The sequence below is a fragment of the Halyomorpha halys genome, unplaced genomic scaffold, assembly GCF_000696795.3.
Source record: "Halyomorpha halys isolate HHAL.00 unplaced genomic scaffold, Hhal_1.1 Scaffold978.1, whole genome shotgun sequence".
NCBI lineage: Eukaryota > Metazoa > Arthropoda > Insecta > Hemiptera > Pentatomidae > Halyomorpha > Halyomorpha halys.
Window position 1 is genome coordinate 319,204 of NW_027105627.1, and position 57,821 is coordinate 377,024.

Below are 57,821 nucleotides of genomic sequence, written 5' to 3' on the forward strand. Positions count from 1 at the left end.
CATCCAATCGTTACAATCCAAAATCCTTGATGCTCCTTATTACGTCACAAATAAACTCATTCACAAAGACCTTAACATCCCATTCGTTGCAGATTTGGCCCAAAACAGACATGCGTATTTTTCATTCCGAACTCCTTACCCATCCTAACCCATTAATTGTTAATCTTTCATCCTTAACAATCCCTGATAATCCTTCTTCCGTAGATTTGAGTGTATATGAGACATGCAACATATTTACTTGTATTTATTATTTATTTAGTTGTAAATCACATTAAATAAATTTTTAAAAAGTATATATTATATTGCAAAATTGTATTTAAATGATCATTAAGACTGAAACGACAAGAAACTGCTCGTACATTCCGAATGCTACAACACTTACTTGACAAACGCTCTAAACTTCCCATTCACTACAAAAAATTAGTATACACTACGATAATCAGACCAATTGGGGCATATGGAATTGAGCTCTGTGGCTCCACCAAACCATCAAATTCTTCCGCATCCAATCCTTACAATCCAAAATCCTACGTAAATCCTTGATGCTCCTTATTACGTTACAAATAAACTCATTCACAAAGACCTTAACATCCCATTCGTTGCAGATTTCGCCCAAAACAGATATAGGTCTTTTCATTTCAAACTCCTTACCCATCCTAACCCATTAATTGTTAATCTTTCATCCTTAACAATCCCTGATAATCCTCTGAGGCGTCTGAAAAGAAGATGGCCACGGGACCTTCTAATTTAAATTAATGCTTGAAGTACCACCAATAGGTGGTTCCTTCCCAACATTTTCACAAGTGTATATGAAACATTCAACATATTTAACTATTGCATTATTTTGTACAGTTGTTAATTACATTAAATAAATTTCAAAAATCAAAAATGATCATTAATTAAAGTTTCTATTAATTATGCAAAGGGTGGATTTGCAGGAACTTTTTAATCACATTCTTACACCTAGCTTCCTCATTTTGATGTATTCCTTTTTTTCTTTAGTGTTTAATAAAGGCACTATCAGATTTTTGGGAGTTAAAAAAAATCATTTTATCTAAATATTCAATTCTCATATATGCTTATAATTTTAGCGTATGGACGCTGAGTTGGATTGAAGTCCTGCCCCAAAATCAATATATGACCGCACAGCTTCCAGAAGGAACTCAAACGCTTCTAATACAATCCACCTAAAAGGACAGAGAAATCTCAGAGACCTTAACGCATTCTTTTATCATTTACAGAAAAATATAACTATATTTTTAGTACGTGATATTACTACAATTCTTTAATTAAATATTATAAATGCATAAAATGTTATATATTACGTCATTAAGATTATATTGCATGCAGTTGAATTTTTTTTATTTGAAAATTACAGCAAAATATTCTGGATGATAATGCAGAAAATTAATTTAGTTTTTAAAAATGTAAATTTGTAATACAAAATATTTACAAATCGTTATTTTAGGTGAAATGTTAATTTCAATGATATCAATAAAATAAAGTATATCCATAGTTCAGACTGTATATTAGCGAAGAAGTCTAATTAAACATTTTACCAGAAAATTTGACTCGCCCTCCAAAGACGAAGGAAAAAATTGCTTAACTTAGATATTTAAGCAAACAAGCTTAATTATTGATGAGATCTTTTAAAAAAATGGACCTTTGTTTCAAGCAATTAGAGCTGTTAATTAAAAACATTCAAACAAAATTTAAGGAAAATATTTATTATGCAATAAAACGATGTTTTAATAAAGGGAAAAAATGTAAAATTCTGAATTCATATTCTTGGTATTAATTCATATTTTTATTATAGATATCTTTTTACATTAATTTTATGTTTCGGTCTTTTGTTAATATTTTATTTCACTTTAACAATTCCTATTGAACAATAACAAAAAAACCTCTTAAACTTTGTGAAATTTATTAATATCATTCTTGCAGCTTAAGTATAGTACCCTATAGTTCATGGAATATGCTCTCTAAGTTCTCACTTTTAAGTATGCTATTATATTTTTATCAGATTACATAATAGAAATATACTAAACGTATTGGTTAATCATTTATTTTCATATATTCTTTATGTTTAAATAATGGATCTGTTTTTTTAACATTCTACAAAATCTGATGGTTTTGAAACATTTTCTATACAATATAATCGAATGTAGACAATATGTTTGTCATATCAAACATATCATTTCATAGAACTTGTTTCTTAATACTTATTTATCCGAGAAATAATTTATCTTTAATGTTATTTTAATAATTTAATTTTCATTTTTTTTATTAATAGATATTAATAAACTCGCGTCCTTGAATAATAGTTTGATTATCAAATACAGAAAAATAATGCAACTTTTCTACTCTTACCTCTACGTTTTTGATTAACATTTTTGTATTAAAATGTACTTTTGTGATTAAGTGGAAGTGTGTTAATTTGGAATGTCCTATTCTTACTCTTGCAATAACCACTTCGGTTTCCCCTTATGGCACTTGTCCACTTTTGTGTGTTTTTTTTTAACATTTCTTAGTTTATTGATGAGTGGTACGTCAGCCCACATTGAATCCCAACTTTTTCGAATTCTGTTCCTTACATTTATTTTATAATTAATTTTATAAAATTTATTTTATATTTAATTGAATATTTTTTTGTTTGAATTATATTTACACACATTTTTAGCAACTGAAAAATATTACTCAAATACTTAAAATCTGTTTAGCATCAACATTAAAAAAAGCGTTTGCATTTTGCTATTGTTATAGAATAAAAATGATGATGTGATTGTGTCAACTATTTTGCGGGGAGATGTTCGGAAGTATAAAAGCGCCTGGAAAGTTTTAATGGAGACGCCCAAGAGACTAAAGTAATGAAAGTTGAGATGGAACGTGGAACAAGTTTGGAATTACTTTATTACTTGGGGTTTGTCGGATCTACAAACCTCTGAATGAAGAATAAAATATTTATATTAAACTGGCCTTCAAAATTTTTAAATTATTCATTACAGAAATATTTCTACACTTTATTTATATTGTAATGGTTGTACAAATGGTATATATACATTTTGTTGTAAACCCTACAGAACCCTTAGTATATGTTAATAATTTGTGTTTACACCATACTAAAAGCATATTATATACATACACTGTTAGTACAAATCATTACAATATTGTTACAGTATAATGCACAATGAAATAGAGAGAGAAATACCAAAAAGAATACAATATAAAACACAATAAAATTTAATAGAAAGAGCATAACACAAAACAAGAAGAGGTGAGAGTTGTTAAAAAAATAGAATAGTAAAAATAAATAAAATACAACTGAAATTTAAAAAATAAATAAACTAAGAGAACTAAAAGAAAATGACATAATTTTAAAAATATGAGTTGTTTTTTTATTTGCTTGTCTCTCTACACTTTGAAATTCCAGGTCTATGTTGTCGATCAACTCTTAAATTTATTCTTGTATTTGTTAGATAATATTTGTAGAGGTAAAGGCCATGAGTTCCCTTGCAGTAGAGATGATTTCAACAAACTATATCTTTTGTTGTCATATATGTAACAGTCGTATAATATGTTGAAATGTTTGTAGAGTTCTTCCGTCGCACTTAAATGCGTCTGAGTTTGTAAAAAGTGAAATCTCTTTTAAGTATTGGTAAGTCAGTCCGTGTTCTGTAAAAAATTGAGTCAGTTTGTAATGGATGCTTTTAGTTATGTTGTATTTTTGTGAGGTGATGTTTGGAAAACATAATATATTTATAAGTAATATTGTTTATTTATTTTGGAACAATTTCTTTTCGAATAATATACTATTCATTGAACAACAGCTTTGGTGCTTTGGATTTAATTACATAAATTTAAAAAAAAAAAATAATGAAATAATAAAACATCATAAAAAATTTCTTATATTATTATATAAAAAATGATACAATAGTAATTAACAAAAAAAAGAGATTTTACGGGCACACGGTCAGAATGAAAAATGAGAGACTCAATAAGAAAATTTACTACAAAGTCTGCAGTTACAAAAGTATAGTGGGACATGTAAAACGAGTGAAAGAGGAACTGGACTAAAAATAACGGATGAAGACTGCTTGGATAGAGAGAAATTTGGGAATACATTAAGAGATATTGGGGTTCTTGTGGGAGAGAAGCAGAGACGATGGAGAAAATGGACTGATGAAAAGCGGGAGGAACAGTCTAGAAGGATGAAAGGGTATTGGAATAGAAGGCGGAAGGTGTGAGGATGAATCGAAAAAGATATTCGCGTAGTTCTTGCTGGCTGGTTCGTAAAAAAATTAAAATAATAATAATGTTTAAATGAATATTATATACATCCAATAATGTTTCGTATTAAATGTAAAAAAAACAACAACTAATGAATGGAAAATTAAAAGGCATTAATTATAAATATATAACTTATATATTAAATTATATATATATTGAAAGTTTTAAGTACAACACAGGAAGACTACGTAAGAGTTGGGTTTGTTTACAATTGCTTGACTGCTTTTCTAAACTTAATTATTGCTATATATCCCCCAAAATGCATCCAGTGGAACTCACGTACATGCGATGTGTTGCACGCAACAGAACAGCATATAAATATTTATAATCCGATATAATCAGTTTATCTAATTATAAAGTATTTTTCATTTAGATAAACGTCAAACAACTCACACGTAAAAAAAATCTACTCTACCTTAGCATTAGCTTAAGTCAATTAATGTCCTATAACCAGCATGAACTAAAAAAGGGTTTATTCAATACTGAATTTCTGAATAAAATCAGACAATTTGTATGTATATAATAAGTAAAATTAAATAAATGTAAATATAAATTAACTTTATGATTAGTTATTATAAATTTTTGTCCAATTAAGAATTTTTGATCCATCGATCTTAGTGAAAAAATATATAAAAATTAGTACCAGATGATTGGCTGTAAATTAATTTAAATAAGTGATCAGGGCTGTGGCCAAAAAGGAAAAAAATATTATTAAACTATTAATTTATTTTCTGCAGACGTTTCGATCTACGTTGGTCTAAATCAGAGCTGTTAGTTGGAAGTATTAACAGAGACACCTGTTTACATTTTAATAGCCTTGATGAAGACCTACAACGTACGTTGAAACGTCGGCAGAAAGTTAATTATAATAATAGTTAAGACTATGATTTCTTCTTTGACTATGATCTCGAGACAAAAAAAAAAAACTACAGTAGTTATTACTTTGAGCATAACTAAAAAATAGATTTGACTACAATTAAAAAATAAAATAATGTAAGACAATATATAGATCAATTAAGTTGAAGAAGTGAAAATACGTCAAATTTTGGTAGTTTTGGGTGGTCCCCCTTTTAAGCATATACAATTTGACACTATTTTTTACTAAGTTTTACTACATTCTTATATTAAATTTTAAATTTCTGTAAAAAAAGTAACGCATTATTGCCTAAACGTCCAAGGAATAAATGTATTTACCAGTCAATATTATTTTTTACTTTTTGACTCAAGGTCTAGATAAACAATTTGGTACGGTGCGCCCAACACATAACTCACTTACTATATAAATTCGTATTTCAGTGTTTCTCACGGTGGAAATAACGAATATCAGTTTTGTATCTACTAAAATAATATAAAAGTTCAACTGAAGACAACTAAGCCATGTACATATCAACGACCTCGGAAGGGATCGGCGGTCACGACTTTTTCCGATTTTAACTGCTATTGCTATTTATGCTTTGTTATTAAATTCTTTATTATTTTTTGTTTATCCATTATTTATTATGTATAATAATGTGTATGCAGAATATGCATTGATTTACTTAGTTTAATCAAAATCGTCAAAGCTGTTTTTTAGAAAATCCTACACAAGTGTAAAATCGATTCACTAAATTGGTGAACATTTTCAACGAAAAAGTTTCTGTGACATTCAACCGACATAAGTATGTAATTTTAGTTTTCTACAACTTTCCACATACAATTTTTCGAGGTTTGCTTATTTTGACTCCGATGTCCTCAAAAAGTTTTTTTTCCATCGAAGACTCGAATTCGAAATTTTGTACCATCGCATTATATCCCCCTTAGTGTATATTTCACATATTCTTAAGTGAAAGTAAAAAAGCCAATGAGAGTATCTTTAATCAGTAAATATATAAAGTTTCCTATATATATCCTCTCACCTCTTATATAGTATAGTATAGTCTGTATTTTTCATTCAGCTGTTTTTTTTTTGTTTGTTTTTTTATTTGTTTATTTAATACCACATCGGCCTGGTGGGCCTTACATGGTTAATGTAAAAAGTACATTTTTTATTTAACAATTATGTTGTGGTGGTATAGTCTCATACAATAAACACACCTAACTATATACTATGATATAATAAAAGAAAAAAACTAAGATAAAATAAATAAATTAAAATAATAATTCTTAATAAAAGATAAAAGAAACTTTAATAACAAAAACAATGACATTTATGCATTTAACTTTACTTTTAATGGAAAAAAATGAAAGTGAATTTAAGAAAAAAATTAAGAGGAAAAAAAAGAAATTAATATAAAATAAAATTTTAGAGAGAAAATAACAGGATGTCCTGAAGCAGCCCTGGCTTCAGTTTTCGGGTTGTGGTGGGTTTCCAAAGTTCTAGGTCACTGCATCTTTAACTGTAGGTATTTTGATTGTTTTTTACACACCTAAGAGAATCAAATTTTACAATTCTTACGACTTTTTTTTTTAAAAAGATTGTAATTTTTTCCTTTTCTTCAGAATGCCGCCAGCTAGCTAGGTTCTAGGGTATATTACAATACTGACAGGTATGCGGGTAACAGATGTCGAAGTTGTCTTTGACCTATTTAAACCCACTTTACTGCAAATGTTTCCATTTTAATTAGACAAGGAGGAAATTTACTTTGTTTTATTTTGTTGAGTACAGCAGGCCTTGATGGAGCAGTATTGTTGAGCCCTAGGATAGATCTCATAGAATTAGCATATGCGTAAGCGGGCTGAGAAAGATCTTGAGCAGATAATGACACCGTAAACACTACCACCGCTCCCTCTTAGTTCAGTCTGGTGTACTCTGCAATGGATTCCCAGCTCACTTAACCATCTTGATCTCGCTTGGGTAATCCCATGCGAGCGATTTACTATCAAGAGGTTCTCATTGCGTTAGCACACAATTAGAACAACGTGCCACATCTAGCTAGGTATATAAAACTTTAACTCGATATTCCTAAGGCATAAAAGGGCATTTACCAGATATCAGATCTCAGAAATTTGAGTAATTTATACGTTGTAAAACAATGTAAACCAAGATAATACAGGTACAAAGTATGAAGCATATGTCACAATACATTTTATTTCAAATAATAAAAGCAAAATTTAAAAATAAAAAAGGAACAAACAAATATTATTGTAATAATCGAAAATAAATCCTGGAGTATGTCAAGTTCTAGTTAACTATTCTGCAAAAGTTTCACTAATTCAGGCATACTCAGCTAAATCGTATTATTTTTAACTGTATAATGTACAGCCGAGACAACAATTAATAAAAAAAAAATTAAGAAAGAAAAGGAAACATGAAAAACAAAAATTCTTAGTAAAAAAAAATATACTAACTTAAAATATACAAAAATAAAATACAGCTAATTGAAAAAATAATCTATATACATTTCATTGTTTAAAAATTATGGAACATAAAAAATAGGGAAAAAATAAATTGTCCATAAATAAATTGAATTGAATTTAAATTAAATAATTGACATAATTAGATGATGAAGAACCACAAGGCTCCAGGTCTTGGTGATTTAGGCAAAAAATTATGATTTAATTTGGAAGAAAAAAAATCACAAGACTGAACAATATATAAGAAAGGGTATAAGCTAGTACGTTATAATTATAGATATGTTACTCTAATATAAAACATATAAAATACTGGGAGTGCCCCTAAAAATATACTGTCCGATTTCACTGAAAATTTTATAGGAGAATATCTAGGAGACTTCCGGCAATCAATCAATAATTTACCAGATATTCTATTCTCTCTGAGGCAAGCAATGGAAAGCTGTTATGAGTTCAAGATAGACATGCGCCTGCTAATTAGGTACTTCAAACCAGCAAGAAGTAGGGAGCAAAAAACAAAGTAGAGACCGGAATACAGGTCAGGATATCTGCAGGAAATAGATGTTATTTCTCACTGCAAGGGATATTGAAGTTTATAGCACTCTCTGAACGAATTCAAGTGATCATCTGCAAATCCATCGTAAGGTCAGTGGCTATGTATAGGTGAGAAACATGACCCTTGACAAAAAGAGAAGAGCGAATCCTCAACTCCTGGAAGAGAAAGGCATTGAGAAGAATATTGGGAGGAATCTAGTAGAATGTGGTTTGGAAAGAAAGAATGAAGAGCTGACCTAACACATTAGTGAAAAGAGCTCAAATAAGATTGATAGGACATGTAAAGAGAATGCCCGATCAAAGGATATCCAAGAAGATGCTCTACGGAAAACGAAGAGGATGACCTCCCTGAATGGTTGGATGATGTGGAGGAGGTTCTGAAGCGGCTGTGTGTTTAAAGATGGACGGATAGTGCGAAGAATCTTAGAGATTAGCTGCCTGTGATGGAGGAGTTCCGAGTTCTTGTAGGATGATCATAATTATAATAAAAAAAATTTTAATTAACAAAAAGAAAAAAAATGTTACAATACAATTGAAAATTTCTTTGTAAATTAAAATTATATTGAAGGATTTTGATTAATACTGAAATATTAAACTAATGCTTAATTATTAATGAATCAAATAAAACACAAAACTAACTTCGAAAATTTACTTCTCGGCCTAGTGTTCAATATAATAGTAACTAATGAAATTATCTTTTACTAGCGAAATAACTTTTAAGATAATAAAACAATAAAAATGTTGAAAGATCGACTCTGACTTAACATAACTATGTCCTTGGTTTATTCCCTAGTCAAAAAAAATCGTGAAAGGTCGTAATTTGGCTGAGGTATTGACGGTTGTTAGTAGTTACAAAAGATATGCCCTATCTCATAGTTGAGGGCAATTAGAAGGAAGTAATTGATGTTACTGCGATAACAGAATATTCGTTTTTACGTTATAATACGGTTAATATAAAATACTTAATTATATATTTCTTAACATTTTCGTTCCAAATTATTAATGTATACTTGTGCTTCTAACTCAAAACTATCATCCTTTCCACTGTTCTTTATGGATGCGATACGTGGCTACTTACACTAAAAGATGACCAGTGCCTCAAGGTTTTCGAAAATAAAGTATTATGTAAAATATTCGGACCGAAACAGGATGACTTCACGGGAGAATTTAGAAGACTACACAACACTGAATTAAGAGACCTACAACCGGTAAATAGTATTCAAGTAATAGCACTGCGGCGTATAAGGCAGATCCCTAAAATGTTAATTAAAACTGAACCGATAGGTAAACGGCCGAGGGGTAGACCAAAACGTAGATGGGAGGATTGCGTTACAACTGATTTAGTAGAATTGGGTTTGGGGGGGCATCACTGGAAGGATGTATGTAGAGAGCGATCGGTGGTCAGAACCTTCGTGTTCGTTAGGCTTTTTTTACTGTTATTATTATTATTACACTTGTGCTTTTCTCATCCTTTAGTAGCTTTTCTATAAAAAATAATTAAAATAAAATAATAAACAAAAAACTTTATTATATTAAAATTGACCATAATATTGATATACTATAATTAAGTATATTGGCTTAATTGTAGTAAATTTTTGATCTCTCAATTCAAATTTATAAAAATACAGCTCAATCAAATAGCCAGGAAAATGAATGATTTTATTATTACTTTTAAATTTAACATAAAATATTATTTATCAAATAAATCAAAAATTAGTATCCAATTCTGTCTTAACAATTTATTTCTCACTAGTCCAACGTTTCGGCCATTCCAGCAATCCTCAAGGACATCTTCAATACAAAGCTCCTCCTCACATTAATTCACAATTTCTATTGCAGACTATTCTGCCCAGGTCATTTTCTTTATTCTAATTTCAAAACCTATTTATTTATGGTTTGTTATATTGTTATATTATATATGGTGGTGTATTTTATTTGTTGATAATTTTATAGAGAAAAATAAATGTTAATGTTTTTAAATTTAAATAAATAGGTTTTGAAATTAGAATAAAGAAAATGACATGGGCAGAATAGCCTGCAATAGAAATTGTGAATTAATGTGAGGAGGAGTTTTGTATTGAAGATGTTCTTGAGGATAGCTGGAACGGCCGAAACGTTGGACTAGTGAGAAATAATGTTGAGACAGAACTGGATACTAATTTTTGATTTATTTAATAAATAATTACCTTGTCTCAAAAAATTTTGAAATAATATAATTAAAATAAAATATTATTGGATGTTATAATATTAATTTCGAATCCATAAATATATACAACACATTTTTTGGGTCTTCTGTTAATTATCATTATTGTATTTTATTATAGCTAAAAGGAGTGGGTAGCTCATTGGTAAGGCAAAGGACTACAAACTCCAAGGACTCTAGTTCGAATCCTGCTGTGATAAATAATTATTGTCTGTTATCTGTAGCCGTTGAGCCCTGAAGCCCTGTGGATTCGGGAGCAACCCAGAGTCATAAAATGGGTACCGTTCATTAGACAAAAGTCTGGTGGCCGAGCGTGATTCTGTTCTAATCACCTCTCTGCACAACCGTTGGCCTAGTAATTGTACTTCCTTGCATATTGTAAGTACGGTACTGCACTCTAACTCTTCATGGATTGTAATAATAATTGCTAGAAGATACTTATGATTTTATTAAGGAATCAATTTTTTTTAAGTGTATGTTTCTAATTTGTATTGAAAAATTTATCTAAACTAATTATTTTAACTTCATTTATATTTTATATTTTTCGTTTATTTCGTGCCATGACACCCAGTTTAGGGACAGCTGGTGTACATCTCCACCCACCACAATAGCCCTGATGAAGACTTTCATTGTGGGTCAAAACGTTGGCAATAGTTTAATTTAGTCTTCTAGTTCACATACGGTCGATCATTGGCGTATAATTTATTTTTATTAATTTGAATAGAATATTTATGTGTCCCTTAATTCAATATATTTTTCAAACATAACACTTCGACCAGCTATTGAATCACTTGTCATAGCTATTTTTTCTCTTAAATAAATGTTTTCAATCTCGTAGGATTATCCGAAACGCGGCTTAATTTTATTCGGGTATCTAATCACTGTGAAAGTGTACAATCTCAGCAGTGATATCTAGGCAAGAATACAATTTCGAAAGTTTTTGAAAGTACGGCGTAATTTTACTTGACCACAAGAGGAATTGCTCGTAGTTTAGTTGAATACAGGCAAAAATACGACTGTCTTGGAAAATAAGATGAATTTTATTTTTTTATTATTAATTCTAACGTTATTTAATAATTATTGTATATTATATCCATTAAGTTACTCTGGAATCTAGGGATGCCGTACGATGTTCAAGCGGACTTCGCACTCGTAATCTTTGCGTGACGCTAAGAAATAGAGATTTATTTATTGATAGATATTACAATCTGCCACACAGTTGTGGTCAATAGGTAATAGTGATGAATGATCTCATACATACTAAAATAAAAAATAATAAAAAAATAAAATTAAATTAAATAAAAAAAAAATAATAAAAAAAATAAATAAATTAAATTAAATTAAAAAAAAAACTTTTAAAATATATTCAAACAAAAGAATAGACAAGATGAACATAATCAAACTATCTGTATGAAAAATAAAATAACATAATGATAAAATAATATTTACAATATTTACACAATCGACCTCTAAGAAATAACAGAAGGGAAATAAAGGCAAATTTATTTATAATAGAATACCTGGGAAAAAAAATTAAATAAATGTATATGAACACCTTAAGTTTATTCCTATATCTAGAAACTAATTATATGATAATAATTAATTGAAACTTTTTTGATTATTGATTTCACTTCAACTTCAACTGACATCTTTTGAACCCATTTATTATTTATTTTTCAATGGATTGTATGGGGGAAAAAAATATTGATTCTTTTTAAATCTAGTCATTGACCTAATTTCGTTGAAGCCTTTCTATATTTTTAAAGCTTGTTATAAATTTAAAATTTATTACTCACTTAATAATACTAGAGCATATTAAGTAATAAAAAAATATTTTGAAAACTTTTTTTTTTTTCTTTTAAACAATTAGACATAGATTATACAAAATTGTTGGAACGCTAAAATAAAAAAATTTTTTTTAGACACTACTTCCATATCTTATCTTATACATACATATCTTCTTACCTATATAATATTATATTTTAACTTCTTTGTTATTGATCTACTATCTACTTCCATGGTTATTGATCAACTAGTTTATTTTCAACTCATTGTAATGTATATTTCCAAATATATTGGTTTATTGTTTATTTTAATTTTTATGTTTCTCTGAATGATGATTGTTATCTCTTTTTGGTTTTTAGCCTTGATGAATACATGAAATTCAGGTCGATACGTCGGCATGAATAAATAATTTTATGTTTAGTTCCTTACTTCACCCCCTACTATCTTCTACACACATTAATCTACGATCAGCTATCAACATTTCATTAAAAAAATATATTGTTTAATTATAGATAGTTATGAGGAAGGAGGACGCAGTTTCTCTTTAACGTCCAAGATAAAAAAAAAATGGTGTGGTGCGGCGGATCTCACAATTTTAACTTGCTAAACTGGAAGGCCAAAATTTTAAACAATAAATTATTATTTTTCTGTTATAAAGTTCGTTCCAGCCAAAAGTATAACAGTTTAACAAAGATATAATGATCGCGATGGGCAGAGAACTGATTTTCTAGGATAAACCGCTGTCTCTACTTATGAATTTTTTTAAATTATTAACAAAAATTTTGTAAATGTTGTTTTTTATTTAAAAAAAGTTTAATTATTTAAAAAAAGGTACTTTAGAGGCATATATTTAAAAAAAATCGGCATTTAATCCCTGTTAAACTTTTTCAATGATGGTGCCTAAGTGCCTAACTTATATTAAGGATCATTTTATTTTAGATTGATATTCCGAGTTTCAAAATCAAAATCGTTAGAGCTGATTTATGAAAAATTTTGAAAAACATAAAAAAAACCGATATTATGAAGTGGTACTTCTGGCCGGTAGATTTTACTAAAAAATTGATTAAATCTTTGCTGTAACATTCTGGGTGTATACCCTTCTTAAATATATTATTTCAGTTTTATATGATTTTTTTATTTATACGTATTAGATTTTTCAAACAGATCATTTTGCGAGGCACGGGACCTTAAAAATGTGTATTTCCCTGGAAAATAATTTTAATTTTTTTTCATCGTAATACCTTCCTCATACTATGTATTACATATATGGGTGGCAGTAATAAATAGATTTAACTGTTTTTATTTGTTTTTTCTTTCCTGAAGGCTGATCATGAGAATAAAAAATATTACGAATTGTTATAATGTTAACTTTTTTTAATAGGTATAATATACATTGGATGAGACTCGTTAGCTTGTTTAGTAACACGAATGGAAGGCCGATCATGTCATAAAGATATCAAAACAGTAATAAAACATTGACCTGCGCCTTGACATATCATGAACTTCGTTATGAGTCCAGGCCGAAAGTTGGAAAAAAAAAAAATAGAGAAGGAAATGTATTCCGTTTCGTGAATGGATCGCCTCAAAGATACACATTATCACTGACTTCTTCAAGGACTGCTGTTCCTTCCTTGAGAGATGGTGAAAGGTATCGGGGAAGAAATGTCTGGTATTCTATCCTTGATTGATAGCTACCTTCATTGTTGATACCTTAATAGTAAGTTCAGTTAAAAAAAAAAAATTATAAGTTGCATGATCAAGCCTAAAGTTCAAAGGTAGTTAAGAACATTTTATTTATGAATGGAAAAATCCATGCTTTTTTTTACAATTTATTCCTATAAATAAACTGAAAAGTTGAGTTTCAAAATAAAAAAGTAATAATAACAATACTAAATTTCAGTAAAGATTCAGAGATAATGAAAACGAAAAAAAAAAAATATAATTACTATTATTATTATAAAAACATTTAATCCTCAAAGTTTAATCAAATGTACTAAAAACCTAATCTTTTGTATTAATATAAGATTAATTAATAATAAATGTAATATAACATTAATTTTATTACTAAGTATAAATAAATAATTTTTTAATAACTAATACGTTTTCTCTCATATTTTGACAGACTTTACTATTTCTCTAACGGAATCAAAATCAAATTTTAAAATATCTTATTATTAATCACCTCAGCAACATTATGTATCTTGTCAATTTTTCCTCTTGTACTATATATTATTTGAAATAGATATTTCAACCTTATACTAACCTAGTTAATAATGAGACCTAGACTTCTTTTCTGGGCACTAATATTATACTAATTGCTATTATATAGATACTAGTATATAATTTGGTAGGTTGTGATTTCGTATTTAAGTAGCGGATGGAATAGTGAATGATTAGAAGGTCAAGAATGATGATTGATGATGATTTTTTGTTCCTCTAATCTATTATATCTGCAATATATAATTTAATATTTTACGAAAAAAAATCTTAAAAACTAAAAAAAATTATAAATTAAAATGTTTTCACTCATATTTTGGCAGACTTTACTATTTCTCTTACTGAATTGAAATCCAATTTTAAAATTCCTTATTATTAATTTCCTCAGCAACATTATGTATCTTGTCAATTTTTCCTCAATTTTCAACCTTATACTAACCTAGTTAATCATGAGGCCTCGACTTCATTTCTGTGCGCAAATATTATATTTATTGCTATTATATAGATACTAGTATATGATTTGGTAGGTTGTGATTTTGTATTTAAGTAGCGGATGGAAGAATGAATGATTAGAAGGTCAAGAATATTTGATGTTTTTTCTTTTTAAGAGTTTAAACTCTTAATGCTTAGAATTAAAAAACATTAAGAAGTTATTGAGCTCAGAATACTTCTGAGATATGCGAGAGAGTCAAAGAACACCGAGAATGAATTTTATAAAGCAATTCATTAGTCATTTTAACAAATAAATATTAATTAAAACACCCCAAAAATATAGGGGGGTATAGTCTCGTACAAAAGACACCCCTAACTATACACAATGTTGTTATTAAAAGAAAAAAAAATAAATAGATAAGAGTAATGCTTCTTAATGAAAGAGGAATGTAAAATTAATAACAAAAAATAACGATATTGGTACACTTAAATAAAACAAACAATTGCCCTCTAATAGTGAAAAGAAACAAGTCAATTTGAAAAAGGGACTAGAAAAGAAAATAGAAAATAAATAAATAAAATGAGTAATAATAAAAAGTAAAATTGAGGTAGTGTGACTATGAATTAATTTTATATTTATTAAAGTTTATAACAGAATGTCCTGTAGCAGTCTGGGCTTCAGTCTTCGGGTTGAGGTTGGGTTTCCCAAGTTGTAGGTCACAGCTCCTTTAACTGTCGGCAACTGGGAGTGGAACTTCATGAACCGTTTTTTGATTACACGGTCATCATTAACAACTTTGTATATAATAGAGTGATACACAATTGAAAATTATTATAGAATAACCTGGTACTGCCAAAGAAATAAATGAATCATTTTTTTTTCATTATTTTGCATCTGAGTTGTTTCAGAAGGGATTTCAAAATCTTGTCAGTTGTTATGATGCCTTCAACTGTTTGAGTTGAAATTGTGACACTAGTGACATCTCACGACTTTCAGAAAACACTAGAATAATGACGGTCATAAATTTTCTAATAGCTTCGATAATTTTACTGTCTAACTATTGTGGGAACCATATTCATTCTCTGTACTTCAGTATTTTTTTTCTTTCTCTGATTTTTCACAAATTATAGAATCTCAATTCTATAAATGAGGAATCTAATGTGAACGCGTGTTAGTGAAAATTGTAGTTTTGAAATATTCAAAATATAGGGTAAGTTCTATGAATGTTTTAGAAAAGAAAACTAACTTACTTTCCTAGTTGAAGCTATCTACAATAAAACACCCATATATTTAGAATCAGACAGAATAACTTTTACCACCCTGCGTTCAACAGGTCATGAAATTAATCAATGATATATTCTTCCAAATTAATCTCAAACATGTATGTGTACATTATTGTTTTTATAATATTTTCTCTTTGTAATTATAATTTCTCATATTTTTTATTCATTTTTTTAGTTTGCTGAAACCAAATAAAAGTATTTTTGTTTTAAATAGTTTTAGTTTGTTAACTTTTTTTTCTTTTTATAATCTTACTTTTTTCTCAATTTTAATTAATTTAATATTATCTCATATTTATTAAGGTATTTTATACATATTTATTATTTGTTATTATTAACTAAAACCGACTATCATAGACGTGTTACGTTTTTTTTTTTTTTTTTAGCCTATTATATTTTATTTTTTGTTTTATTTTATTCTTTGTACTCAATTGTATTTTACTTACTATTACTATTTTATTTTCTTTCTTTTACTGTTTTGTTTTATGTGTTTTATTTTTTTTTTTTGTAAATAATTTTCTATATATTATAATCATGAGAGATAGTTGACCATCCACGGTCAATACGAGGAGAAGAAGTAACTTATTTAATTGTGCCAACATTTCGGCCAGAATTTCTTGCCTTCATCAGAGCTAAGAACAAAACAATATAACAACCAGTGAATACAGAAAATAATTTTATTTTAATTCTGTTTTAAATTATTTTATTTTCTCTATTATATTTTATAATATATTACAACTTATTGGTGTTATATTTTTATCACACCCCTCCCCCTACCATCTTTTCTATATATTATTTTCTGTTCATTTTTTATAATTACAAATATTCTATACTAATGCAATCATGTATGTTAATGATATATAATAATATCGAATGCACTAATTATTTAAAATATATACTTCCTCTGTAGGGCATACTACGAAGGAGAAAATATAAATACATGTATACATACATCTGCCTTTCCTGCTATTTTATGTTTAGATTTAAAATTTTAAAACTGAACCAAGTAGTACAATAAATATATTTTATTCTAGCATTAATTATAATATACAAAGTTTGAATTGTAGAAATCAGTGGATAATAAGGTATTCTGTGATATTTTAAACAGTTTTTCTTAGGAAAAGATTGTGGATATAAAAAAAAAAAAAAAAATAAAGAACAATATATATTATTTGCTTTCATAATCCTTCAAGGTTCAATTCATCACTCCTTTATATTTCCTCAAACAATGAGGATCATATTTTAGCAAAAGTGGTGGGGTAATTAATTGAAAATAAAATTGTACAAGTTTCGAATCTATTTAAAAAAAAAAAATTACAAAATTTTATTGTAATAGATTGCTACAGTACTTGAGTTCGTTGTAAAGGCATGCTTTTTCATCACTTTGTTCTTCTTTTTTTTTAATCAATGATTGTTTTCCTGAGATTCAGAATTTCTCTGATTTCTGAGGCCCAAATCCCATATTTTAAAACTTTGGGCCAAATTTCTTTCGGGATCCATTTTGCAGACAGGTAAGTTTTTCTTCCTTCGCTTAGGTAGCAAATTATTGCTTCTTTTAAACATGCTGTCTACCAGCAAGTTATTAAATATTTTATAACGAGGCTAACAAAATTTCTGACAGCTGTTACTGTAATTGTTGGAGTTACAGAAGTAATTTTCTATCTACAATGGTGTAGTTGTTACTGTTTGCTTTAGATTTGCTGTCAGTTCGCCCAGTTGGGTTCCTAATGTAGATGATGTAGGAAGTTTTGATGTGAACGCCTCGTCAGAAAGTTTTAAGACAACACGACGCTTTGCCTAAGTAACATTCATCTTATAAACTATAATAATTTACCAGACTATATAATAAAAAAATAAATATCTTCTATTGTTAAATTGGTTGTTAACTTTTTCATTTTGATTTGTTTGTTTCTGTTTATGAGGTGTCATAGCTTGGTTTCAGTTGGTTAAAATATTTCCAACTAAAAAATCTGAACATCATTTTAGTTATTGATTTGAAATAAAATATTTAATAGCATACTTTTTTTTTTAAACCTGTACAATTTTTTTTAAAATTTAAAATAAATCCCTGAAGAAATATTTAATTTTTATACTTTTCTTTCATAAGGAACTCTTCGAATTAAGTTAACAACTTTGGTATAATAAATATATAAATAAATAATAATAATAAAGTTAATAAATTTGGTATAAATGTTGTGAAGATTTTTTCTTGTTGAAACAATTATGTAAAATCATCAACTTTGAAATCACAAGTGAAGAGAAACATTAACAAATGTATCAAAATATAAGATCTTGCTAATATTTTAATTTAGTCTGAAACTAAAATATTAATCTTGATTAAAGTTTTAGTCCTTTGTCCCCTGACCTAACTAAAAAAAGATTATGTTTTACTTAGTTACTTTATATTAGTCCTAGATAGTTTTATAGTATGAAACGTTGGTCCGAAACTGAATTTTATTCGCCATAGTTAATTTTTTCAACTGTCTTATCTCTAAAATCTAGATCGATTAACTTATTAATTATGCCATAATTAAAAATGTGAATTATCAAAAAATCCTATTGAGACTTCATTCGGGTTTTCATAATTGCAGATTTCCTCCAACAAATCAGCACTCCATTTTAACAAAGAATAAGATCAAAAAATCTTTAAATAGTAGATATTTCGCTAGAAATAAATACACCAACATTTCTGAGACTTTCAACTAATTATTTCGAGGTATAGTTTTTTTTTATTAATGCATGTATAATCTGTTATCTTTATCATATAGGACATATTTTAATTTAAGCATGGACGCTACATACAATTTATTTTAATTTAAATTTCACATATTCTTGATTTTTGATAAAAAAATTTATTCAGATAATAATAGTAAAAAAAAGTCTTAATTTAAATGAGAGCAAAACTTTTGAAGTGATTATGTTTAGCTCATACGTACCATAATCTACATTAAAAAAAAAGTAATATATAATAAAGATAATTTTATTTAGCGCATAATTTAAATGTTATTTATATTGTTTCATTTTAATTAAAACTTTCCCTCATATAGCAATAAATACTTTTATTATATAAGCTGTATATATACATTTGAATAATAATAAGATGGTTCACACTTTAGTTAAGTAACTCGGTTACATAACTCTAAAACCAGTCCGATCTACTATATATAAATAAATATACTATTTATTTATAAGTAGTATACAGAAATTTATTTGGGTTTCTAAACCGTGTCTTGAAATTTTTCGGTTCTAACAGAAACGTAAATTTATTATTATCGCCCTAAACTTTTTTTTTTTTTGTTAATGAATATTCGTATTTAAAATGAAAGGAGAATTTATTACGTGTATTAGAGGAAAATAAATATGTAAATGAAATTCCTTAAGGTTATGCATATGATTTAAATGCTTCTTGTATAATAAATAGAAGGATTCTTTAAAAACGCTTAAATTGGGATGGAACGAATCTTGTGGAACTAGTCTCAGTTCAAAATCGCTTGGAACACTTTCACGCAGACCCTCACCAACTTACTGGATTATGACATCATTTTGAAAATGGACTGATACTTTACTTTTTTACAGTAGTATTTATTTCAACGCTCATATTCAGATATGCGTGTCCAATTTTTTTTTTTATAATTACCTATTTCATTTTTTTTGAGCAAATTATGGGTTTTAATTCTGGAGGCATGATGAAAAAAGGTGTAATTAATTTGTACTCCTATTTTTCTATGTAGGACATATTTAGGAGTGTAGCTTAATAACTGTGATGTTATATCAATACCCATTAGGCATTCATTTTAGATTACTAGAAATATTTTATAATAATAATATTCAAATTATATACTATAGTACATTAAAGTTATTATCAAACTAAGTTGGTTACTAAACTTAATTTTTTTTGGGGGGTTCTTTAAATTTACTACGGTACTTAAATATAAATATAAATATTTAATATATAAAAGATAAATATATAGCAAGGAAATGCAATAACCTATAATGGCATGAAAGATTTGGACATAAACTAATCATAGGTAGTTCTCCTGTAACGTTTATACATAAGATGGTCTGTAGGATATTTTCCCTTTATGCGCCTTAGAGGATTATCACGAATATAAGATAGTACAAGAGCTCAAGAGGAGAAAAAAGGCAGTTATTTCACCCCAATATTTTATTACCTTAATGAAAACTATGTATAATTACCAGTCGAAATTGATGAGTCTTCCAAGTATAAGTAGGAGAAATAAAAAAATGGTGATTGTTGCAAAACGTTAAAAAAAATAATTTTTCACTCGGAGCCTTATATATATATTTTTAAATATAATACTACGCAATCGAAGGTAATGTTTGCCTATGCATACTGTCTGACCTCTCGAAAACTTTCCTAATGTCTTCACTTCTATAATAAACTAATTTAATAGCAATAGTTGATATTGAGTAATATATATAAATAAAATAAAATTTAGATAAACAGGAACAGAAGAAAAAAATTGTATTCGATAATTTATAACTATTTATATGTGTGCGTACATATTTGTTTTCTGAAGGGGCCTATTAGATCTTACATAATTGTTTTGTTCTATATCTTTAAAACTATCAACAATACTAAAAAACCAAAGAGAACATTATTTAAAGTAGAGTTAATTTGCTAAAATATTAGACCTAATTGAACTATTTACGTTATATAATATTCCAGAAACATATTTTTAAAAAAAGCAACATTTCATAAAAATGTACTGAAAGATTAGTGACTTTGTTTCGAAATATCTATATCTCAAAAATCTTTCTACGTACCGATGTCTATTAACACTCAAATTAAAGTTTAATGCACTATTAAGTAATTTCTGATGTTTATCTTCGTTGGAGTTGTAGTTTTCATGATATTTGCTAAAATAAATGGATTTATAGTTGTTCAGACAAATTTTCATGTAAAAAATTTATATTCATATGCGAATATCATGAAAACTACTACCCCTACGAAGATAACTATCATAAACTACTTTATAGTATTTCCTTTATTTTGAGTGTCAGCAGACATCTGTACGTCGGATGGTTCCTGTGATATAGTTTAGCAAATATCATGAAAACTACTACTCCTAGAAAGATATACCTAAGGAACTACTTAATAGTACGTTAAACTAGCTTTAATTTTGGTATTTATAGACATTTTTACGTCGAATGGTTTTTCGGATTTAGATTTTCAAAACGAATTCACTAACTATCTAATCGTTCAGAACATTTTGATGAAATGTTGATTTTTTAAAAAGATATTTTTGGAATACTATTTAACGTAAATAGCTCTATTAGGGCTAATATTTTAGCAAATTTACTCTACTTTAAATAATGTATACTTCGGTTTTTTAGTGTTGTCAGTATTTTTAAAGAAACAGTTCTCCGAGTAAAAAATTAATTTTTTTTTAGGTTTTGAAACAGGTTCCATTTTTAATTCCACCTACCTATACTTGGCAGACTCATCAATTTTCACTAGTAATAATAGATAATTTTCATTTAAGTAAAAATTTGGATGAAATAACTGCCTTTTTTTCTTCCAGGCACTTGTACTGAGAGGAGGCAAGAATAGAAACCAGTGGTTTTGGGTGATTAGAGAGTTTATAATAGGACTGATAGCTGGTTCGGTCTAGATTGGCAACGTAAGGAAGTTTTATTTGTGATAAAGTGAGAAGTATTGAGGATTTAGAATTATAAGGATTGGATATGGTAGGAATTCGATAGTTTAGTGGCGCCCAAACCTCAGCTCCGTATGTCTGAATAGGGCTTATTATAGTTATGTATTTTGTGACTGATTGAAAGCTCGGACCGTTTGTATAATCTACCTGCAGTTTTCTGTCTTTTTAGTCTTGTATGATGATTCCAAGTTTGTCGTTTCTCCTGAGGTATTTCTGGGTAGCGGATCTGTTCAATGATGATAAGGATTTACAACGAAGATTAATGGTGATTCGATGAAACCTGTTGGGTTATATTTTAATCTTCCAGTTTCGATACCATTCTTCAAGGGTCGAGATGCGGGATTGGCGAATAACTAAAATCTAAAATATTTCTATCAGTCCGATAATAATGTTTAAAATTCAATTTTCAAGCCGATCCGAAAATCAACAGGAATAAAAAAAAATTAATTCGCCTTTCCTAGCTTGGATTAAATTTTCATTTAGCTTAAAATAACCGATTCTTTGATAGGATGTCGGCTATAATTAATGAAAATTGCAAATTAAAACTCTGAATAAAGGACATTTCAAAGTAATTTGAATTCATTACACTTGGATAATTAGGACAGGGAGATGGCACAGGGTCCTGTCACAAGCTTATTTGCATAGCTCTGTACTCCATCAAAGAGAATATAATTAAATTCCAAATTGTATAAATTTATTCTGAACAGGGCTTCACGTTCTCAGTGAAACATGCCCTCTCGCATTGTTATGGAATGTTTAAAATATAGAAAAGCATGCAAAAGAAATAATTTAATACTACTGTGAGTAATGTGATATTAAAAATGTTTTAAGAAAATAACAGTAATAAACCAGTAGGTCGGTGTTTCCCAACAAAATGCTCGTAATATATTTTTATACGTCTTTGTTTACGACTCTTCTTTACACACAGGGAGAAGATATTTTTAGGAAATCATGTGTATATTTCAACTTTTGACTCTTACGTAAATGAAATATTTAAATTACTTTATACAGGGTGTTTCAAGGTAAAGTAGCCAAACTGAAAATATGAATTAAGGACCTCAGAACAAAAGAAAAAATTTCCTCTGAAGGTATGTCCACAAACCCTTTGTCTAGGAGATATTCACACCTACAGATTTTCATTGTTATGAATTATTTAGGTTAAATTAAATAAATAAAACTAATTTATTTATTCCTACTGATTTATTAATTAAACGTAAACATTAAATTCATATTAAATGTGATTTCTTTGAGCATTAAGACTGGCTCGGCATCTTTCTTCATCAGCAGCAGTGGCAGAACGGCTCTAGATATGTGTTATTGTTTCACAAGATTCAATTATACATCTACAATGATAGTTCTCCATACTATAGTTGGCGTAATATTTAATTAATAAAGTAGTTAGAACAAATAAATAGGTTTTATTTATTTCATATACCGTAAATAATGCATAACAATGAAAATCATTAGGTGTGAATATCTCCTAAACAATGCGTTTGCGGACATAATTTTAGAGGACATTTTTTCTTCCTTTGAGGTCCTTAATCCATATTTTCAGTGTGACCACTTAACCCTGAAACGCCATGTATAATTATCACTTCTTCCTCACTGTTTGGTGGTTTATCAGAGGAACGTTCCCTTCACGTTCCATTAATTACACGGCGTAGCCTTAGGCAATAGCTAGACTATACCGCCTTAGCTGGACTGCTATCAACACCTCAAATGCCGCCAGGAAATCAAATGGAGAAGACTCAGTATAAGTATGTACAATACATTTCATGTATTATATATGTATGAAGGGTACGAAAAAAAAATTCTGACTGGTTTTATTGTTTAAATATAATAAATTGTATCCATTTAAGTCTTGAACACTCTTGGTTATTATTTTAAATGCCCATTGTTTCGACCATCTTAAATATAAATTTACACACCATATCCAACTATTAAAATTTTTTTGCAGGCTACTCTGTCCAGGTCTAATATGATTGGTTAAATTAACTTATTTTGACCTCTTTTCATTTAATTTTAATTACACACTTTCTCAGTTATCAACAATGCTTTTAAAATAACATTGTTGATAAGTGAATAATTATAGTGTAAACTAATTGGTAATTACAAGTTTTAAAATTAAATGAAAATGTAGCATTATAGATTAATTAGACTATAATTTTTATAATAGCCAGTAATAAATTTTAATAGTGTGAATTTATAGTTAAGATTGGCCAGCCTGGCCGAAACGATGGACATTTAAAATAATATTTGATACTCAAATAGATACAATTTATTTTATTTAAAAATATTTAAATTACTTAAAGATTCTTTTTTCTTTATCTTCATTTTCACCATTTTTGATCATTCACTAATCTTATAATTTCATATTATCATGTATTTTAAAACGGTATTACATTTTATTTGATTGTTTAATATAATATGTAAAATATTTTTTTAAGACTAAAATGAAAAATATTAGGAAGGGCGATAAAAATATATTAATATTGGAAATGAAAAAAAAATTAAATGGGATGTAATAATGGTAAAATAAAATATAATTTTTTTTTAACAACATTTATTAAAACTGTCACATTCTTCCAATGTATTGTTATATTAATATAAACATTATATATTACACTTATGGATAATATATGAAAATTATAATACGTGCACAATACATATAAACAATGATAAATCCAAAATAGAAGAATTTGTTTACATTTTCTGATGTTTCGTTTCAGACTGGTTTTATTATTCAATAAAAATAAATTACATCCACAAACGTCTCAACACTTTATTTATAATTTCAAATGTCTGACGTTTCGGCCAACCTGATCATACAGGAAAATCTCAAACCATAACTTACAGCCCCACATAAACTATTAAAAATTTATTGGCTATTATGCCCAGTTCTAATATTTTATAGTTAGAATTAACCTATTTTGTCACTTTTTCATTTAAATTTAAAAATAAATCTTAATTGCAAATTATCTCAACACTAAGATCGCTAACTTATTAACAACTTTTGGTTTTTATTTGTCCCTGTGTTGGGACATTATGGATATAATTTCTTTTAATTGCATAGTAGAATTTTTTTAATATAAAATAGAGGTATATGTTTCACAATTATTGATGGTCGAACCAAATTCTTACCCCACGAGTGGATAAAAGCATGATTCCATGAGATCTCGGTGCTTTACTCTGAAAATGTCTTATAAATGTTTTCCTATATTATTTTTTGTGTATTAATATTATATATTATACTTGTTTTTTCTATTTAATTTTTAAAATCAATATTTTAAATGTTTTTTATTTATTTTTTTAAATATTAAATATAACCATTATAGTGAAGTTATATATCCTTTAATAAAAGAAAGTATGAATCAGTAAAGTTAGGAATAATATATTTTTTTAACATTGGCTGTTAATCTCAATTAATAATTTTTGATAAAAAATAGAGAAATCAGGTTATTTTAATATAAGTGTTGGCCTATTTGTTTTCAATCTAAATATGGTGAAGTCACCAATATATTGAGCATATTGTAAATATTTAATTATTAAATCAAAGAATGATTACGTTTTAGAAAATCAGAGTTTGTAAGATGGAAAAGTTTTCCTATACTCAGATTTTTCGATAGGAAACTTCTTGAAAGACTTGTTTACGTCATATTTGCCGAAAACATCAAGATTTGATATAGGTGGGATGTGAAGGCTTAACAAGCAGCAATTCTTGAGTAAGCAAGAGTATACTAACAACGTCAGACAGCAAGTTAGCAAACTGCTAAATCTGCTGAACTAGAAATGACAGATTCAACTGTTAGTAAGTTTGTTGGGCACTCAACAATATAAGAACTTTTTATAGGAAAAATAAAAAAAATATTTAGGCAATATTTAATTTAAAGAAATAACCTTATAAAATAGAGTTTGTCTAAACATAAAATTATTAAATTTATTTCTACAATTACATTTCTTTTTTTTATGAAATCTAAATTTTCAAAAATGATAACATAGACTATCTACAAATCAGCAATAACAATATAAAATGCTAAAAACAACATTAAAACTAGAATAAAGAACTAATATTATCAACAAAAATAAAAGTTGTACTATAAATATTAAATAGCGATTATGTTACATTATAATAATATGTTTATCACTCAAGTTACCCGTCCAGGTCTATGAAATATGAAAAAATTATGTACTCTCTAATTCATCAATTAACACATGTTTTTATCAAAACATACTCAGTTAACCGAATTTATCCATTTTTAACTCTACTTGGAACCCGGGACATGATTGGTTCTTTGTTGAATTTTCCAATCTCCTAATATTTAATAATATTAGTATACGATCAACAATCGATTTATATTTTTGCTTTTATTTTTGAAAATAAAAAAATATGGTTCTTGTTTATATCCCATAAAACAGCGATGGTGAATTTTGTTTTGAAAAATGAAAAAGCAATAAACTAGTTAGGACCATATTTCTGTACAATATTTGGAAATAAAGATATACCACTTTTTCTTCTCCCAAATACTGTTTATTTAAACAAAAATAAAGAGAAAAGAAAATTTTTAAATTCACTGCCAAGTGAGGGGTTAAGGTAAAAACGTTATTTCTTATTCCAAAATAGGAATGAATATTTTAAAGTTTAATTTGGTTTTATTTTTTCTATTTACTGTTTTTTGTTATGATTTAATTTAATTCTCTGCCTGGTATGGATGTGCCCTCTGATATATATTACCGTTATCTGAAAATATATGATAAAATGTAATATTATAAAATAAAAAAAAATCTTATTCCTGGATTAAAACATTGAAAAATTAATGAAACACAACTTAATTAAACAATAAAATTATTATTATTCCATTATAACTAATATTTTTAATTTATTTATTATTATTTAACTGAATAGTTTTAAATGAAATTCTCTGTTCAATTCTTTCGTCGATTCATATGTATCAACCAATGAAACGTTGTATTTAATACTGCGCTATAGGTTTGTTCCAACCACCGCTTCTGACCGTATGGATAATAATGTTTAAACTTATAATCTTAGATTTTAATGTGAAATATAATCTTGTAATTTTAATTCTTTACTTACAAATTTATATTTCTTATTATTTATTTTACACTTTTATTTTTGATTAAGTCGAAAATATATCTTTTTTATTACTTTTGTTTTTTTGACTTTAATTCAGTCTCTAAAACATTTAAATAAACTTACCGTTATGAGATGATGGTACTTGCATTATGTAATTACTAAAATTTAATAATAATTATTAATAAAAAAATGAATACTGAAAATTATTACTTAAATACTGACATAAGATTATTGTCTTTTACTGAGCTAAGAGAAAACCAAGCCCAAACCCCCTTTCCTTTTGGTAACAAATTTTGATTTCGGCACTTTTTCTGTTTATTTTATATAAACAGAACTGCTGTATATATTAGAATTAGAAAATTTCGAAAATATTTAAATATTATTTAAGTGAGTAATTCAGAACTCTTCCATAAAATATCCTTATCCCACATTTCAGGACCCTAAATTCCAACTGCATTCTTAACTGATCTTTATTGTAACATTCTTTTACGTATTTGTAATTTTTAAAAAATAATATAAATTTAAATACCGTCTTATAATAAAATCCATTTTTTAAATATAACAAAGGATACTAAAAAATATAAAATGATTTAATAGAGGAACCATTTAATTACTTTAATACTTTCGGAAATAGATTTTATTTTTAAAAATGGGATTTGACTTATTCTGTATTAAAAAGCCATCGTCTCAAAATAATTTGATTTTTAGATATTAATAAATTTATCGGTTAGTACGCGTTTTCTGATCTAAAAAATAAAATACAAAGTTAATTGCGTTAGGATTTAAAAAAAAAAAAAAAAAAATGTGATTCTATAACTAGGCTTTATTGTTTCTAATCCAACTCTTCTGTTTATGTATTTAGTTATTTTATATGGTAAAAAAAAATTATTTAAAAAAAATAATGGTCAGTGAAATTAAACTTCCATTATTTGATTTATTGAATTATTGTAAATCACATTATACAAAAACTTTTATCTTATAGTTTATCGTCATTAATGATATGAAATAATTGATTCTCTCGATTGTTAAGGACTTCCTTCTTAAAGTACACCTTTTTTTTTGCGCCTAACCCTCGAGCTACGGCCTGTCCCAAAAGTATACCTTTATTACATGGACAGAACTCCTAATGACAAAAATTTTACTGTATTAATGTGACATTATATTACTGAAATAATATTATAATTTTTTTAATCGTTACAGAAATTAAATAAACTACAATATAACTACTGTAGATTATAAGGAATTGTCCTTAAAATATACGGTACATCGAAACATCCATCTTAAAAGAAGCCTTAAAGTCCATACGATATTATTGTACTTGGAAATAAATATTATTAAGATATTAAACTTTTAATCCTTGAAATAATTGTATACCTAATTATCAAATACGTTTTATTTATTTTGAATTTCAGAAATATTTTTTGATGATTTGACCTCTGAACGTCATTTTTATGCTTACATCATACCTCAATAGTTTTGGGTTAAACCCTAATATATACAGAACCCTATGGGTGGATGATAATGAATTTTTTTAAATCACAAAACATACTGTCACAAATATGACTTTGAATAAACAAAAAGTATAAAAAAATAAATAAATAAAATTATAATAAATAAGCATAAATAAGTGAGAAACAAGTTGTTTTGATGATCAGCGAAGTATTAAGCTAATTTCTTATTTATTCATACTTATATTAATTTTGTTTTTTCTTATTATATATATTTTTTTTAACAAGTGCAAACGATCGAACGATTCTTTAACGTCATCCTTATTGTAAAATTTAATTAAAATAATAATAACAGTATTAAAATTATAATAAAACTGATTCCTTCACAACTAAACGAAATCCCAAACCATGTCATGTGGGTCACGACACACCAACACTTCACTTGTACCAAATTCGACCTTGATCGTGCTGAGAAGTCGGGTACAGCCGAAGGGTACATGGGGTACTAGCCCTGAGCTAAGTAATATTTGTTATATCATTAGGTGGCTCCCCCCTACTTTCTCTGCCCCCCCTACTTCTAGTATATAACTGAAGACTTCCCCTGGGGCTGTAGATCTGTATGTGCCACTCTTCAGGGATGTCTGCAGCGACGGTGAGTCAAAGAAAAAACTCTTCTTCAATCTAAGTCACTTAAGCCCTTTCAATCCCTTAGTGGGGTAAAATATCCCTTAAGGAATTTTCTTGTACGCAGAATGTACCCTGTACATCGGAAAAAACGATATTTTTTTATTCTTTTATAGTAATCTATAGCATTAGTGATGTTTGCCTGTATATAATAACGTTCAATCTCCGAGATAAGAAAAAGGAATTATTATTTTTTTAAAAGATAATGTTAAAAAAAATTTAAAAAAGGCTTTCGAATTTCATTTATAGTATGTTGTTTATTTTTTTTAAAGCATAGAAATGTCACATCACTTACCCTAGTGCCTTATATTAAGAGTTAGGATAAAAATAATTTTGAGAATATCGCATAAATATTTACGTTTTTAAGCTTGTTTAAATTTGTTAATGGTTATTTTTATCATGAATTTCTCTCTATGAAAAAATCTCTGGTACAAATACTAACTAAAGTTTAATTCATTTCAGTTAGACATTTTTAAATGTTTAAAATTTTTAATTGTTAATAGTATAAAGATGCTTCTATTATTATTTCAGTAAATAATTGTTGCAAAATAAAAAAGGCTTTCGATTTCTTTTTAAGCCATAGTAATGTTAAGTCATTTTTTACCAGTGTCTTGTATTAATGGTTACAATAATAATAATTGTTATTCATCAATTTTAACCGTTTTAAATTGGTTATTATTGTTACTATGAATTTCTCTTAAGAAAAAATCTTTTTCTGTTATATAAATTCATTTCATTGAGATAAAAAAGTTTTATTCTTTAAATTAAAAAAAAAATTAAGTATTATTATGAAAGATGACGGTGGTTTAAAAAAAATGGCTTTGGAATTTTATTACTAGTATGTTGTTTATATTTCAGGCCTTAGAAATGTCATACCATATGTCCAAGAAGTACCATACCACCATAGAAATACCATACCACAATATCAGGCCATAGAAATTATTTACACTAGTGCTGTCAGTAGACAAGATATATATAATTTAAATTTATGATAATTACACTAATCATTAGAGTCTATTACTTAAAAGCAAATAAAATCGACATTTTTTTTCTTTTTTCTAAGCCAGAATTAAAACTGATCAGGTCGTTTTATTATGTCAACAATAAAAATATTTTTACTTGTTTCAAAATATTACTGTTTATTTTTTATTGTTTCAAAAATACATAACCTTTTTTTTTAATTCAAATAATTAAAATAATCGTATGTACTTCAATTTTATTTTGTGACGGTAAAAAGTTTTGAACACTTTGAAAAGCTAGTACGAAATGAATGTTAGAATTTCAAAGATACAAAAATTAATGGGAATGTTTTGTTATTTTCTGCCTTAAATTAATAATACGATTTCATCTGCATTTTACAATGTTTTATTGTTAAAAGTTGCTTTTGTTAAAGAAATTATAGATATTCAAACAATGTAAACAAAAAAAAAAATCCAACCAATTTTTTCTTTTTAATATTTTTCTTGTTGTATAATCTGTTTTTGATATAAAGATTTTTCTTACATTTATTTAATCAGTTACTTCCGTCATATTATGTGTATTATATATTCTGTAAAATAAATTAAAAAAATGATTCAATAAAATTCATAATAATACCTAAACTGTATTAATTTCTATATCTAATAAATTACTCTTTTACTCATTGATTTTATCTCATTATTTAAAACAAATTATGCGTACTCCAAATAACATACTGATGCTAAAAGTAAAAACTTCAAAACGTAATACAATTAGAAAGACGCATGTGATGTTGGTTGGAGAAATTTCGTGCTCCTTATATTTCCAGCAAATATTTGTTTTAGTGACTTCTAAATTTAGAAGTAGTAGATGTTTTTAAAAATCATATTACCTCGATTATGCATTATCTATCCTAATAAAAATTATATAAATTTATAAATCATTGATTCTTTAATTTTTGAGTTATTTAATTTTTTTAAAGTCTGAAGTGTAAATATTATTTTATTTTAAAAGGCAATTTTTTTATTGAAAATGAGGCTATTTAATTACAATTAAATAAATCTTCACAGTTATATAATTGCTATTAAGTTGTTTTTTAATTATTGTTTCATATTTATTTTAATTTTTTTATAATTTCATGAAGGAGGTCCTGATCTATTTAATTAAAATATTTTGGTCTTTAAAAAGACTATAAATTCGCGTATTATAAATATAACTAAGTATTTTATCTATTTCAAATTAATTAATTATTGAATACTTTAAGGTCCTAGTGAATGATGCCTCGATACTGAGCAAAGTATAATCTGAAAAAAAATAATAAGTAGAGAATAAAGCTTATTTTGGAATGTTTTGTTTTGAAACTCAAAAGAAGCCTGTAATCGTTATTTAAATATTGCATATGAACTTTATTTTTTGTAGTCATCAGATGTATTAGATCTTAGAACTTAATAAAAAAAAAATCCTGTTCAGATTATTATTTTTTTTTTTTTAGAACGTTTTCATTTTTTTATTAATAACATAAATATACACCAATAAAGCATTGATATAGAATTTAATGGATTTTTAAAGTTTTACCAAAGATAAATCTTACTATTTCATTCCATAATTCTGGTTTTCACGCTTTTATTTTTTTTTTAGTGTAATTCTTCATCTTCATTTTTAAACTAAATTTGCTTCTAATAAAGATTTTTTTTTTTAGTCTGTGATATAATTAAAGTAAAAAGTAATAATTTCAAATTAATAATAATAATACAGACCAATGAATGTATATTATTCCAAAAATTCAGCACACTTTTAGCTACAGACTGACACGGTGTAAAAATAATTTAGATTTGATATGGACTAAATAAATTGTTTCACATTTATGAACATTATTCTTTTTCATATAGAAAATTCATATATATTAAATATTCACTTCTACTTTTGTTTAATAGATTACCAAAAATAAAAAAATATTCTACTACCACCCATTGGTATTGAGTTTAGAACTTTTAGCTTTTAAATATTTTTGTGCCGTAGAATGCAAAATTAGTCTAGATGCATCTTTCTTCAATACTTTACATTTGTTTTAATTTCCATATTGATTTTAAATATTTAATATATGTTAATGAAATTTGATATAATTTCCAATTAGTTTTTCCTAGTCTTGGTTGTTCATACAGTTATTTATCTTGTTTTCCTCTGATGTTCGATGTCTGTTAATTTATATTTTATTGTCAGGTGTATCTTTTTACTACTTTTAGTTTGAGTACAAAAGTACTCTTCCTGGCCAATGTTTGCCTTTGGGCAAGGAGATGTCCCCAGTTCTTTTTTTCCTACAACGGACACCCAATTTACCAAGACTCGGCCTGACTCCAGGCGGGTCTTCTGGTCAGAGGGCTAGTAAAACAAAATAAGTGTCTGCCTCAGACTGACTTGAACCCGGACTTTGAGGTGCCAATAGTTGTCGCCAATCTTGTTAACATGTGTTTAGATTTAACTGATATACACAGGGCATTATATTCAACATGAAGTGTCAACTAAAAAGCTACCAACAGACGTTCAACGTCGTAAATAACATAGGTTTACAACAAAGTTGACGTCCAAGTTGAACGTCTTTAGCCTCCTTTATTCACTCATCTATTCCACTTCTGTTTGATACATAACAAAGATACTTTGTGTCATAGATTTATTGTACTGTTTATATAATCGAAAATTTTATTATATGCTTACGTTACAGAGTAAGTTGTCCTTTAATTGAATTTTTATTTTATTATTAACAAATCATAATATGTTATTTCGAAGCGAATAGAACAGTGAAATGCTTCAGCATAATGGAGGTAAAAGATTTGGTCCAGTTGCTTCGTAAGCTAGGTGAAAGTGATGATAGCCCATCTCCTCAACTTCTCACTCATAACGTATTGTTCGTCATTTCGGCTTCCTCTGGTACATCAAAAGAAAAAAAAACTCGATGATATAAGGATACTTGGATGATGATGGGCTTGTTTTAAAAAGAAACGTAATGTCAACTGATTCCTGTCAATAGTTTTTTTCTGATATTTTTTAACATGGAAATGTCATATGTAACTAAAAAAAAGTGTAAAATAAAATAGTATTATCGAAATTTTAATTTCCTAGATTATATAATATTTTCTAAAACGATCTAGAACTCTAATTAATCTGTAAGAATGAGTCTTAATAAATAGTCTAGTGTATAATTGTACCTGAGAAATTTAAGGTATAACCAGATGAAACTTGGGTTAATTAAAAGTAAATAATAAAATAAACACACCATTTTCCGTCCCTTTTTTTTTTTTTTTTTTATTTTCCCCATTCTCGGGCATTTCCTGTTTATCCTTCGAGTTACCACAACTTATTCTAGCTAAAAGCATTCAAGTAAAGATTTATTCCGAAGGGCCTCCACGAAATAAAAATAAACCTGCCCAGGCCAGATTCAAATCAGCGCCGTTTCTGAAATGTGAATACTAAGTTTGTGACTACGCCATCCACTGGTCGTCGATCAATTTTCTGCTACGATAAATTATCATACAAAGTGATTATCTTTATCCTTTATGTCTTTATCATATTTTAAAAGTAGGAAGAATTATCACATTACATGTTGTTTCTTGCTGGAATTTTAACAAGAATTACGAGAAAACAGAAAAATCAGGGAATCCCATTAAAAGATTTTGATAATAACATAGTAAAAACTCGTTGTCTATTTTTTTTATAATATATGAAATGACTTTTCTTAGAATTGAAGGGTGTTTTTAGAGTTTAATTTACGTTGTTGCTAAAATGAATTTAGAAGTTGAGAAAATTAACCGTGTAACTTTTTCAATTTATCTTTCGAAAACTTCATTAATTTTTTATCAAGCTTCCTCGTAGAGTAACAACAATCACATTATGTGATAACTTGACGTAACCTCTTTCTGTTAATATTTGCCCTAATTTATTTTAGCAAAGTATTTGCCAATGACGGGACAGTTTCTTTTATTGCTCCAGAAAGATCGGTGCGTAACCCACTTTAAGTACTTGCGGACTCCTCTTTCTCATTACTCTTTGATTCGTGTCGCCCCAAATTGCAGACTGTCGAATCACGGACTATAATGTATCGTTTAGTTTATTGGAACAGTTAGCTTCCAGCTTTCAGAACTTTAATTATCTAACGGAAATGTATTTGAAATTTATTATAATTTTACAATTCTGTTTTATTATTAATTATAATGCTTAATGTACTTATTTATTTGATTTTGTTTATATTTGTTTCAGGTAATAACTTTGATCGTGGCGTTTTCCTGCGCTCATGCCGGGTACATCACAAAAAGAGAAGGTAATTTGGACATATTTTCACCTTTCTCTACTGATTACGGGTGTAATGGTTAAGATTTCACTTTTGTTGTAGTCAGCTCGTAAATTATTTTTCTTAACCTTCTATAAAAACGTGAGTGTATCGACCTTTAGATTAGTGATGAATGATTTCGTTTCGCTTACTAAAATATACCTAAATAAACAATAAACAATTTTTTTATTATTATTTTCATCCTAAGCAATAAAAGTTATTAACTTTTGACTGGAATTAGGTTTTTTTTTTTTTTTTTTTTTTTAAATGAAGTAAACCTGTCGCAAACTAATTTGGCTTCCGTAATATTATTAAATGAAAAGATTGTCTCTCTTTATTAATTCATAATTGCAATTTATTAATGTTCTTAGGTTGGATGAAGTTAATTCTGAAATTTTTATAAATATACATTTTTTATAAATGTTAGAATTGAAATCGAAATAAAAAGATGTAGTTTTATACACGTAACTTTACCTCAATTTCAAAAAGGCATTCGATTCTATCGACCGTTATAAATAATATAATATTTATTTATTTTGTAGGCAACTCACATACAAATAGAATTAGCCAGTACCGTAAATGGTTCAATATACTATGTACAAATATATACTACACAAAAAAATAAATTTTAAATAATTTAAGTTTTAATTGTGAGTATGATTTAAATAATTTTGTTTGTACCTGCGAGAAGTAAATTACTTGAAGATTGCTGATTGACTGACTGCGTGTATTAATTAATGGAATATGGTCCGGGTGCGTTCAAATAAAACTCAAATAGTAAATTGGTGTACTATTTTTGTTTGAGACAACGTTTCGCCCCACGTTCCAAGTCTTCTTCAGGGCTAAAAACAGATACAAACACTTGACATAAGAACAAAAAAAAAATTAAATTAGTGGAAAATAACAAGGGTATACAATGAAATTAAAAACATTTAATAAGAAAAATTAAAGGTTATAAACAATAAATGAAAATAGTAACAGATAAAGAGAAGAAATATTAAAGAAAGTACAAATTAAGAAATAAAAAGGGATAAGAATAAAATCAAATGAAAATGAACAAGACAGAATTCATACCTGTTTTCACGGAAAGTCATAGTGAACCGTTTGTATTGGGAGGTGTGGGGATAACAGTTAAGTACGTTACATTTGAAAATAATTTTAAAGTAAACAATGTAAAAAATATTAAAATTAGGTAAACAATAATTGATAATATACATAATATAGGGGGGGAAGAAATATTTAAAATATTAAAATTTACATGAATAGAAAAACAAAGAATGTACTATTATTATTTGAGCCAACACTATAAAAATATTACACCAATTTACTATTTGAGTTTTATATACCGCACCCGGATAACATTTAGAGAAGAAAATTAAAATATTTATAATTTCATGATAATTTTTTCAAAAAATAAATAAGATTTAGCTACTAATAATTTTAAGATCTTTTAAAATATAAACTCAATGTTTTATGAAAAGTTGCAATAAACTTATAGTATCCTTACTTAATAAATTAAAATTTTAATTTCGAGGACGGTTGTTTCCTACGGTTTTGGGTTAACTAAGGGGGGGAAAATATTGTTTTTCAAAAAATATCTCTACTTATTAACACTCTGCGAAAAAATTAAGATTCACAAGACTTTAAAGTTACAATTTCGATTCGCATTGTGAAGCTCTGGGCATGTGCCGAATCGATCCCTACACAAACAAGTTGTAAACTCTTTCGATCGTTGTAAACTCATCACCTTTCTTTTGTTATATACTAATGTTAAACTAAATAGTACAGGTGAAAGTGAACCATATTTTTTTACACACTAACGAACCTCGAATTTTTCAGAATAATAATTACCGAATTAAACTGTTGGATCATACTCATCCCCACGTAATTTATTGGCTTCTTTGTTATCCTTGTTCTTCAAAATATTACACAGTTTCTAATGGTCAATACAATAATAATCCTTTTTGAAATTGCCATGAAACTAATGTACTATTATATTTCTGTTGATTGTGTTTCGATTTTTACTTTAAGTTTAAATTATTTTTTAATTTATTTTTTCTCTGTTTCTTATTTAGTTATCATTTAATTTATATATTTGTAAATTTAGTGCGAATTAGCTCTATGATTCATTTTACCATTGTCTATGCGAGTTAAAAAAAAAAATCCATAAATATTTAAACGGCTCCCGTAAAAGTATGGTACATATGTAGTCTGCAGTAATTTTCTTTCAGACATCAAATGTTCTGGGAAATACAACATAATTGTTTGGATATGTTAAGTTTGATGAATCAAGTTGAACATTAGATCAATCAGAATGACAGTCAAAACTCAAAAGCCAAAGACTGACGTGATTGACTTGAATCGTATCTACACTATCAGCCAGACTGACGCGAACAGTAATCTTGTGCAGTGCCTCTAACGATTCGTAATAATAAGAAAGCTTGTTTAATCCTCTTTTTGGAAATTGCGTGATTTTTCAATTCTTTCTCCACTTCAAATTTTGAATGATTTCCAAACTGTCACTATAATCCACTTATATTATAGAATTGAATATATAGTATATACAAGAGCCGGGAAGAAAAAAACGCAGTTATCTCACCCCAATTTTTGATTACTTCAATAAAAACTATGTATAATTACTAGTCAAAATTTATGTGTCTGCCAAGTATAGGTAGGGAGACTGAAAAATGGCGGCTGTTTCAAAACCTTAAAAAAAACATTGATTTTTCATTCGGAGCTCTATATCTTAAAATCTACCAACAACACTAGGAAATCTAAGAGTACATTATTTAAAGAAGAGTAAATTTGCTGAAATATTAGCCCTAAAAGAGCTATTTACGTCCAATAGTTCTCGAAATGTGGCTTTTTTTAAGTTAGTTAATTTACTCTGAGAAATCTATATCTCAGGAACTATGTGACGTACAGATGTCTATTAGCACTCAAATTAAAGCTAGTTTAATGGACTATACAGAAATTCATGACCTTTATCTTCGTAGGAATAGTAGTTTTCATGATATTTGCTAAAATAAATTGATTTATAGTTGTTCGGACAATAAATTTGATTTATGAAAAACTTTATTTCAGAAACCATTGAACGTACTGATGTCTGCCAGCGCTCAAACTAAAGCTAGTTAAATTTACTACAAAATAGATAGAGATATTTCTATTTTCTCATTGTGCCAATCCAGCAATAATTTTGAAAATGACTCTTTTAGTTGACGAATTTACTAAGTCCATCCAGTAAACTTCATTTAGATTTAGTAATCCTGAAAATGAAAAGCTCTAATATTAGTTTGGGGTAAAAAATAGTTATTTAATAAGTAAACTTTATTCCGTGGCGAAACCGTACGTACCAGTTATAACTCGCATTAATGTTTTTCGTCACTTCATTATCTTCTAAGAATTTATGTTTATGTTTATGTTAGATATTTTTTTTTAAATCTAATTCACTAAGAAGTGAATATATTTCGTTCTGACGGTTCTAAATTATGCTTTTAAAGAAATTAAAAAATATTCCGCTATTTAGTATGAAAAAAAAAAATGCTTCTTCTCTAAAAGAAACTAAAAGGGTTGAGCATGTCACCATTTGATGTTTTTTCTCTTTACAGAAATTAGGACAGAGAGTGTTGGGCTAATTTCTATGGTCGACAGATATAATACTCTTGCGTGACGGTTGTGTGTCAACGGAAAGTAATGTTGAGAGGTGTTACAATCAACCACTCCATGTTCCCAGTCCGACAGTTGGATGTTTATAAAGATAAAACTTTATTTAGTGATAATGGAAAAAGCGTGTTTTCCCATTGTGAGATGAATTTTTTTTTAAACTAAACAAATGGACCAAATAATAAATGGGTCTTTCTTTAATATATGTTGTGCATTATTAAAATTATACCTGTTTACTAAATTTTTTTATTAATTTATTTATACAATATTTGCATTTAGATAATAACCCTATACAAATAGAGTCTATCTGAAAACATATGAAACATTGCTAATTTTTTTTTATCGTTACAAGTATTACATTTTACTATTAAAAAATAACATAAATAACAACTATGTAATAAGTAGAAGTATTATACATATTCACACTACTAAAACAATAATAAATTAAATTATTGTAAAACTTTTTTAATGATTTATTTATTGTTATTTACAACTGTATACATATATATACATCAAGTAAATTTGCTGTAAGTGATATTATGACATGATACAAACATGTGGAGAATCTATCCATTGATAGAACTCCAAAAATATTTCTAAAGGAGAAGATCTTGAGGCCATCCCTCCCCCAGACGCCTAAATTATTGTGTAACCATTATTTTAGGAATATTTTTTATTAAAATCACCCTACAATTTGTTTATAATTTCAATACATCGAGAGTTACCTCCCACCACTACCATTTCTTCTTGAGCGTTTCCTTAAGCGTCAAAATCAACTCCTGTCTAATGTTTTTTTTCTTGTAAAGATGTTTCGCTTCAATATGTGAAAAAAATCACTAAAATGTTATAAATTATTTAAAATCAATTCAGTTACATTATTATCAAATTATCTATTTTTTATTTTAGACCTATTGATTCGATTTTAAAACTTATGTTACAGCCACGAAGTAATTTACGATCCGATATTATCGAAAAATGATTTCCTTTTGTAGGATTGCACGTTCTTGCAATTTATTCTCATGCCTTTAGCCCTACAACCCCCTTCCCAGGTCTGTCGAAGACAGGTTGGCATTCTGTGATCTTCCTCGAAGAATATCTTTCCAACATTTGCTTTGAATACTGATTTCGCCCTCTTTTCTTCGGGAACGTGACGGAATAAAATGAAAAAGAAATATCCCATCAGAATATTTTTTAACACCTCTATTTAAAAAAAAATGTAATAATAATATCGAAAAGCTCTTAAAAAATGAGGCCAATGTTTTATAATTTATTCTGTATTCTGTATAAAATATAGTTATTTTTTGTTTTACATTTTTCATCTATAAAAAATACTTCTTTGATAAAATAACACGTTATACATTAACAACGAATTAGTACTTATTGATTTTGTTATTAATCTACTTAGGAAGTATTTATTTGCAATAAACAATAAATTTCAATTCTCGAAAAAAGGAACTGATTTATTTTTTTTTATTTTACCTTTTATGATAGATTTCACATTATCGACTTAAAAACACACAAGAATAATCACAATAGTGCCATTATACCTTGTTTTGTTTTTTTTTATTTTTTTTCACCTGAGTTTAGTGATGTATAAATAAAAAATGTTTAAATTAGTAAAATTCAAATTTAATTATTCCACATGTGTGGTATCAGTAAATAATGACTTATCAATTGTATCCCAATATCTCCCTTTAAGAATTGTATCAAAATTGGGAAATTAAAATAAATCCCATGAAAACACCTTCACACATCAAACATTATCATTTAGACTTAGACATTTTTTCAATCTAAAATAATCTTAATGGCTAATTAAGGAATAATCGCAAAATTAAACTTACTATAATTGACTCAATATCAGAAACCATAAAATTACACTATTGTGTTTTTACGTCTCCAGTTTCATTCGGGACAGACGAGTTCTAACAATGGGAAAACATCACGCTTTTATTATCCTATCATCATTCACCATCGGTAGGATACTCCCGTCTTCTGCTCCGGTGTAAATAACTTTCTCTCAGTCCTTTCAGAAAGATCGAAAGCGTTCCGTCAAAGAAACATTAGCGCAAGAGAACTACCAAGATAAAACACGGACAAAGAAATGGTACCGCCTAGACAGCTAAACTTCGTTGAATGTTTCACTTCTCTATACATCTTTATTTTATTTATAGGCAGATAAAGTTTTGATCTCGTTAATCTTATGCTAGGATAGAGTCGACGCGAGTTATGTGATAGGATGAAGATAAATTGTTTTTTCAACTTTTTTTCCTAATTTTTTTTTTCTGCTGTAAATATTTACAGAATACACATGGATTCAAGGAAATTATTTTCTAATATTGCTTTGATTTAGATTACTATAGCTTTGTATTGTAGATTTTTAGCTATTTCAAAAAAAAAAAATTATTTTTGGAAGAATTTATTTTTAAACTTAGAATCCCATTTTTTTGGAAGAATTTATTTATTATTCCTCTAGGCGGATTCATTACTTCTGTATATATTTTTATTTTATTTTATTTATAGGTTGATAAATTATGCTGGACCTGATGTATTGGCCTAACGTACTAGATGGTCATATAAGAACAGATACTTCTGAATCTGGAGATTTTTCTACAGGTCACATTGGTGGATTTCTAGCCAGTGTGTAATGTACTAACGCACAGACCTTATCTGACAATGTGACGAAAGGCACGATTCTCTGGACATGGCTTTCTCACAACTTCATTAATTTTAATGATACTTTGTCATACTACTATAAACGTACTTTTTCGGACTGAATCGAATTGCAAAGTATTTTTTGTAATAGAATTAACCTGAAAGAAGTCACTACTTTTTTCTTTAGTTTTCATATTCCTTTACTAACAAAAACTAATATTAAATAAAAAACACCCTAATTAAAAAAAACACCACTCATAAACTTTAACTTGCGTTGATGATTTTTTTAGTAGCTAATTAAAAAAAACTCAATTTAACCATTGATGATTCTTGAAAAGTGAATTGAATAAGATAAGCTAGCTTTATCCATACTATATCATATCGATTTAAAAAAAATAGTTTAAAATATAAAATATGTATAACTATCATAATTGTCTACCTATTTTCCCCCTCCATCCTACCAAGTAACTTCAAATTTCAGAGTATATGTAATGATAAAAAAATTATTATATATACACATTTTAATAGTAATTAAAGATTTTTAGATTACACAAAATAAAATAATATTATCTTCTTTAGAAACGCTTCAATATTTTAACAATTGATTTACACGAAGATAATAACATTATATAATATATAAAATAAAAGGAAAATTGAAGAAAATTTATTCTTATTCTTCAGTTGTGTTCAGTTATCTAATAATCAATAATTATAAATAATTAATAATTTTTTTGGTAATAACAAGTAATAATCGAAACGAAAAATAAAAATTTAGCTTTTATTCGAATAAATTTACCTTACTCTTTTGGTAATTAATTTAAAATTAAAAATAAATCAGTTTTTTTCTCATATCTGTCTCTTTTTCTTCTAGAAAGACAAGGAACTTATTATTAGGAATTAAGAAAAAAAGGTCTTCTGTTTATCTCCTTCTTCTGGAAGCCTTCCAAAAGCAGAGAAAGATGCTTATTTCTCTAAAACAGAGAAATTAGAAACCTTCAGTATTATTTGAGTTTAAAAAAACGACTGCAGATATTGAGAATTCCATGCATGGTGTCAGACTTGAATTAAATGTATTCTAAATCATAATTGAATGTATTATGTATTCAATATTGCACGAGATGTATATATTTCAATTTATTTTAAATACTTTTTTTTTAACACAGCATTATTGCGCATATACTACTGAAGTACAACCACCATTAATAATTTCACCTTTCTCGGTATATTCGTATTTATTTTTCAAATATAATGATCAATAAGTCAGTGATTGAGTGGTTTTTATTCTTTTATACGCTATGATAAATATGAAACCGGTTTCTATGGAAATTTGCTCAGATTATTTACAAAATATTAATAGATTTGAACTCTATGACTTAAAGTTTCTAATACTGGTCCAATAATGATTATTTAAGTTTTATCTTATAAAAAATTGCATTATTTTTCAAATGAGTATTTTATAAAAATTAATATATTTTATTTAAATTTTAGAAACCCAATAATAATAGCAACCACTAATCATCAGTGAGTGAATTTTTACTGGCTCGGATAGCCTTTTTTATTATAAAATTTATCATTTTATAAGATAAATGTTAAACAATAAAATAGAACGTAGTTTAAAAGGGTTTGAATATTTTTATTAGTTAAAAATTTCTTTTTTCTGTTTCTTTTGTTTTATTGGTAAAAAAATTCCTATCGTTTTTCTACTCAATGTTTTTTTTATAAATTTTAAGCTTCAATTATCCTATTTTCTGTTTCCTATTAAAAAAAAATCCTATACTGACCTTTGAATCCTTTAATAAATGAATAATTTTCCAGTTGGTTGGACTAATTTTCTAAAGTATATAGACATCAGAGAGGTGAAAAGGTCAGCAGTACGTTTGACCTATAGCGGCCAAACTCGGTCTATATTCCCTTTAATATAATTACCAATTCTCTTAGTAGTGGTATTGTACCATGGATTTTTTCAAGTACCTGGTTTTTATGATAAATTTATACTTGCGCTTGCATTATGATTTTTTTATTCGTGTCATGAAAACTGTAAACCTTAAAATCAATATTTATGTCTTAAAGAACAATATTAGAAAACTAATTGTTTGAGGCACTCATTACTCATAAGACTTGAAGTATTGTCCTGAAGGGATGAATAATAAGATAAAAATTACACACAAGAAAAAGGACATACTAATATAAAATTTCTTTATACATTCTGTAATAAATGTATCGTCAGATAACCTTATTGAAAATAAGCTAGGAAAAAATAAATAAAATGTTGTCTACCCAATTAAAAATTAAATGCTTCCAAAAGTTTGGATTTATTCTATTGCCAAAAAATAAAAATTGGCCCTCCCATGCCGGGTATTGATTCAATACTGGCACAAGATACTCTAATATGCTCGACCATCTTTACGATTTTTAATGTAAATATAATTAGCTCTTATAATGTTCCAGTTGTTATTTTATTAATGTCAAACATTTTAAAATAAATATTTATGTATAATACATTTTCATAATTATTAATTCCAAAATATTTACAATACGCAGTTTATTCTTTATTTTCATTATATTCGTATTCTAAAGTTGGTGTTCTAGGTAATTTAACTAACCTATAAGAAAGTTAAACGAAACTTTTTAGGGACTAGAATCACTTCTATTTCGCTGTTGAAAAAAGCGCAACGCATTCGTCATAAGAATTGTGTCATTGGTTAAGTCAAATTGTCCTCAGGCTTATTTAAAATTTTCAACATCTTCCGAGGCCTACGCCGCGATCCCTTTCTCCTGAAGATGTCACACCGAGGTCAGATTGCGACATTCATCTTCTTACGGTTCATCCAGCCTCATTCTTTTGCGTCGGGTGAAAGGTGAAGTCAGAGTAGTGTTTGGGCGCCACTTAGCGAGATAGTGCTAACAGTTCATACGTAGCCTTGTCTCTTTTCATTTTATCATCTTTAGCATTGCATTATATTTACTTAAGAGTGTTAAACAACTGCAATCCACCATTAACACAAATGCAGACCTAATTAACTCATAAGCATTCTCAATTAGTATTAAAAGTTTAATCTTTGTAATAAGCATACCTCAAGGGAGATTTTAACCTAGTAGATTAATAACTGGTTTCCTATCTTTAAGGATCCAGAATACAATCATGTGAACATTCTTCTTTGCCTTAAAAGTAAACGCATTAAGCGAGGAATGAATTTTAATTCTGTGTATTCTTCATAAATACACTAAACCAAACAGCTGGGTTAGGTAATTGCCAATTGTAGAGTACAAATTTCATTAAAAACAAGTAGATATTTTTCTCGGTCATAACAATTTGAAGGGGATTTTGAAGCGGGGAAATCTTTATAACACTGCCATGCCCAGGACTGGATGTACAAGATTTATTTATTTTTTATTACCAGCAATATTAAATATTTTCATTATTTGTAAATGGGATATTCATTTCACAACATTTAACACATATTGTTTTATAAATGAATAGTTTATTTAATCAATTTAACTTTTTTTTTCCGGAAACACTAGTACTTTGAGATGGAAGAATTTCATAACCCATAATTATTTCATAATAAAAAACAATAAAAATAAAAAAAAAACAATAATAATAATTCACGCTCATTAAAAAAGCAAGATTTGGCGTTACTTAACTTCGGGAAAGTCCCCTTCAACTTGATTTACATTAAAAACACAAAATTAAAATTCAGCTTTACTAAATTTTGACTTGGAGGTAATAGTACAAAGGAGAAGGTGCTAAGAATAATGAAAACCAAAGAAGCTTTTATAGCTTAAGAATTCTAGAGGCGTGGATGAGGAGTAAGAATCACCGCCTGAATTATAATTTTTTTTTTTCAGTTTAAATAACAATTACGAACTGTCATGTTATCCTGAGCGTAAACTTTAGCTCCAAGGGCGTAGTAAACTCCCCTCTTTTTGGCTTCGTTTTTTTTAAGTAGGGTATGCCACCTTCCTGAGTTTCGGACACTACTTCTGTTATGCTATAGTATATTTTTTTTTATCTAATGGCAATTAATGGTACATACTGTATAATATAATCATTGTGGTATCTCTGCAATTATCCTGAAACGTTTGACATCGCTCAATATCCCTCCTACTATTATCGTGTTATGAAGAGAATACTTCATAAAATGGTTTAGGATGGCTTTTTATTTATTTCTATTTTATTTTCCACCTCTCTTTTCTGTCGGATTGTCAATACATTGTTAAAACTGTTTGGGATAACCATTGGTTAACGATCGTTTCATGCTAAACTTCTCGACCTGCTATTGACACTAGAGCAATTATTTCAACCATTGCCTCGGGCAACGAATTACAAACTTCATCTATAACTGCGATGTTATTTGCTCTTCCCCGGTAGTAATGGTGAGCTGTCACACTTAATGGGCTCTTGTGATTTGTAATTCTTTGGCTTGGATATTAATTTTGAACGGTCTGTTGTGCTATGCTTCGTTATTCGCCTTCGATACTGAACGACTTGCACTTCTTGGATGAAAGCTGCTGACCGAATAGGAGATTCTCAGACACTTTGTCTAGCAAGCTCCATACTCTTCCTGTCTTACATAAAACTATTAGTAATTGTTGCAGATCATTGGCTACCGTCATAATGTGGAAGTATCTTATTCTTGTCGACTTCATCCATCATCTAACTTTACGTAATGTCATTACTCTGGACTTATTCTTGATATTAAAAGCTTTTGTGACTCAACTGTACGAAAAAACAATCAGAACAGAAAGACGAAAAGAAAAATATTATTTCTTTAATTTTGCACACGATAATTAACTATTGTATTTTATATAATACGGAAATGTAACAAAGAATTCTAAAATTAGGACTTTAAAAATAATGGAAAATGGTATATTTATAAAATTGTAACATGTTACTGATCCTTCCTTGGAAATTATTTTATTTAATAATCTAAGCAGATGGGAGAAGGGCAATAGTTATAAACTATATAAATTTTTACAACTTTCTCACTATTATTAATTTTATCTTTTGATTACTTTTTTAATTATATATACTTCATTACCAATTACTTTACATCTTGGACCAATGATGATAATGCAGGAGAAACGCGACCAGGAAAAGTGAAGCCAAAAGGCCCATATTATAAATTTCGGGGGGTGCGTTAGGCATGTTTTATTTTAAGAAGAGCTAATCCCACGTATATATATGTAAAAATATTCCAGCATATTTTTAACATATGCTATATTGAAGCAAGTAAGATTTTTTTTTATTTTGTAGTAAGATAGTTTGAGAAAAGGAGCTAACTCAATTAGACGAGGCTGCCGGATTGTTTAAGCTCTTTCTCTCCTATTACAATGTACATATAAAATTGCAATATAGAATTAATCAGTTTTGCCCGCTCTCGCTTCATCTTACTTCACGATATAATTTACACCCAAATAATTTTTTTTTCTTGAGTTTTAGAACGTCAGTAAAGAAGTTTCACTTCAATTATTTTTTCTCTCCCAAACTAATGAATTTAATTTGATGAATATATTCCAATTTCATAAATTTGTTTTCTTTATAATATGGTATTATAAACATCATTAACGAAAATATAAAAACAAAAAGGGTGAAAATATAATTACCAGAAAATATTGGAACTAAAGGAGCTACTCACTTTTTGCATAAGAATAACGATAATTTTTTTTGTTATGGGGATTCAGTCCATTTGAAAAATATACGGAAATGGAGCTCCATCTTTTTAGCCGCTACCTCCTCAATTATTGTGTTTGTATTCCGTCGAATGTTCTTAACACCCTTGAAACATTCAGAAAATTAGGTGTTAGAATACCCACATCACGACATAATTTTAGGTTATCAAGTGTTAAGGATTTTGTATTTTACCCTTGGCATTAGGCTTGGGTGTCAATTAAATGAGAATGAAATCACGAAGGGGTGGGAGTGAAATAAACACCTAGGGTGCAGGATATTCCAAAAATCCTTCCTTTTCCCCTTCGCCTTTGAAAAATTGAGATTGACAGTTCGTGATCAACGGATTTTTTTTCCCTTCAGCTCCAGCATTTTCATTTTATATAAGTCAACATTTTTTTAACACTTTTTTTTTTAACTTAAAGCCAAAACAAGGTCCGTTGAATTGATGTAAATACTGGAAGTACCAGTGATAATATTGTTATCAACTAATAAGTACTTCAAAAATGAGAAAGTGGCTTAAAAAAGAAGGCACATCTGTTATTTTAATTTATTAGTTACTAAAATTGAAACATTTTATCAAATCGGAACCTTGTTTTTTAACAATTAAACGCTTCCCAATAACCAATTCATTAAATAAGTCATTACTTTGATGTTAAAAAATAAACGAAATAAATAATCAATATCTTATACCGAATTAAAAAAAGTATTTTTCATCCTCTTCAATTGATAAAATCATCTATTATCCCAAATATATTAACATTATTTTCATTAAAAATTACCGATATTACAATCTATTGTATAATTGAAATCCGAAAACAAATATACACATTCTCACAACATTTTAATAAATAACTTACTTTTCCGAAGATCTTTTTTAAATCAGTTGGTTCTTTAAATTCTAAAACTAAACTGTAGCCAATGAAAAGAAATTAGTACATGGATGAAGGAAATATTTCATATATATAATATATATATATATTTAGTTATATTATAAACTTTAATGGCGCCCAAACTTTTGACCGCTTTACTATTCATTTTAATGTACTTTGTTTGCTAAATACAGAAGCTGCATTATTTATAACTCCACTCATCCAACTGTTGCGTTGTGATCAATCTAAAAAAATTCATACTGGGATCCTACTCTGGTGTGCTTCGTTTTAAATTCATAAATTAATTAACGATTATCTTAAATTTAATATTTGTGGTTCAACTTCTGTTTCAATGATGTTAAAATAATTTTGTTAATACTCTATGTGGTTTGAAAAACTAAAATAATGTGACAAACAGTCATAATTCTTTATTAGTGTTTTAACATAAAATCATTAAAAAATATTTAATATATGTGTACAAAACATATAAAAAAATAATAGTACAAATAGCCACCTATATTTCTTATTTTGCTAACTATTATATTAAACTTAATGCTCACAGTTAAAAAATCATCGATAGAAAAAAAAATATACAATAAATTCATCCTAATGAATAACAGATATTGCAATTATTCGAATAACCATCTAAATTCCCGTTTAAATTCTTTGATGGCCAAACATTCCTATCTAATCGGACAGAGGAAGGCTTTGAACATGACGAATACTTTAGCTGCTCCCTCCTTGAGTAAAGACGACTAATGTAAAATACAATTTTCTTATTTTCACACTAGAAAATCGTCGGTTCAAAGTCCGAAAGTGGTAACTGGGAATTTTTGATAGAATTAATTTTTACAGTTACAATTTGCAGATTTAAAGTTACTAATTTCTAATTTGAATATTCGCCAGTAATAGAATAATCTGAGTATTTCGAATTCCGAAAAAATAGTCAGTTGCGATATCACAAAATGGGATATTTAAAGTGAAATAACCCTTAATTCTCTATTTGTCAATCTACGGTATATCAATGTATTTCAGGGATTTGTAATGTGTCTATTTTTACTTTCACTTTCCTATATCCAAAATATACAGTTAGGAAAAGTATTGCGTGAAAAACTTCCATTTTTCTATGGGAATTCAGGTTTTGAGGTTCTCTGAGTCCAAATAAGAAAGTTTCGCAGAATGCAAAGTATCTTCGTGTTTCTGTGGTTAGCCTAGCTCAAAAACGAATAGTCTATCGGAACTGAAATTATACATGTATAGACGTGAGAGCACCTTTTTTGTTAATTCACTTACCGGTTATAATGAGGGCTGTTATTTTAATTAAAATTGGCAAATCAATGAGCAATAAAGTAGTATTTGAAACCTGGCAAGTGGTATCCTCATTGAAGTAGTCTAAAATGGATCTAATTCCGAACTTGAAAAAATCTTTCTCTAAATTATCTATAATTTTTTTTATCCGAAATAAATAATTAAATCAAATGAGCGAAACTTTGAGGTTCCCTTCTCGCAGAAACATTTTTTTTTTTTTTTTTAATACAAACCTATGTAGAAGCCTATTCCTCCTCTACCGTATACACCTAATTCTGGTACGGTTATACTTCAAGGTTTAATTTGTTATGTGGGTTATATTTTTTTTTTATAATAATGACGCGAATTTCACAACTTGCTATTTTTTTTTAACTTTGAGACCTGTAATTTGCATAATATGAAACGAAACTTATATTCAATTCCTCGACAATTTTTTTGTGTTAAAAGGGCAAAACTATCAAGTTCACAATCATGTAATTTTTACTGATTTTAAACTGGAGGAAACACGGAAGGAAACAGGATAGTTTTTTTTTTTACGACCTAAAAGTAATAAGTTTGAAGCAATAAAAACTAGTCCCGTTCGATATGAGGTAACATCACCAGGGAAAGTTTGAGTTAAATATAGACATAGGAGTTTGGGATCGTTATATTCCCCCACCACCGCTCCTCTGATCTCCGAGGTCATGGTGTTTCAGTGAACTGTTCATTCACGATCGAATGCAGTTGCAACTTCTGACCTAGAGAATATTTATATTGCAATTATTATGAAAATTAATATCTAACGATATTTAATGTGAATTAATAATTATTATTTGTAAACAGTTTTTTTTTTAAGATGATTTACAAACTAGTTTTAAGATGGACAACACTGAGGCAGTGATCTCCCACGCCGATATCTTACGCTGAATGAATAAAATAAAAGAGTGAAATGAGACAGAACGACCTTATTGAGTCTTTTATTTTTTTCCTAAACCCTTTAACGAAAAAAATTATTAAAATAGAACAAACATATATTATTAAACATACTGTTAATTTGCACTATGTCCTTTTACTAGAGCATTTGAAGAGGGGGCTAAGGATATTAGATATTTTGGATAAGAGGATGTGTATTAGTCTAATGGTGTCGGGCACGCCAGGTTTTATTTGAGTATTTTTTTTATCTTCTAAGTTCCATGGATGCGTTGGGATGAAGTCATGATTGAAACGGGTTGAAGGTAGCCTCTTCTTCTACATTCTGGTAATGTATTTTAAGAAGTGAGGAAATTGAGCAATCTGTATTTTATGTCAGTCTCTTGGTGACGGGGCTCACCGGGTTTGTTGATTCAATTAATTTAGTTACTTGTACCCAGTCGAGTCTGAGTCTGTTTGTATGTGTCCGCCACCTTTGTGGCCGTCTAGTCGGTGTCAGTGTCCTAAATAATGGGTTCGTTTAATAATTTGAGTCTTTTTTTTTTTTTTTATTTTCAAAACCTCTCAAACCGCTCAAGCTTACCTTTTGCTATCTTCTTAATTTGAGTCATTCCAGACAATCTCTCACTTTAAACATGTACTCGAATTTAACATGCGTGAAATCATAGGAAATACTTTCAAATTTGATTCACTTTATTTTCCGTACGATTTAATCTCAAATTGTCATTTCAATTAACTGCCAAGTTTTTGGAACAAATTAAACCAAGTTTTAAAGTTAAACCATTTATTTCACTTACCTATATATGGGATAAATAGTATGGGAAAGTATTGCGAACGTGCGAAATTCCGAATTCCAGTTTTCAACGGAAATACAGGTTTTTGGGTTTTCATTAATATCAGATAGATATTATTCTCACTGAATTTAAAAAAATCTTTTAAAATACTTTTAATTTTTTTTTAAAATAAACAGTTATTCTTTTCAGAATTAATACAATACAAAATGTTAAAGAAGTTTATGAATAACTAAACGAAAAGAAAAGAAAAAATCTTGGGAAGGAACCACAATATGGTGTACTTTAAACATTGCTTTAAACTGGAAGATCCAGTGACCATCTTCTTTTCAGACGCCTTGGAGGATTATAAGGGATTATTAAGGATGAGAGATTAAGAATAAGGGTTTGGATGGGTAAGGATTTTTGAATGAAAGTAGGTATATCTATTTCGGATCAAATCTGCATAGATTTTAAAGCAATTTTTACCTTATCTGGCATTTCTATTTTTTTTTTTTTAATATCACCAACATAGTGATAATTTCAACACAAGCCCACCAATATACACAAAACATTTATAGGGTGGTAAGTGAAGGTAACATGTTTTACATTCAATAACTAACCGATTGTAAATATTTTCGAAGATTTCGTAACAAATTAAACATAATTTTATTTTTTAATTTTTTAAAGAAAGCTTTGAGCAGTGAAAGCTTAAAATTGCTCCCGCTAGTGAATGTTGTTGCCGAGGTGTCGTTGCTTTGCCTTAAAAAGCTGTTTTTATTTATGGTGACTGGCAAAACCTAACTCAGAGTCAGTCATACCTAACTTGCGATTCTTTTCGTGGAGGAAAAATGTAGCTATGAAACGGAACAGCTTTCTCCGTTATAATTATTCTATCAGATCTGAAGTGAATAGCCTAAGGATCTGTAGAAACTAATACCAGTAGATGGTATAATACTATACCTTCGAAGAACTAAAATTAATCCACAAAAATGAAAGTATGAATTAAATCATATGCTTTCATACCTCTCTCTTCTAAACCCCATTGAAACCTGAATCTACAAGTTCAAATGAAACATAATGTTCCTTTCTGTGTCTTGTAGGAATCTATTGGCGATTCATTCACTCAGTATTCCGATTCCAGTCTTATCAATGATGTATATATATTGGACTGTGCCATCATTATAACATACTGGGTCTCGCGATCTATAGGGCCTTTTAAGTCCTATAATCTGTAAAAGTGCTAGTAGACCAAGCAGTGACCAATTTTTGTCATTATTTTCGACCAATAAAAAAAATATAAATAACTATATGGATATATAAAAAAAATAAAGTTTGTTCTTTTAGTTATTATAGTTCTCAAGTTTTTTTTTTATAGTATTCAAAATACGGCGTTTTAGGTTTTACATGCTATTTATTTATTAATTTATAAAATGAGAAAATATTATAATATCAAGTAGTTTCCCCAATCAGTGTCATCTTAAACCCATGTTTATTACTTATTAAATATTTTATTAAAAACATAAGTTAATTATTTACTGGGATAAATTTATTAATTATTAATTGCAATATCAATTGTGTCCAAACATGAACGTCATCATGAGAAACTTTAAATATATCGGGAACTACAGTATTAAGTTTCAAAATGAAGCTGGTTTATGATTTTCTTCGTTGGAAAAATAGTTTTCATTATAATTGTCAAGTAATGGTGATTTCCCATATTTAGGAAAATGTGGTTCTTTTTGAAAAAAACCCATCTCGGCTAACGTAGAGAACTCTATTAGCTCAAATTTATTCTACTTAAAACAAGAGTAGGATAATGCTTTTTGTGTATTAAGTAGTTTCCATGAAACTACACATAGAATAAAGAAGTTAAGAGTTTTTCAGATAAAATTAATTTAGCAAATTTAGATTTAGTGATATTTATAACCAAAAATCTGACAAAAAAAAAATTACCCAATCTTTGTGATCAGAATAATGTCAGAAGAATATAAAAATACACGTAAGTATATTAAATTATATGAACACGCACAGTGTTTTCATTCCATATACATTTGATTTAAAAATTTTCTGACCATATGAGAATCATGTTGAATATTAAAAACGGGCACCTCATCCTTCACCCCATACCTAATTGGAGGTTCCGGTTGGATCTTCCGCGCTACGAATGGTTCCGTTGCCTTCACCTTCCTCGGCGAAAGTTGTTATTACATCAGGCACTTGTTCTACCGCGCTCTGACCTTGGGAGCCTTCAGTTAGTTCGTTGAGTTGGATTATCGGCATCTTATCACGTTATTTGTAGTACATGACTCGATTCTAATGCTCCTTTGACAGAGGAGGAGTGCGTGCGGGGTTTTCACCTAACTCAGTGTCTTTTCACTCCCCAGTAATGCGGTTCGTCTTCGAGAAAATGCACTTTCTACAGATGTCTGAAAACTTTCTGTATTTTATGAGTTTTGTTTGGATGAAACAGGCTGTTTTGATGACTTCCTTTTATTATATAAAAAAAAACTTTAACTTTCAAATTCTTCAGTATCACTCTGAATCAGGATTTTTATAAGAATATTCGAAAGAGTATATTAAAAACCACATGGATTTGGTTTGGTTCTCATGGAAACCCCTTCAAACTATTATTTTTTTTAAACAACTTGATTACTTTGGAGACATTCTACTGCTCATTTGCCACATTTTATTTCTATTTAGTTTCCCCGATGTATTTTCGAAATTTAGATACTTTAATTACTATCCGTACTATTATTATTTTTATATTTCTTTTTTAATTTTTCTTTTTTTGGAAATTTTAATGCTACATCGTGATTACCTCACTTAAGTAACATAGATTTCATTAAATATTATACTGGATAATCCATATCACATAAATGTGATCCATATTTTTTTTTTGTGAATACAAAAAAAAAAGTTCTTTTGTTGAATTAAACGACGTTTTGAATTTATCTTACATAATTTTTTAAAATGAGAAAATATTTTTATACAGCACTCACTGGGCAATATTTTTAACAAAAAGTTCCTTAGTCTTCTTATTATGTCAAAAAACGAAATATAATATGAACAGCCATTTCCTCAATATATTGGTACATTACATAGAATTGATTATTGAATAAACTCTACATTTTCGCGAGTGTTATTATTCCTGTTTAAGACCTTTCCGTTAATTTAAACTCTTTTGGCAAAAAAGATGTCTCCCTAAAATGTTTTCATTTAGTTTCGTTAAGTTCTATTGATGCAATGCTTACTTAGTCTTCACTAAATAACAGGTAAAAGATGGTGTAGGGTGCCAAAAATATTTTTAAGTTTATTTAACAGTTGTTACTTACCATTTTAGCTACTCACGCTAAAATAAGGATCAGTTTTGTCAATGAGTATATACTCACACTCACCAGTAATTCTTCATTTTCTTCCTTTCAGCTCCCCTCGGAGGCGGCGGTGGCGGAGGCTACGACTATCCTCGACCTTCTGTAGGGCTGCCTTCCGGCCCTGTCTCCCCGCCCGCTACAAGCTACGGTGTACCTGCAGGGCCGGCTCCAGTCCCAGCTGGTCCAGTCCAAAGGCCTTCCCCATCATATGGTGCTCCATCAGGTGGCAACGGTGGGGGTGGCGGAAGACCCTCTGGTGGCTATGGAGCACCAGCACAAAGACCATCATCTAGTTATGGTGCCCCATCTGGTGGTGCTCCTTCAGGAAGTTACGGTGCCCCATCTGGTGGTGCTCCTTCAGGAAGTTACGGTGCCCCATCTGGTGGTGCTCCTTCAGGAAGTTACGGTGCCCCGTCTGGTGGTGCTCCTTCAGGAAGTTACGGTGCCCCATCTGGTGGTGCTCCTTCAGGAAGTTACGGTGCCCCATCTGGTGGTGCTCCTTCAGGAAGTTACGGTGCCCCGTCTGGTGGTGCTCCTTCTGGAAGTTACGGTGCCCCATCTGGTGGTGCTCCTTCTGGAAGTTACGGCGCTCCATCTGGTGGTGCTCCTTCTGGAAGTTATGGCGCTCCATCTGGTGGTGCTCCTTCTGGAAGTTATGGCGCTCCATCTGGTGGTGCTCCTTCTGGAAGTTACGGTGCTCCATCTGGTGGTGCCCCATCCGGTAGTTATGGTGCACCATCTGGTGGTGCCCCATCCGGTAGTTATGGTGCACCATCCGGTGGTGCTCCTTCAGGAAGTTATGGTGCCCCATCTGGCGGTGCACCATCCGGTAGTTATGGTGCACCATCTGGTGGTGCTCCTTCAGGAAGTTATGGTGCTCCATCTGGTGGCGCTCCTTCCGGAAGTTATGGCGCTCCTTCCGGTGGTGCCCCGTCCGGCAGCTATGGTGCTCCTTCTGGCGGCGCTCCCTCTGGAAGTTATGGTGCTCCATCTGGAGGTGCTCCTTCAAGCAGCTATGGTGCGCCCTCTGGTGGTGCTCCTTCAGGAAGTTACGGTGCCCCATCTGGTGGTGCTCCTTCTGGAAGTTATGGTGCACCGGCCCAAAGGCCATCTGGTGGGGCTCCTTCAGGTAGCTACGGTGCCCCATCTGGTGGTGCTCCTTCAGGCAGTTATGGTGCCCCATCTGGTGGTGCTCCTTCAGGAAGTTATGGTGCCCCGTCTGGTGGTACTCCATCTAGCAGTTATGGTGCTCCTTCTAGCGGGGCTCCTTCAGGCAGTTACGGTGCGCCTTCTGGTGGTGCTCCTTCAGGAAGTTATGGTGCCCCATCTGGTGGTGCTCCTTCTGGAAGTTATGGTGCACCAGCCCAAAGGCCATCTGGTGGGGCTCCTTCCGGTAGCTACGGTGCCCCATCTGGTGGTGCTCCTTCGAGCAGTTATGGTGCTCCGTCCGGCGGTGCTCCTTCAAGCAGTTATGGTGCTCCATCAGGTGGAGCACCTTCAAGCAGCTATGGTGCACCTTCTGGTGGTGCTCCATCTGGTAGTTACGGAGCCCCTGCTCAAAGGCCCTCAAGCAGCTATGGAGCACCTTCTGGCGGTTTTGGAGGTGGTCAGTCAGGTGGATCTCAGAGACCCTCTTCGGGATATGGTGCTCCATCACGCCCATCTTCATCCTATGGCGCTCCTCAAGGTCCTTCAGGTGGTTCTAGGCCTTCAAGTAGTTACGGGGCACCTTCGTCTGGTGGTTCTTCTGGAGGATATAGTGGTGGAGCTCCTTCATCCGGTGGATACAGTGGTGGTGGATCTTCCCAAGGTGGTTATAGCGGTGGAGCTCCTGCTCCTTCGAGCAGCTACGGAGCACCTTCGTCCGGTAGTTCTTCTGGAGGATATAGTGGTGGTGCTCCTTCATCCGGTGGATACAGCGGCGGTGGTTCTTCATCTGGTGGTTACAGTGGTGGTGCTCCTGCCCCTGCACCTTCTGGTAGTTATGGTGCTCCTTCATCCGGTGGATACAGCGGCGGTGGTTCTTCATCTGGCGGTTACAGTGGTGGTGGTTCTTCTGGAGGTTATAGTGGTGGAGCTCCTGCCCCTGCACCATCTGGCAGTTATGGTGCACCATCTTCTGGCGGATATAGTGGTGGCGCTCCATCATCCGGCGGTTACAGTGGGGGTGGTTCTTCAGGAGGTTATAGCGGTGGTGCTCCTGCCCCTGCACCTTCTGGAAGCTATGGCGCTCCATCTTCAGGTGGATACAGTGGTGGCGGTAGTGCTCCTGCTCCTTCTGGTTCTTACGGTGCTCCCTCTGGTGGTTCCGGTGGATCATCTGGTGGAAAATTCGCTGGACAGAGTGTGCAAGTTTTCCCTCCTGTGCCATCGATCAGCTTTGGACTTCCATCCCAAACATTCCAAGGAGGTAGTGGAGGAGGTGCAGGTCAAGGAGGTAGCGGAGGAGGTGCTGGTCAAGGAGGCTCCGGCGGATATCCATCTGGCCCGTCTTCTGGAGGTGGTCAACAGTACGCTAGCAATGGTGGATATGCTTATTAAGTCTTTGTTTGTTGAGTCTGCTATACACATGCGAAAATGTGGGCCATTTAATTTATTTATATCTAAATGTATCTATCTCATTCCTTTTGTAAAAACTTTAATAAAACCAACTTTATTCCTGTAAGTGGCTGAACTGTTAAATGCTGAAAAGAATTGAATAGTTTTGTGCCAAATAACGAAGTTTTGAATAAAAAGGAATAGAGAGTAGATGTAAATAAAATATTTCCTTACTTTTAAATTCTTGCTGTTAAACTTAAATCAAAATCATATTACATGTGAAAAACATATGTTGATATTGATTATATTGTAAATGTTACTTATATAAATTGTTATCAACTGTCCATTTAATACTCTACTCTTTGAATATCACATTATTTATTTTAAACTATTAGATATAGTGTAATTAATATTATTTAATATCCATGACACTCCGTCATATCTGTACAATTATTTTTAAGTTTTTTATACTGTACATTTGTAAAAGTTACCTTCATTTTAAGAATAATAGAAATTGTATTTGTTGGCTTCATGTTCCTATGATGTGTATTAAATATTTTTTTATGTAACTGTTTTCGTTATCCATTTTCATCCTAATTTGTTTAACACATAACCATTTTTCAAATTTTGGGGGTTATGAAGAAGAAACGGTCTATAGTATATTTTATTGCCTTCTCATCCTTTATGACATTGGTATGTTCCACATAAAATTTGTTATATATTTCTAAACACTTAGAGAACACTTATATACACACAACTATAACTTTAGATATACAGTAATTTTTAAGTAACACTTTAACTGATATGTATGTGGTTTTTAATCAAGTCTGATTGAACAAGTCAAATAAGAAAAATTTCCTAAACATTTTTGAAATTTCGTTGTTAAGTCATGTGGAAATTTCTTTTTATTTGACCGTCTTATTAACAATATCTAACTTTAACAAAGCTTACTAACATCGAACATCTCTATTCAACAAATTAATTTTATTTTTTACAAAAGCATGATCTATAACATATGCACTCTTAACACATTTTTAATTTCTTTAAATAAAACGTATAAATTCAAAGTAACGACTACTTTTTAAGTAAAGTAATTTCATGACCCAAATCATTGTGGTCTTAAAATCATTTCTGTACATTGACCATGATTGAAAACGACACAGTAAACAAAAAATCGAAATGTTCGTAAACCAGTTTACTCCCTTTTCAATAAACATTTCCACAGAATAACAAACATATAACCTTTACACAGCAACTGATCCACAACACATGAGAAAAAAGTTGACAACATCAATAGATTTTTAACATTTCATATAATATCTTTTATTATTTTTCGAAAAGAATAATTTATATATATATAATAAATAATTTTATTATAGACAACAATAAAATCGAAGATAGCAACAAATACGATTTGATACTACGTACATTCATGTGCGCCTATCTTTTAAACAATTGTGCCACAATCTATTAATTAGTTGATAACGCTATATACACTCAACATTAAATTGATAGTCTCTTTGACTGCCTTTTTTTCATCCTTCTTATTAATAATCCAAATAAAAAGTTGGCACACTCAATAAAAATTAAAAGAAAAATTAAATGTAGCTTAATTTAACACTCTAACTAAACTACTACTATGTACAAATTCAGCAAATTCTCTCTTATCCGGCGTTCGGTTTAGCGGAGATTCTTTCCTTTCTCAGGGAATCTTGGATATACTTCAAACTTGATAAAAAAAATCAAAGCTTAAAATATACAATGAAATATGAAATTATTAAAATAAAATTA

At 29.2% G+C, this 57,821-nt stretch overlaps 1 protein-coding gene across 1 annotated transcript; it reads left to right on the forward strand.

Annotated features, from left to right (window-relative positions):
* The first annotated feature begins 28,925 nt into the window (after positions 1 to 28,925).
* On the forward strand, positions 28,926 to 56,158 carry LOC106687552 (pro-resilin). Its single transcript, XM_014431505.3, has 3 exons — positions 28,926 to 28,963; positions 34,204 to 34,264; positions 53,545 to 56,158. Exons 1-3 carry the CDS (start codon positions 28,931 to 28,933, stop codon positions 56,031 to 56,033), a joined length of 2,583 nt encoding a protein of 860 aa, XP_014286991.1. The 5' UTR covers positions 28,926 to 28,930; the 3' UTR covers positions 56,034 to 56,158.
* The last annotated feature ends 1,663 nt before the right edge of the window (positions 56,159 to 57,821 follow it).

Bases quoted from the DNA above. Each gene is read 5' to 3' on its own strand.
- LOC106687552 (XM_014431505.3), top strand. From the start codon at position 28,931: ATGTGCCACTCTTCAGGGATGTCTGCAGCGACG. The intron at 28,964-34,203 runs GTGAGTCAAAGA...TATTTGTTTCAG, and splicing joins CAGGGATGTCTGCAGCGACG to GTAATAACTTTGATCGTGGC. The intron at 34,265-53,544 runs GTAATTTGGACA...TCTTCCTTTCAG, and splicing joins GTACATCACAAAAAGAGAAG to CTCCCCTCGGAGGCGGCGGT.